Raw genomic sequence first — 69,951 nt, 5'->3', positions numbered from 1 at the left:
CAGATGGCAACATAGCGGTCATAGGCCATGACAGTGAGAAGGAAATATTCTGCTGAGATCATAAAGAAAAAGAAAAAGACCTGTGCAGCACATCCTGTGTAGGAGATGGCCCTGGTGTCCCAGAGGGAATTGGCCATGGCTTTAGGGATAGTGGTGGAGATGAAGCCCAGGTCGAGGATGGAGAGGTTGAGGAGGAAGAAGTACATGGGGGTGTGGAGGTGGTGGTCGCAGGCTATGGCAGTGATGATGAGGCCATTGGCCAGGAGAGCAGCCAGGTAGATGCCCAGGAAGAGCCAGAAGTGCAAGAGCTGCAGCTCCCGTGTGTCTGCGAATGCCAAGAGGAGGAACTCAGTGATGGAGCTGCTGTTGGACATCTGCTATTTCTTGGCCTGGGGCTGGTTAAAAAAAAGCAAAGGACAGGGGAAAGTTAGGATAGACTCCTCTGAGCAAAGCTACTCACTTTTTCATAGAAATACCCAGTAATCAAAATGCATTTCCTTTGTCTGGTTTCTGCTGGCTGAGTGTGTGGTGAGGAGCTGAGGAGTCAGCTGTGCTCAGCTGCAGTGGGTACATGGAGCTGGTTTGTGACAGCTCCAATGTTTAAAACCCATGTCAGATGCAATCCACCTTCAATGGAGAAATTATATCTCTGCACTCATGATTCGGAAGAATTTGGGCTGCACAAGAGAAGCTTAGCATGTCCTTATAGGAATGTTGTCTGTGTTTTTTATTTTCAACCATTACATCAGGGGATTTTTGCTTTGAGGGGTAGAAATACTCATTTCCTGATCAAAAATGGGAAGAGTCTTGAGACAGTTCAGGCAAAAGGGCTCAGGTCTTTGTAGCTTAGTGCAGAGTCACAAGAGCTGCAGTGTCCATTAGACTCCTAGTGTAACACCCCGCACTTTTGATTCTGTTGCCTTGAAGATGACGACAAACATAAATTACTCTCTAAAAAATACAACAAAACAAGACTCTGAAAAGAGTAGAGGACTCCTTGTTCATAAGGCAGATCTGCAAACAGTTCTCTTTCCCAGCCCAGAGGTGGACTTGTGATTGAGAGAGAAGGAGACAGCCCCTCTCTGAGGGAAGCAAAGGCCTCTGAGAGGAGAGAACTGACCTCCAAGGGAAAGCTCAGCACTCCCTGGGATCCTACAGCACAGCCGTGCTCTTCTGGGGCAGCTCCCAAGCCCAGCAGCACAGGCAAAGCAGACAGTCAGATGTCCTGAAGATGGGATGTCCTAAAGGCAGAGTCAGCTCATGGCTCAGCAGACAATGCCCAGCAGACATCTAGAGTGAGGGACCACAAGAGAGCAGCCTGAAGGCAGCCTAGCCCAGGGCTTGGCTGCAGTTTCCTCCCACTCCCTGCCCATGTCTCTGCTGCCTGGAGCTGTCCCTGCTAGGAGCTGGTGCTCTGCCCACATCTCTCCTCCCTGTCCCTGCTCACAGAGCCCATCCCACCCTCGGTGTACTCAGCTCTGCCCTGCAGACCCCTCCTGGTACCAGGGCACTGCCCAAGGGGATCCCAATGCTCCTTGAGAAGTTCCATGGCAAATGTCCCAGGGGTGATCTGGAGCTGTGAGTAGCCTGGAAACATGCAGCACCCTCTCAAGAGCAGAAGGACCCTGCCCTTCCAGGGGGTCGCTCCTTCCACCCACAGCTTCTCCCTGCAGTGCCCTGGGCAGCTCCCTGGGCAGGCTGAGGGCTGACCCTGGAAGGCGGCAGAGTCCCTGCCCCAGCACACAGCCCCTGGGCTGCAGGGACCCTGCTCTGAAGGACACAGCTGGGCACTCCTGCCTGCACACCTGCATTCCCAGCCACTCAAAATTGCCTCTGCACAGGGAGTCCACCTGGCACATCCCAGGAGCTGTGGGCTCTGCCAGCTTGAGGAGATGCCTCCAGGAACCGCATCGGCATTGCCCTGCACCCAGAGACTTACCGTGTCAAGGGCTCCGAAGATTTCTCCTTGCGTGAGCTCTCAGGAAGCCTCCCATTTCCAACTGCCTTTAAGCTCTCTCTGCCTCGCTGTTCTCCCCTCGGTGCCTGCAGGCAGAGCCCTCAGCCCTGCTGCGCTCTGCAGAGGAGCTGCTCCTGGGCAGAGATGTCTCTCTGCAGCACAGCCCACTTGCCATGAGCTCCCTTTGTCCAAGGAGACCAGCAGCAGAGGCCCAGCCCAAGGCGGCATGTTAATGACCCCTCTGGTGGGTTTGGGGATGAGTCCATGAAGCTCAGGCCCTGAGAGGAAGCTGATGAAACCTCTCCAGAAGTCACAGTGCGATGCAAACTCCACAGTTTCTTGGAGCATTAATGGGTCCCCCTGAGGGCCATCCCTGACAAAGCAACTCTGGGGCTGGTTAGAGCAGGCAAGTGGAGGCAGTGATGACAGGTAGGCAAAGGCAATGGCAAGGTGGCTCTGGTGCTGAGTAAACCTGGGTGTGTTTGATCAAGCCAAAGGGCCAAGCCCTGACCCCCAGCCCCTGGGAAGGGAGACCCTGTCCCTCACATGTGTCTCAGGGCTCTTCCTGGGCCACTGTGATGTGGGGATGTGCAATGCCTAGAGCAGGACTACCACACACTCTTTCTCAGGCTCACAGGTTGTGACAAGGGGGCGATGAAGTCCTGGTGCTCTAATGAGAAGATGTCTCCTCACAGGCATCCCCTGCAGAGAGAACAGCCACAGCCCAGCAGACCAAGACCTTGGCTGTCTTGGGGGATTTCAGCCTTGCCACTGCCCCCAGATGTCTCCACCACAGCATGTCCTACGGTGTCCCACACCTGTACCACTTTCCCTGCAGGCTCTTGACACCCAGCCTGCTTACCAACTTGGGTCTCACCTGAGCGTCTTCCGACCCTTACTGATATCTCTCCATCCTCACAGACTCTTCATTGAAAGGCAAAGCTCTGGCTAATCCAGACTCTTGCTGGGTGGCCTCTTGTACCACAGAACTGCACTTGCAGGGACATTTCTTTCTCCTCGTGCCCAGACTCAACCTCCCAAGATGCACTTGGTGGCATCTTGTCTTTCTCATGATGTTTCCCACTTTTCAGAAAAGCTCCACCATCTCTGAAACCACCTTTCAAGCAGTCTCAGGCTACTCCTAGACTGCCCTGAGCCTCTCCACCACTGGGCAAAGGGGCCAAAGAAGCCCAGGTCTCTCAGCCCCTCCACACAGCCCATCTGCTTAAGGCCCCAAACTCCACCTGGCCACATCTCCTCTGGCCACTCTCCAGCTCCTCCCAGCTCCAGCAAAAGAGGGAGCCGAGAACTGGGACAAAGCCATGTGTGGGGGTCCCTACCAGTGTGGTGTCAAGGGCCAGAAGAAGTGCCCTGCTCTGGGGGACCATGCTCATCCTAACGCAGCCCCGTATGCAAGTGGCCTTCCTCACAGTGAGCAGAAACCCCTGGCTCGGATGGTGTCCCTCGCAGTTGCCAGGCCCTTCTCCTCCTCAGAGTCCCTCCTCAGCACAGCAGGTCCCAGCTGGTCCTGATGTACAGGTTGGTTCTTCTCCCTGAAGCCAGACTGGCCAATTCTCCTTGTCAACGTCACAAGGTTTCTTTTGGCCAAATCTCCGAGTTTCTCCAGGTCCCTCTGGACTGAAGCTCCATTTGGTCAGCGGTTACTGTTTGTGTGGGGGTGGCTCACCCTGATGGTGGTGTAGTCTCACAAGAGAACAGCATGAGGAGTTGCAGATCTCTACAGACCCAGGTAGGAATTGCCATGAAGAGAGTCTGCAAAACACCAAAGGAGGGTACAAAGCAAGCCAAACCAGGGTCAGCGGAGAAAGGAGAAATGAGGGTGGGGCTGTTTGACGCATGGTGATATTAGAGGAAAATGTATAGCTGTGTAGACACACAGACAACATGGATCCCTCCAGGAGATGGTCTTAGACCTTCCGTCTATCCAGGCGCTGGCCCCAGGATCACCTCAGCTCCCCAGTTCCCCCATGCACAGACAGACACTCACGTACAAATGTCTCTCTCCAGCCCATTAGCACAGCACCATTGAGGCTGGAAGGCAGCCACCTTCCATCTTCTCTGTGCCTCTTCTTCATGCTTGGTTTTTTGTCAGGAGCTCCTTTCTCATCCATGCCTTCCTCTGGCCACCTTTTCTTGACTTTCTGCATTAGGCGCATCAAACAACTCTCTGCAACTCTCTTCTCTGCAGGACCATATCCCATGGGATTCTTTGAAGCATGGCGGCCAGGAGGTCAGCTTCTGCTCTCCTGAAGACCTGCTCTTGGCCTTCTTCCCTTCTCTCAGGATCCTACACTCTACTTTCTCGCCCCTGACTGTTACATCTCTGACCAGCTCTTCCTTCTTTGTAAGCATGAAGTCCTGCAGGGCATCTCATCTCTTCTTTTCTCCACTCTGCTCCCACCAGCGAGTAGCTTCGGGGGCAGCAAGGGAACTTGCTAAAACTCCGGTGTGAACAGGAGTCATATGGACAGTGACCTGTGGATAAGCTCACACTGGAGGTACATCAGCTGAGGTGATGGTTGCCTTTGGAAAAGCCCCTGCCAGAACATGTACACACCAGTGACCGCACACCCAATAATCCAAAGCCCCTTTGATCTTTAATTGCTTGAGTGATATCAGCCCTATTCTACAGTTGGAGTAGATGGTCCCTTCCAGCTTGAACTATTCTATTCTATTCTATTCTATTCTATTCTATTCTATTCTATTCTATTCTATTCTATTCTATTCTATTCAGATGTTTCCTCCCTGTTTCAAATCTTTCACTTTTTCATAATCTTCTGAGATTCTTTCTGTTATACGCAATCTGTATGCACCCTCTCACTAGACAGAACAGGAATGACAATAAAAATTCTCCACCAGTTTTACCTGCCAAGGAACTAACTCTGATTACAACACTGAATTTACCCCACTCTGTTCTATCACTGGACTACCAAATCTTACCTGGGACAGATGGGATCACTTCCCTCCACATCACTTAAAGCTGTGCTCATCTGTTGTTTAAGTCTAAACTGGTGTTGGTTATTTTTTTTCTTTTTCCTTCATAAAAGGAAATAAAATTCATAAAATTTTGACCAGCTTTCTGAATATCTCCTTCTGTTAGAATCATCATAGAATGGCTTGGGGTTGGAAGGGACCCCAAAGGTCATCTAGTTCCAGCCCCTCTGCCATGGCCAGTGACACCCTCCACTAGACCAGGCTGCCCAAAGCTCCATCCAACCTGGCCTTCAAACCATCCAGGGAGGGGGCATCCACAGCTTCTCTGGGCAACCTGTTCCAGTGCCTCACCACCCTCACAATGAAGAATTTCTTCCAAACATCTAGTGTGAATCTACCCTCTTTTAGCTTAAACCCAATTCCCCTTTGTCCTATCACGACACTCCCAGATAAACAGTCCCTCTCCAGCTTTCCTGTAGGCCCCATTCAGGTACTGGAAGACCTAGAAAGAATTAGGTCTCCCCAGAACCTCCTCTTCTCCATGCTAAACAACCCCAACTCTCTCAGTATGTCTTCACAGGAGACATGCTCCAGCCCTCTGATCATCTTCCTGGCCTCCTCTGGACTCACACCAACAGCTCCATGTCTTTCTTGTACTGGGGACCCCAGAGCTGGATGCAGTACTCCAGGTGGGGTCTCATGAGAGGAGGGAAGAGTGGCAGAGCCCCCTCCCTCGACCTGCTGGTCACGCTGCTTTTGATGCAGACTGGGACAGGGTTGGCTTTCTGGGCTGCAGGCGCTCATTGCCAGCTCATGTTGAGATTTTCATCAATAAACACCCCCAAGTCCTTCTCCTCAGGGCTGCTCTCAATCCATTCTGCACCCAGCCTGTCGTTGTGCTTGGGATTGCCCCGACCCATGTGCAGGACCTTGCACTTGGCCTTGTTGAACTTCATGAGGTTCACACGGTCCCACCTCTCCAGCCTGTCAAGGTCCCTCTGGATGACATCCCTTCCCTCCACTGTGTCAACCACACCACACAGTTTGGTGTCATCGGCAAACTTGCTGAGGGCGCACTCGATCCAGCTGTCCATGTTGCTGACAAAGATGTTAAACAATTCCGGTCCAAATACCAACCGCTGAGGAACACCACTCGTCACTGGTCTCCACTCGGACATTGAGCTGTTGACCACAAGTCTTTGAGTGTGACCATCCAGCCAATTCCTTATCCACTGAGTGGTCCCTTCATCGAATCCATGTCTCTCCAATTTAGAGACAAGGATGTCATGCGGGTCAGTGTCAAATGCCTTGCACAAGTCCAGGTAGGTGACGTCAGTCACTCGTCCCTTATCCACCAACGCTGTAACCCCATCGTAGAAGGCCACCAACTTTGTCAGGCAGGATTTGCCCTTAGTGAAGCCATGGTGGCTGTCACCAATCACCTCCTGGTTTTCCATGTGCCTGAGCACAGTTTCCAGGAGGATCCGCTCCATGATCTTGCCAGGCACAGAGGTGAGAAGTCCTCCCAGTGACACTCCAGTGCTGCCAGGGAGGATCAGAGTGCTGCCCCGGTTCTCCCAGTGCTGCCCCAGTACTCCCAGAGCAGCTCCCTGCAGTGCTCCCGGTTCCACACCAGTGCTCCCAGTGCCAATTACTGGCTCCTACAAGTTCTCCCAGTATCTCCCCAGTACTCCCAGTACAGCTCCCAGTGCCACCCCAGAGTTCCCAATGCAGCCACAGTGCTCCCAGTGTTTCCCCAGTGCTCCCAGTGTGGCTCCCCGGTCCTACCAGTTCTCCTAGATCTGCCCCAGTGCTCCCAGTGTGGATTCCTGGCTCACTCCGGTGCTCCCAGTTCTGCCCCAGTGCTGCCAGTGTGGATCACAGTGCCGCCCCAGTGCTCCCAGTGCCAACCGAGTGCTGTCGGTGCTGCTCCCTAGCTCACCCCAGGGCTCCCACTCCCACTCCAGTGCTCCCAGTGTGGATTCCTGGCTCCTCACAGTGAACCTGGTGGGGCTCTTTGCCCCCCGACCTCCCCTCCTTCCCTCCCTCCAGTTCTCCCAGAGCCACCCCAGTGCTCCCAGTCCAGTTCCCAGGCTCCCTGCAGCGCTCCTAGTTGCACTCCAGTTCTCCCTGTGCCATTCACTGGCTTCCCCCAGTGCTCCCAGTACCGCCCTAGTGCTTCCAGAGCAATTCCCTCGGTCCCCCTAGTCCTCCCAGTTCTGCCCTAGTGCTCCCAGTTCGGTTCCCTGGCTCAGCCCAGTGCTCCCAGTGCCACTCCAGTGCAGCCAGCGCCACTCCTTGGTTCTCCCAGTGCTTCTTCAGTTCTCCCAGTGGGGCTCCTTGGCTCCCCTCCCAGTTCTGCCACTGCCACCTCAGTGCACCCAGGGTGGCTCCCTGTCTCCCCCACTGGTCCCAGTGCCACCCCAGTTCTCCCACTATGGCTCCCTGGCTCCTCCCAGTGCCCCCAGAGCCGCTCCCAGGCTCCCTGCGGTGCTTCTAGTCTCCATTTCTACTCCATTTCTAGTCTACATTTCTAGGCTCCATTTCTACTAGAGCTGCTCACAGGCTCCCTCCAGTGCTCCCAGTGCCACACCAGTGCTCCCACTTGTGGTGGGTTGACCCTGGCTGGATGTCAGGTGCCCACCAAAGCCGCTCTATCACTGCCCTCTTCAGCTGGACAGGGGAGAGAAAATATAACGAAAGGCTCGGGGGTCGAGATAAGGACAAGGCGAGATCATTCACTAATTACTGTCACTGGCATCTTCTCACAGAAGACATCCCTGTAGCCTCCCCTCCTCCTGCTACCAAAACCTTGCTACACAAACCAAACACATCTGCTGGCCCTCGTTTTGCTGGTTTTGTAATCTCATTTGGTGTTTTGGAGGTGGTGTTCATGGCAATTCCTACCTGGGTCTGTAGAGCCTTGCAACTCCTCATGCTGTTCTCTTGTGAGACTCCACCACCATCAGGGTGAGCCACCCGCACACAAACATTAACCGCTGACCAAATGGAGCTTCAGTCCAGAGGGACCTGAGATTCTTTGAGATGCTAGTCAACACAAACCTCTTGAGGGTTACAAGGAGAAGTGGCCAGTCCTGCATTAGAAGGCAGAGTAACCTCGGCCATCAGGGCAGGCTTGTACCTGACCGGCTGAGCAGTGACCCTGAGGAGAAGGGTCTGGGGGTTACTTGGGACACCATACAAGCCATTGGTGCATGTTCACTATGAACAAGGCCACCTACATACAGGTCTGCATTAGGATGACCATGGCCACCCAGACCATCTTGAGACTGGTTGAAGTGTGGTTTCAGAGATGGTGGAGTTTTTCTCAACTTTGGGAAAGCAGCACAAGAAAGAAATAATGGCACAAAGGGAAGCTTTGGAAGTTGAGACTGGGCATGAGGATTTCATGTCACGTTGACTTACATGAAACATCACTCCAAGTGCAATGCTGTGGTACAACAGGCCACCCAGCAAGAGTCTGGATTAGCCAAAGCTTTGTATTTCAATGAACAGCCCATGAAGATGGAGAGAGATCAGTAAGGGTAGGAAGATTCTCAAGTGAGAGCAAGGTTGGCAAGCACAGTGGATGTCCACAGCCTTCAAGAATGCAGGTGCAGGCATAGGACACCATAGGACAACCTGTGGTGGAGATGGTCAAGGGAGATGACAAATTCAAAAGCCCTCAACAGAGCTGAGGTCTTTCTTCCATTGGCTGTGGCTGTTGTCTGTGTCAGCAAGGCCTACCAGGAGACGCCTAATCCTTACAGCACGAGGGCCTCATGGCCTCCTTGTCTCCACTCAAAGGCCTGGGAGGTGTCGTACCATCGTCCTGCAATTTACATTGCAGGTCCCCACAACACCCTGCCCCAGGAAGAGCCCTGAGACCTGGGTGTGGGACAGGACCTCCCTTCGCAGGGGCTGGGGACCAGGGCTTGGCACTTTGGCTTGATCAAACACACCCAGGATTACTCAGCATCAGAGCCACCTTGCCATTGCCTTTGCCTACCTGTCATCACTGCCTCCACTTGCCTGCTCTAACCAGCCCCAGAGTTCCTTTGTCAGGGATGGCCCTCAGGGGGACCCATTAATGCTCCAAGAAACTGTGGAGTTTGCATCGCACTGTGACTTCTGGAGAGGTTTCATCAGCTTCCTCTCAGGGTCGGAGCTTCATGGACTCATCCCCAAACCCACCAGAGGGGTCATTAACATGCTGCCTTGGGCTGGGCCTCTGCTGCTGAGCTGCTCCAGGCTCCTGGGATGGAGGGAGCTCATGGCAAGTGGGCTGTGCTGCAGAGAGACATCTCTGCCCAGGAGCTGCTCCTCTGCAGAGCACAGCAGGGCTGAGGGCTCTGCCTGCAGGCACCGAGGGGAGAACAGCGAGGCAGAGAGAGCTTAAAGGCAGTTGGAAATGGGAGGCTTGCTGAGAGCTCAGGGAAAGAGAAATCTTCAGAGCCCTTGACACGGTAAGTCTCTGGGTGCAGGGCAATGCCGATGTGGTTCCTGGAGGCATCTCCTCAAGCTGGCACAGCTCAAGCTTATGGGATCTGTAAGGAGGGGGTGGGCTTTTTTAGGCAATTTTGAATAGCTGTGTAGTCACAGTTTTCAGCTGGAGGTGCCCAGTTGTGTCCTTCAGAGGACGGTCCCTGCACACCAGGGGAATCTTCTGCCTGCCAGGGTCAGCCCTCAGCCTGCCCGGGGAGCTGCCCAGGGCACTGCAGGGAGAAGCTGTGGGTGGAAGGAGCGACCCCCTGGAAGGGCAGGGCAGGGTCCTTCTGCTCTTGAGAGGGTGCTGCGTGTTTCCAGTCTACTCACAGCTCCAGATCACCCCTGGGACATTTCCCAGGGAACTTTTCAAGAAGCACATCAAGGCAGGGTCTACCTCAGAGTAAAGGTGCTTTCCAGTGTCTGCGCTTTCACTTTCCTGCTGGGACAGTAGATGCAAATGGTAACAGAGCTGTCAGATTTCAACAAGAGACAGAGACTCCTAAGACTTGCCAGCATGGACATCCCCCATGGCAATTCCTTGCTGCCAGGAGGTGTGACACAGATGCACACAGAGAGTGGGATGGGGTCTGTGAGCAGGGACAGGGAAGAGATCTGGGGAAAGAGAAACAGCTCCTGGCAAATACTGCTCCAGGCAGCGGAGACGTGGGCAGGGAGTGGGAGGAAACTGCACACAAGGATTGGGAGATGCTGTGTTCAGGCAGATCTCGTTTGGTCCCTCACTCTAGATGTCTGCTGGGTGTTGTCTGCTGGGCAATGAGCTGAAGCTGAGTTTAAGACATGCCATCTTCAGGACACCTGACTCTCTGCTTTTTCTGTCCCACTGGGCTTGCGTGGTGCCCCCCAGAAAGGCACAGCTTACCTGTAGGAAACTACGGAGTGCTGAGCCATCCCTCGTGGGTTGCCAGTCTCCTCTCAGATTCCTTTGCCTCTCTCTGAGAGGGGCCATGTCCTGCCCTCTCCACCACAACTCCACATCTGTGCTAGAAGAGTTTCCATATCTGCCCTTTGAAACAGGACTCCCCTGCACTCATCACAACTTGTGTGCATAGTCATCCTCGAGCTAGCAGAAGCAAAAGCACAGGGCAGCTTGGAACAAGACTGATGGACACTGCAGCTCTCCTGACTCTGCGCTGAGACACAGAGACCTGAGCCCTTTTCCCTGTCTTGTCCTAAGAGTCCACACTTTCAGTCATAAAAAAAAAGGATTTCTACCAGTAAAAACATTGCTAAACCAGATATCTGAGTGCAGATATTGAACATTTCCATGAAGGGTGAATTGCATCTGACAGCCCTTGTGACCATCGGGGGTGTCAAGAACCAGCTCCCATGTACTCACTGCAGCAGGGCAGAGCTGACTCCTTGGCAGCACAGGGGCAGAGGTCCTGCTCCTCACAGCACACTCAGCCAGCACAAAGCAAAGAGAGGAAATGCCTTGGAATTGGGGGAGGGGGATGGGATTTCTGTGAAAAATGGAGTGGCTTTGCTCAGAGAACTCTGTTGTAAGTTTCCCCTGTCTTTTGCTTCTTAGGCCAGTGCCCCCACGTTCAAAAAACCAGCAAATGTCCAACAGCAGCTCCATCACTGAGTTTGTACTCATGGCTTTTGGAGACACACGGGAGCTGCAGCTCTTGCACTTCTGGCTCTTCCTGGGCATCTACCTGGCTGCTCTCCTGGCCAATGGCCTCATCATCACTGCCATAGCCTGCAACCACCACCTCCACACCCCCATGTACTTCTTCCTCCTCAACCTCTCCATCCTCGACCTGGGCTCCATCTCCACCACTGTCCCTAAAGCCATGGCCAATTCCCTCTAGAACACAAGGGCCATCTCCTACACAGGATGTGCTGCTCAGGTCTTTTTCTTTTTCTTTCTGATCTCAGCAGAATATTCTCTACTGACCATCATGTGCTATGACCGCTACGTTGTCATCTGCCAACCCCTGCACTACGGGACCCTCCTGGGCAGCAGAGCTTGTGTCCACATGGCAGCAGCTGCCTGGGGCACTGGGTTTCTCAATGCTGTGCTGCACACGGCCAATACATTTTCTATACCTCTCTGCCAGGGCAATGGCCTGGACCAGTTCTTCTGTGAAGTTCCCCAGATCCTCAAGCTCTCCTGCCCACATTACTACCTCAGGGAACCTGGGCTTATTGTGGTTAGTTCCTCTTTATTCTTTGTTTGTTTTGTTTTCATTGTGCTGTCCTATGTGCAGATCTTCAGGGCCGTGCTGAGGATCCCCTCTGAGCAGGGACGGCACAAAGCCTTTTCCACGTGCCTCCCTCACCTGGCCGTGGTCTCCCTGTTTGTCACCACTGCCCTTTTTGCTCACCTGAAGCCCCCCTCCATCTCTTCCCCATCCCTGGACCTGGTGGTGGCAGTTCTGTACTCGGTGGTGCCTCCAGCAGTGAACCCCCTCATCTACAGCATGAGGAACCAGGAGCTCAAGGATTCAGTTTGGAAAGTAATGGTTTTTAGAAGTAAAATAGTTCCCAGCTGCTTCTCCATATTATGTGTAACATAATTCATAACAGGCTCATCCTATCTTTTATACATTTTGTAGTTGTTGATATTGTTGGGTTTTTTTTTCATTTTCAATAATGTTGTTCACAAAGAATTATCATTATTCATACTAATTCTTATTTATTATAGAATAGAATCATATCATAGAATGGTTTGGATTGAAAGGGACCTCAAACATCTTCTAGTTCCAAACCCCCTGCCATGGCCAGGGACACCCTCCACTAGACCAGGTTGCCCAAAGCCTCATCCAACATGGCCTTGAACACTTCCAGGGATGGGGCATCCACAGCTTCTCTGGGCAATGTGTTCCAGTGCCTCACCACCCTCACAGGGAAGATTTTTTCCCTTATATCTAATCAAATTCTACCCTCTTTTATTTTAAGGCCATTACACCGTGTCTTGTCACTACATGCCATTGAAACAGCCCCACTCCAGCTTTCTGGTAGGCCCCTTTTTTGGTACGGGAAAGCTCGTATAAGGTCTCCCCAGAGCCTTCTCTTCTCCAGGTTGAACCACCCCAACTCTTTCAGCCTGCCTTCATGCCAGATGTGTTCCAGCCCTCTGATATTTTCATGGCTCTCCTCTGGACTCACTTCAACAGGTCCATGTCCTTCTTATGTTGAGGGCCCCAGAGCTGGATGCCGTGCTGCTGGGGGGTCTCACCAGAGCAGAGTAGAGGGGCAGGATCACCTCCCTCACCCTGCTGGTCACGCTTCTTTTGATGCAGCCCAGGACATGGTTGGTTTTCTGGGCTGCAAGCCTGTGTTGATGGCTTGTGTTGATCTTCTCATTAATCGACACCCCCAAGTCCTTCTCCTCAGGGCTGCTTTCAGTCCATTGTCTACCTCTCTGGTTTGACCAAAGACAGTCTAAATGAATTTCCATGCCCTCGATGCATTTAAACATTCAAAAGGACCCTGCAGTGACATTTGTGACCGACATTTTATCCCCCAAGACCTTCTCTGGAGCTGCAGAGGCAGTTCCTGTGTACAGAGTCCCTGCACAGCAGATCTCTGACACAGCTGTCCTCTGTAACAGCATTTCCACCAGGAAAGGCAATCTCCTCAGGGCACTGCCCAAAGGCTTACGTCTTTTTCCATTCTTGCTCTCAAGACCATGCCCAAGGAAGACACTCTGGAGAAAACTGTTGCTTTGCTTGTTTCTGCATGGGTGCAGAGGGATGAGACGAGGGTCCCAGTGTGCTCTTCCAGGGACTGAGGAATGGCTCAGGTGTTCCTTGTGGGTGGACAGCACCCACACAGATGCTGAATGGACTCCAACTAAGCTGCCTGGGGCTCGACAGCCTGTGGTAGGGCTGATGGCAGAGGAGTGTTTTTCTGGAAGGAATCAGGAGCTGCCAGGAGAGCCCAGGGGATCTGCAGGGACAGCACGTGCCAGGAGGTCAGCAGGGAATGGAGCCCACTGAGCACGAGCCTGTGCAAGGTGAAGTGCCCCAGAGATCAAGTGCTAAATGTGGGTGTGAACCACCAAGTGAGGGTTCTGCAAGGCCAGGGGACACAGCAGGCACGGGGAAAGGAGCCTGGTGAGTGATTCGTTTTCCCATCAGTGGACTTCCATAGACTGGATGCAGTGCAGCACCCAAACACATCTCATGGCATTGGCAATAAGGCAGGTCACCTCTGAGCAGCCTCCATGGCCACATAAGAGCCTCTGTGGGAGGCAGTCAGTGGCAGTGATATCCCTGAGCTGGGTCTGCCTCCCAGCCTGACCAGCACGTCCCTTGCAGAGTCCCCCTGTGACCCCAGGCCCCACAGCCCACTTGCTCTGCAGAGCAGCTCCCCCAGCTCAAGGGCTGTGGAGAGCATGGGCAGGGGGTGTAGGAATGGCTGTCCAGGCCAGCACAGATGTGCCCACTTTGTCGAAAGGCTCTGTGGGGAGATGGGATGTCCTGGGAGAAGAGCAGGGCACCATGTGTGTGCAGGGCAGACATGGAAAGAGAAAGCCTTGGCTGCGGGTGCCAGCTTGGGGCAGGCTGCCCTGCCACTGGGGCAGCGGGAGCTACCAGAGGAGCCCCAGGGCCAGGACTCTGTGCTGTCCTGGGGAGTGGGACTGGCAGGGGGGCTGCAGGCTGCCTGGCGTGGAGATCTCCTCAGCATGCCAGCCAGAGAGACACTGTCACTCACCTCCATCTTCTCCATTTCCTGCTGAGGGACCAGCACAGACTGGGATGCTCTGCTCACCTGGGGAGAAGGCAGGGGAGTGGTGAGAGCTGGGAAGGGGCTGGGATGTCTGGGCTGGGAAGTGCCAGCGAGAGGGAAACACCGGTGTCCACCTCAGCTGTGTGAGTGTGCAGGGTGGGGGCACACAGCAGTGTCCTCGCACAGCCAGGCCTCCTGGCAGAGCCATGAAGCACCAGCAGAGCAGGACCTGCTCTGTGCCCATGTGTGCTGGGCACCCCGGGAGAGCTGCCCCGCGGTCATCGTCACACAGCAGCCAAGAACAACCACCATTGCCAGCACCGGCCTCCCACCCCAGCTCAGAGGGGTTGTTTGTGCCTCCACGGAGGGACACCGAGTGACCAGGTCACAAGTCCATCTTGGCATCGTACAGACGAGTCGTAAGCATGCACATGGTGTGCGTGTGGTGGGAGGAACCTGAGTGAGCACAAATGCCCACAGCTGTTCCTGGGGACACCATGAAGGTGCGTGGGACACACAGTGTCCCCAGGTCACTTGACTTAGAGAGTAACATCCCCTGGGAAACCACCTGCATGCAGCACTGGGGTGGGCTTCCTTGAACCCAGGCCCCCGTGTCCATTCCTCCTGCCTTGGGGCACCTCAGGCGAGTGCAGAGCAGGGCGATACAGCGCAGGGCTGAGGTGCCTCCCAGCCTCCTGACATGGCAACAGGAGCCCAGCGAGACACTGTGACTGCTGCCATGCACTGCCTCTGCATCTGCAAGGGAAGGACTCATGTCTCTGAACACCCCGTGTGCATGAGAAGCGCATGAGGACAGACAGCTCAGGTGTGGGCACCTCACAGGGCCAAACCTGCTGAACCTTGTCAAACCACTGTTGAATGCACTTTGTTAAATTCCAGCCAACTTATGGAACTCTGTCAAATTATCATTTTACCTCAAGACAGCTTATTGCTGCTTCTCTGAGTGAGGTGCATTCTACTCATCCACAACACATAAACAGTCCTGGCAAGGAAGGTTTTGGGGGTGGGCATGGGGCTCTGTGCAAGACACTTTTTTTTTTTTTAATGCTATAGCTTCACACATGCTAGTTAATATATTAAATGAAATAAAAAAAAGAAATGAAGAAGGAAATAATCTAAAGAAAAGAAAATGTGTCAACACACTTTTCAAATTTTACAGTTCTTCATACTTTTTTGTCTTTCCTTCTAATATTCTGGTCTTTCATGGGATTTGGTGTTCTTTTTCTTTTTTTGCAAAGGAACTTGTTTTCCAGAACTGGGGTTACTTGTAGGACATGAATGCCTTCAGTCTCAGGGACACAGAAGCTCGGTGCCAGTGTAGATGCCCTGGGACCCCTTGCCCAGCCTCCACCTGCAGCTCCCCAGGGGCTCTGCTCTCCCACAGCTCCTCTCTGACAGCTGCCAGTCCCAGGCAAGCCCCTCAGCTACGCTGGGGCCCCTACAAGTGCCCGTGGGTGGTTCTGGTCAGACAGCTGAGATCTGCCTGGAAAGGTGAACAACGGGTTTAGACATCCAAAGAGATGTCAGCACATTTTTAGCAGCTGAAACATTTGAGTACTTTTCATGAAATGACAATGTTTCCCCACCGTGCCCGCAATGGGGATTTCCAAGAATTGCATTAATCATGGGAGAAGAAATACTGATCTTTGCTCATTCTTGCCTTGCCACTACTCCATTTCACTGTGTGTTTAACCTCCCTCCCCTTCCGGGTGTTGCAGCTCTCCTGGTTAAAGGACCGTGTCTAAGGGCATCTTTTCCGCAAAGTAAGTGGACATAGGCCCTTCCCATGGCTCTCCAGGCTTCCCCCTCCCCTTGCTTTTTGGTCATTCAGATTCCTCCCAACCATCCGGTGGCTGCTTTGAGCTTCAGGCAGTTAGAAACTTGCCCTTTCTTTCAGAGGTCTTATTATCTCTTTAATCAACTCCTGAATTGTATTTCATCTCTCCTTTCCTATCTGTCTAAATCATTTCTTGTATGACTATGCCTTGTGGAAGGTGGACATCACTAGGTGCAGCTTGGCTGTGGCATACAGTGCAGGAGAGTGTTTTCATAGAATCATAGAATCATAGAATGATTTGAGTTGGAAGGGACCTCAAAGATCAGACGCCCTTCACTAGGCCTCGTTTCCCGAAGCCCCATCCAACCTGGCCTTGAAGACTTCCAGGGATGGGGCATCCACACCTTCTCTGGGCAACCTGTGCCAGTGCCTCACCACCCTCACAGGGAAGAATTTCTTCCTCATATCTACCCTCTTTTAGTTTAAACACATTACCCCTTGTCCTACCACTACACTCCCTTGGAAACAGTCCCTCCCAAGCCTTCCTTTAGGCCACCTTTAGGTACTGGAAGGCTGCAATAAGGTCTCCTCAGAGCCTTCTCTTCTCCAGGCTGAACAACCCCAACTCTCTCAGCCTGTCTTCACAGGAGAGATGTTCCAGCCCTCTGATTATCTTTATGATGTCCTCTGGACTCACTCCAACAGCTCCATGTCTTTCTTGTACTGAGGACGGCAGAGCTGAACACAGTACTCTACGTGGGCTCTCACCAGAGCAGAGGGGCAGAATCATCTCCCTTGACCTGCTGGCCATGGTTCTTTTGATGCAGCCCAGGATACAGTTGGATTGCTGGGCTGCAAGTGCACACTGACAGCTCATGTCCAGTTTTTCATCGACCAGTACCCTCATGTCCTGCTGCACAGGGCTGCTCTCAATCCCTTCATCGCCCAGAAGATATTGATACCAGGGGCTGCCTGACCCAGGTGTCGGACCTTGTACTCGGCCTTGCTGAATTTCATGAGGATCACATGGGCCCACTTCTCGAGCTTGTCCAGGTCCCTCTGAATGGCATCCCATCCCTCAGGCATGTCAAATGCACCACACAGCTTGGTGTCACCTGCACATTTGCTAAGAGTGCATTCATGTTGGACCTGAAACCTTCAAAAGACAGAGATAGCACCAACTCCCTGGGAAACCTTCTCATCGCTCATTGGCCCCCATCCTCCCATCATGCATTCACAACAGTGAAGCACCTGTCTCTGCCTGATTCCTTCCTGGTTGGTGTCTGAAGGCTCTCTATGGTCTCCCCAAAGCCACCTTTTCTCCTGACCGAACAAACCCAGCTGCCTCACCCTCCCAGAGTAAGAAAATTGACCTTAGACATGCATGCTGGAGAAGTGTCAGTCCCTGCAGTCCTGCTGGATTCTCTTGCATCTGCAAAGGGCTTCAGAGTTGTGAGAATATCATCACCTACCTGCCTTCCTACATCGGTCACTCTCACTTGTGCATGTCATCATGATGTTATGCACAGACGTTGCAGGCTCTGAGGAGAGCCCAACCTGAACAAGCCGTCATTCACAATTGAACTTTGAAGTTAAAATGTTTCAGGCTCACAAGACAACATTACATCACTAGGAGAGGCTGGCTCTGGGGATGCCATGCTTGGTGCTCACCCCCCCACACAGGAGCAATTTAAGAATCACAAGAAGGAAATCAAGATTCACAGAAGCTACAACCAGAAGCAACAGAAACACCAAGGCATTCAGGCCAGAAGGGACCTTGCGGGTACTCCAGACCAACCTCCCACCCACTTCAGGATGAACAGTAAATTCCCACCATGTTCCTCAGGGCTTTCTTCAAGAGTGTCCTGAAAACGTTTCCTGGGGATTTTGTCTGAGATCATTGGGGGCCTCCTGGAACTCTCTGAGGAAGCTGCGGGTGCCTTTTGCTGCCAGGTCAGGAGAGTCACAGGATTCCTTCACTCCCAGCAATCTGCTTATAACATCCAGAAGCTTCTAACAAACTCTGTCCACCGTCCTTGATCAACAGGTGCATTGCTGAGAGGCTGATGAAGCTTTTCTGGCCTTTGGACTATTACCCCCTGCTGCTCTTCCATGTAGGTACCAATGATGCATCCAAACTGGGAAAGTATTGAGCATGACTACATGGCTCTGGGGGTGATGGTCAAGGGCTTGGTGGTCCAGGTGGTGTTCTCCTTGATCCTGCCAGTCAGGATGAGGAACCTGAGGCCTGGACGTATCCTGCTGGTCAACGGTTGGTTGCAGAGCTGGTATCAACAACAGGGGTTTAGTTTCCATGACCACGAGACCCTCACTGAGGATCAGCACCTGCTTGGACTAGATGGGGAGATTTATCCCCTGATGAAGTGGGGTAAAATTATCTTTGCTAACAGACTGGTGTATTGGGTCTGGCTGAGATGGAGTTAATTCTCCCCACAGCAGCCCTCATGGTGCTGTGCTGTTGTCCTGGTTTTAGCTGAGAGGGTTGATTTTCTTCATAGTAGCTAGTGTGGGGATATGTTTTGGATTTGTGCTGGAGACAGTGTTGATAATATAGAGATGTTTTTGTTCTATGGACTTATTGTGCGTTTACACAGGGCCAAGGCCTTTTCTGCTTCTTGCACTGCCCTGCCAGCGGGATGGCTGGGGGTGCACAAGAAGTTGGGAGGAGACACAGACAGGACACGTGACCCAAACTGACCAAAGGGATATTCCATACCATATGACGTCATGCTCAGTTTATAAGGAGCTTGGGGGAAGAGAAGGGGGGGGCGGCGGCGTTTGGAGCAATGGCGATTGTCTTCCCAAGTAACCGTTACATGTGACAGAGCCCTGCTTCCCTGGAGATGGCTGAACACCTGCCTGCCCATGGGAAGTGGGGAATGAATTCCTTGCTTTGCTTTGCTTGTGCACGCAGCTTTTGCTTTACCTATTAAAAGGTCTTTATTTCAACCCACGAGTTTTCTCACTTTAACTTTTCCAATTCTCTCCCCCATCCAGATGGGGGGGGGAGCGAGTAAGCGGCTGCGTGGTGCTTAGCTGCCGGCTGGGGTAAAACCACGACAGCTGTGTATTGGTAGCTAGCAAACTGTTGATAACACACCAGTGTTTTGGCTACTACTGAGCAGTGCCAGCACACATCAAGGCTGTCTTTCCAACATTTCTTTTTCCCCAGCAGCAGGCTGGGGGTAGGCGAGATCTTGGGAGGGGACACAGCCAGGGCAGCTGACCCAAACTGACCAAAGGGATATTCCATACCATGTGACATCTGCTTAGCAATTAGAAACTGAGAATAGGGGGAAGAACAGGGCGGGGGCATTCGCTGTTTTTTTTTTTTTTTAACAATGTTTGTCTTCCGGAGTAAGGGGTACGCATACTGAAGCCCTACTTCCTGGGAAGTGGCCGGACATCGCCTGCTGATGGGAAGTAGAGAATAATCTTTTTCTTTTTGCTTTGCTTCCGCACGCGGCTTTTTGCTTTAGCTACATTAAACTGCCTTCATCTCGACCCACGAGTTTGGGGTTGTTTTTTCCATCCTCCTTTCTCCCCTCCCTGCCTTACTGAAGAGGGGAGTGATCGAGCGGCTCTGGTGGGCACCTGGCCCCCAGCCAGGGTCAACCCACCACAACTGGCAAACCTGGTAAGAAGACCTTTAAACTGGGAACGTTGGAGCAGTGAGAATAGCCAACAGTCATGTGAGGCAGTGATGGATGGAATAGGCCAGCAAAGTGTGATATGAACAAAAGGAAGATAACCATCAGGAAATCAGGGCTGGAGTGGAATCACCTCAAGCGAATGCACCCAAGTCAGACAGTGGCATTGGGACAGCCTTGTGGTGAACGATCTCATTCCCTTTCTGGACAATCAGCACGGCTGGGCACCTCTCTGAAGTGCCTGTGCACTAATAAGCACAGCGTGGGGAACCAAGAAGAGGAATTAGAAGTTTGTGGGCAGTTATGGAGCTGTGATCCCATTGGGAAAAGAGACATTCTGGGATACCTCACACAGCTGGAGTGCTAGGAGGGAGGGAGAATGACACCTCTTCAGAATGACCAGGACAGCTTTTTGCAGAGAAGAAGTTCCCCTTTAAGTGAGAGAACAGTGGGAAGGCATGGACCTCTGCCTTGGGATAAATGATGAGCCAGTCGAGAGCTTATGGGTCAGGATTAGCAGGCAGACCAACATGAGTGACCTTTTAGTGGGTGGCTGCTATTGAGTGCTTGAACAGGAAGAAGTGGACAAGGCCTTCCTCAGACCACTGGAAGAAGCCTCATGTTCTCACACGCTGGTCCTCATGGGGGAATGGAACCACCTTGGTAGTTGCCTGAGGGGCAACATAGCAGGGCACAAGCCATCCAGAAGGCTTCTGGAGGACATGAGTGACAACTTCCTAAGCATGCAGAGATGCATTTGGAGTGATGGTGTTTGTCTTCCCAAGTCACCGTTACGCATGATGGAGCCCTGCTTTCCTGGAGATGGCTGAACACCTGCCTGCTGATGGGAAGTGGGGAATGAATTCCTTGTCTTGCTTTGCTTGCACGTGTGGCTTTTGCTTTACTTATTGAACTGTCTTTATCGCAACCCATGAGTTTTTACGTTGACACTTCCAATTCTTTCCCACATCCTGCTGTGGGGGAGCGAGCGAGCTGCTGTGAGGTGCTCAGCTGCCGGCTGGGTTAAAGCAATGACATCTGGTCAGGGACCTGAAGAAAAACAAGAAAAGGCTTCTACAGGTACAGAGAGAACAGATGCAAGACTAGGGAAAATGTGGGCCAACTGGTACATGGGCCACAGGCCCTGATGACAAAGCATATGGAAAAGCCCGAGACACTCAGTGCTTTCCTCATCTTAGTCTTCACTGCAAAAAGTAGCCATCAGGCATCCCAGGGCCCTGAGACCAGAGGGGAATCTGGAGCAAGGAAGACTTAACGCTTGGTGCAGGAGTCTCAGGGTAGGGACCAGTTAAACAAACCAGACACACATAAGTCCGTGGGTCCTGGCTGTGTTGGGGGCTTTCAGCCTTGCCACTGCCCCCAGATGTCTCCACCACAGGATGTCCTACGGTGTCCCACACCTGCACCTCTTTCCCTGCAGGCTCTCGACACCCAGCCTGCTTTTCCAGGAGCGTCTTCCCACCCTTACTGATATCTCTCCATCCTCACAGACTCTTCACTGAAATGCAAAGCTCTGGCTAATCCAGACTCTTGCTGGGTGGCCTCTTGTACCACAGAACTGCACTTGCAGGGACATTTCTTTCTCCTTGTGTCCCATCTCAACCTCCCAAGATTCACTTGGTGCCATCTTCTCTTTCTCATCATGATGTTTCCCACTTTTCAGAAAAGCTCCACCATCTCTGAAACCACCTTTCAAGCAGTCTCAGGCTACTCCTAGACTGCCCTGAGCCTCTCCACCACTGGGCAAAGGGGCCAAAGAAGCCCAGGTCTCTCAGCCCCTCCACACAGCCCATCTGCTTAAGGCCCCAAACTCCACCTGGCCACATCTCCTCTGGCCACTCTCCAGCTCCTCCCAGCTCCAGCAAAAGAGGGAGCCGAGAACTGGGACAAAGCCATGTGTGGGGGTCCCCACCAGTGCGGTGTCAAGGGCCAGAAGAACTGCCCTGCTCTGGGGGACCATGCTCATCCTAACGCAGCCCCGTATGCACCTGGCCTTCTCCACAGTGAGCAGAAACCCCTGGCTCGTCTGGTGTCCCTCGCAGTTGCCAGGCCCTTCTCCTCCTCAGAGTCCCTCCTCAGCACAGCAGGTCCCAGCTGGCCCTGATGTACACGTTGGTTCTTCTCCCTGAGGCCAGACTGGCCAATTCTCCTTGTCAACGTCATGAGGTTTCTTTTGGCCAAATCCCCGAGTTTCTCCAGGTCCCTCTGGACTGAAGCTCCATTTGGTCAGCGGTTACTGTTTGTGTGGGGGTGGCTCACCCTGATGGTGGTGTAGTCTCACAAGAGAACAGCATGAGGAGTTGCAGATCTCTACAGACCCAGGTAGGAATTGCCATGAAGAGAGTCTGCAAAACACCAAAGGAGGGTACAAAGCAAGCCAAACCAGGGTCAGTGGAGAAAGGAGAAATGAGGGTGGGGCTGTTTGACACATGGTGATATTAGAGGAAAATGTATCGCTGTGTAGACACACAGAAAACATGGATCCCTCCAGGAGCTGGTCTTAGACCTTCCGTCTATAGAGGAGCTGGCCCCAGGATCACCTCAGCTCCCCAGTTCCCCCATGTACAGAGTGTGTTGGGTTTGCGTGGCAAGGTTTTGGTAGCGGGGGGGCTACAGGGGTGGCTTCTGTGAGAAGCTGCTAGAAGCTCCCCCTGTGTCTGATAGAGCCAATGCCAGCCGGCTCTAAGACGGACCCGCCGCTGGCCAAGGCCAAGCCAATCAGCGCCTCTGTGATAACATATTTAAGAAGAAGAAAAACACTTAGAGAGAGCTTTTGCAGCCGGAGAGAGGAGTGAGAAGATGTAAGAAACTCTGCAGACACCAAGGTCAGTGCAGATGGAGGGGGAGGAGGAGCTCCAGGCGCCGGAGCAGAGATCCCCCTGCAGCCCGTGGTGAAGGCCATGGTGAAGCAGGCTGTCCCCCTGCAGCCCATGGAGGAAGGATGAGGGGGTGTAGCGATTCCACCTGCAGCCCGTGGAGGACCCCACGCCGGAGCAGGTGGAGGCACCTGAAGGAGGCTGCGGCCCGTGGGAAGCCCACGCTGGAGCAAGTTCCTGGCCGGACCGGTGGACCCATGAAGAGGGGAGCCCACGCCAGGGCAGGTTTGCTGGCAGGACTTGTGACCCCGTGGGGGACCCCACGCTGGAGCAGTTTGCTCCTGAAGGTCTGCACCCCGTGAGAGGGACTCCATGCTGGAGCAGGGGAACGATGAGAGGAGTCCTCCCCCGAGGATGAAGAAGCGGCAGAAACACCGTGAGATGAACTGACCGTAACCCCCACTCCCCGTCCCCCTGTGCCGCTGAGGGGGGGAAGGTTGAAGCCGGGAGTGAAGTTGAGCCCGGGAAGATGGGAGGGGTGGGGGGAAGTGTTTTAAGAGTTGATTTTATTTTCTCATTCCTCTACTCTGTTTTGCCTAGTAATAAATTAGGTGAATTCCCTCTCTAAGTTTGGTCTGTTTTGCTCGTGACGATAATTAGTGAGTGATCTCTCCCTGTCCTTATCTCGATCTACAAGCATTTCGTTATGCCTTTTCTCCCCTGTTTAGTGAATGAGGGGAGTGAGAGAGCGGCTCTGATGGGCACCTGGCCTCCAGCCAGGCTCAACCCACCACAACAGAGAGACACTCACGTACAAATGTCTCTCTCCAGCCCAGCAGCACAGCACCATTGAGGCTGGAAGGCAGCCACCTTCCACCTTCTCTGTGCTTCCTCTGCATGCTTGGTTTTTGTCAGGAGCTCCTTTCTCATCCATGCCTTCCTCCGGCCACCTTTTCTTGACTTTCTGCATTAGGCGCATCAAACAGCTCTCTGCAACTCTCTTCTCTGCAGGGCCATATCCCATGGGATTCTTTGAAGCATGGCGGCCAGGAGGTCAGCTTCTGCTCTCCTCAAGTCCTGCTCTTGGCCTTCTTCCCTTCTCTCAGGATCCTACACTCTGCTTTCTCGCCCCTGACTGTTACATCTCTGACCAGCTCTTCCTTCTTTGTAAGCATGAAGTCCTGCAGGGCATCTCATCTCTTCTTTTCTCCACTCTGCTCCCACCAGCGAGTAGCTTCGGGGGCAGCAAGGGAACTTGCTAAAACTCCCGTGTGAACAGGAGTCAAATGGACAGTGACCTGTGGATAAGTTCACAGTGGAGGTACATCAGCTGAGGTGATGGTTGCCTTTGGAAAAGCCCCTGCCAGAACATGTACACACCAGTGACCGCACACCCAATAATCCAAAGCCCCTTTGAACTTTAATGGCTTGAGTGATATCAGCCCTGTTCTGCAGTTGGAATAGATGGTCCCTTCCAGCTTGAACTATTCTGTTCTGTTCGATTCAGATGTTTCCTCCCTGTTTCAAATCTTTTGCTTTTTCATAATATTCTGAGATTCTTTGTTATACGCAATCTGTATGCACCCTCTCACCAGACAGAACAGGAATGACAATAAAAATTCTCCACCAGTTCTACCTGCCAAGGAAATGACTGTGATTATAACACTGAATTTACCCCACTCTGATCTATCACTGGAGTACAAAAACTTACCTGGGACAGATGGCATCACTTCCCTCCACATCACTTAAAGCTCTGCTCATCTGTTGTTTAAGTCTAAACTGGTGTTGGGGGGGTTGTTTGTTTGTTTGTTTCTTTTTCCTTCATAAAAGGAGATTTTGACCAGCTTTCTGAATATCTCCTTCTGTTAGAATCATCATAGAATCATCATAGAATGGCTTGGGGTTGGAAGGGACCCCAAAGGTCATCTAGTTCCAGCCCCTCTGCCATGGCCAGGGATACCCTCCACTAGACCAGGCTGCCCAAAGCTCCATCCAACCTGGCCTTCAAACCATCCAGGGAGGGGGCATCCACAGCTTCTCTGGGCAACCTGTTCCAGTGCCTCACCACCCTCACAATGAAGAATTTCTTCCAAACATCTAGTGTGAATCTACTCTCTTTTAGCTTAAACCCAATTCCCCTTTGTCCTATCACGACACTCCCGGATAAACAGTCCCTCTCCAGCTTTCCTGTAGGCCCCATTCAGGTACTGGAAGACCTAGAAAGAATTAGGTCTCCCCAGAACCTTCTCTTCTCCATGCTAAACAAACCCAACTCTCTCAGTATGTCTTCACAGGAGACATGCTCCAGCCCTCTGATCATCTTCCTGGCCTCCTCTGGACTCACACCAACAGTTCCATGTCTGTCTTGTACTGGGGACCCCAGAGCTGGATGCAGTACTGCAGGTGGGGTCTCATGAGAGCAGAGAAGAGTGACAGAGTCCCCTCCCTCGACCTGCTGGTCACGCTGCTTTTGATGCAGACTGGGACATGGTTGGCTTTCTGGGCTGCAGGCGCTCATTGCCGGCTCATGTTGAGATTTTCATCAACCAACACCCCCAAATCCTTCTCCTCAGGGCTGCTCTCAATCTATTCTGCACCCAGCCCTTAGTTGTGCTTGGGATTGCCCCGACCCATGTGCAGGACCTTGCACTTGGCCTTGTTGAGCTTCATGAGGTTCACACGGTCCCACCTCTCCAGCCTGTCGAGGTCCCTCTGGATGGCATCCCTTCCCTCCACCGTGTCGACCACACCACACAGCTTGGTGTCATCGGCAAACTTGCTGAGGAAGCACTCGATCCAGCTGTCCATGTCGTCGACAAAGATGTTAAACAGTTCCGGTCCAAATACCAACCGCTGAGGAACACCACTCGTCACTGGTCTCCACTCGGACATTGAGCTGTTGACCACAAGTCTTTGAGTGTGACCATCCAGCCAATTCCTTATCCACTGAGTGGTCCCTTCATCGAATCCATGTCTCTCCAATTTAGAGACAAGGATGTCATGCGGGACAGTGTCAAATGCCTTGCACAAGTCCAGGTAGGTGATGTCAGTCACTCTTCCCTTATCCACCAACGCTGTAACCCCATCGTAGAAGGCCACCAACTTTGTCAGGCAGGATTTGCCCTTAGTGAAGCCATGGTGGCTGTCACCAATCACCTCCTGGTTTTCCCTGTGCCTGAGCACAGTTCCCAGGAGGATCCGCTCCATGATCTTGCCAGGCACAGAGGTGAGAAGTCCTCCCAGTGACACTCCAGTGCTGCCAGGGAGGATCAGAGTGCTGCCCCGGTTCTCCCAGTGCTGCCCCAGTACTCCCAGAGCAGCTCCCTGGCTCCCTGCAGTGCTCCCGGTTCCACACCAGTGCTCCCAGTGCCGATTACTGGCTCCTACAAGTTCTCCCAGTATCTCCCCAGTACTCCCAGTACAGCTCCCAGTGCCACCCCAGAGCTCCCAGTGCAGCCACAGTGCTCCCAGTGTTTCCCCAGTGCTCCCAGTGTGGCTCCCCGGTCCTACCAGTTCTCCTAGATCTGCCCCAGTGCTCCCAGTGTGGATTCCTGGCTCATTCCAGTGCTCCCAGTTCTGCCCCAGTGCTGCCAGTGTGGATCACAGTGCCGCCCCAGTGCTCCCAGTGCCAACCGAGTGCTGTCGGTGCTGCTCCCTAGCTCACCCCAGGGCTCCCACTGCCACTCCAGTGCTCCCAGTGTGGATTCCTGGCTCCTCACAGTGAACCTGGTGGGGCTCTTTGCCCCCCTCCCCCCCGACCTCCAGTTCTCCCAGAGCCACCCCAGTGCTCCCAGTCCAGTTCCCAGGCTCCCTGCAGTGCTCCTAGTTGCACTCCAGTTGTCCCCATGCCATTCACTGGCTTCCCCCAGTGCTCCCAGTACCGCCCCAGTACTTGCAGAGCAATTCCCTCGGTCCCCCTAGTCCCCCCAGTTCTGCCCCAGTGCTCCCAGTTCAGTTCCCTGGCTCAGCCCAGTGCTCCCAGTGCCACTCCAGTGCAGCCAGTGCCACTCCTTGGTTCTCCCAGTGCTTCTTCAGTTCTCCCAGTGGGGCTCCTTGGCTCCCCTCCCAGTTCTGCCACTGCCACCTCAGTGCACCCAGGGTGGCTCCCTGTCTCCCCCACTGGTCCCAATGCCACCCCAGTTCTCCTACTATGGCTCCCTGGCTCCTCCCAGTGCCCCCAGAGCCGCTCCCAGGCTCCCCGCAGTGCTTCTAGTCTCCATTTCTACTCCATTTCTAGTCTACATTTCTAGGCTCCATTTCTACTAGAGCTGCTCACAGGCTCCCTCCAGTGCTCCCAGTGCCACACCAGTGCTCCCACTTGTGGTGGGTTGACCCTGGCTGGACGTCAGGTGCCCACCAAAGCCGCTCTGTCACTGCCCTCTTCAGCTGGACAGGGGAGAGAAAATATAACGAAAGGCTCGGGGGTGTCGAGATAAGGACAAGGCGAGATCATTCACTAATTACTGTCACTGGCATCTTCTCACAGAAGACATCCCTGTAGCCTCCCCTCCTCCTGCTACCAAAACCTTGCCACACAAACCAAACACATCTGCTGGCCCTCGTTTTGCTGGTTTTGTAATCTCATTTGGTGTTTTGGAGGTGGTGTTCATGGCAATTCCTACCTGGGTCTGTAGAGCCCTGCAACTCCTCATGCTGTTCTCTTGTGAGACTCCACCACCATCAGGGTGAGCCACCCGCACACAAACATTAACCACTGACCAAATGGGGCTGCAGTCCAGAGGGACCTGAGATACTTTGAGATGCTAGTCAACACAAACCTCTTGAGGGTTACAAGGACAAGTGGCCAGTCCTGCATTAGAAGGCAGAGTAACCTCGGTCATCAGGGCAGGCTTGCACCTGACCGGCTGAGCAGTGACCCTGAGGAGAAGGGTCTGGGCGCTACGTGGGACACCATACAAGCCATTGGTGCATGTTCACTATGAACAAGGCCACCTGCATACAGGTCTGCATTAGGATGACCATGGCCACCCAGACCATCTTGAGACTGGTTGAAGTGTGGTTTCAGAGATGGTGGAGTTTTTCTCAACATTGGAAAGCAACACAAGAAAGAAATAATGGCACAAAGGGAAGCTTTGGAAGTTGAGACTGGGCATGAGGATTTCATGTCACGTTGACTTACACAAAACATCACTCCAAGTGCAGTTCTGTGGTACAAGAGGCCACCCAGAAACAGTCTGGATTAGCCAAAGCTTTGTATTTCAACACACAGCCCCTGAGGATGGAGAGATATCAGTAAGGGTAGGAAGATGCTCAAGTGAGAGCAAGGTTGGCAAGCACAGTGGATGTCCACAGCCTTCAAGGAAACAGGTGCAGGCATAGGACACCATAGCCCCTCCTGTGGTGGAGATGGTCAAGGGAGATGACAAAGTTGAAAGCCCCCAACAGAGCTGAGGTCTTGCTCCCATTGGCTGTGGCTGTTGGCTGTGTCAGCAAGGCCTACCAGGAGACACCTAATCCTGACAGCACGAGGGCCTCATGGCCTCCTTGTCTCCACTCAAGAGCCTGGGAGGTGTCGTACCACTGTCCTGCACTTGGCATTGCATGTCCCCACAACACCCTGCCCCAGGAAGAGCTCTGAGCCCTGTGTGTGGGACAGGACCTCCCTTCGCAGGGGCTGGGGACCAGGGCTTGGCCCTTTGGCTCAATAAAACACACCCAGGATTACTCAGCATCAGAGCCACCTTGCCATTGCCTTTGCCTACCTGTCATCACTGCCTCCACTTGCCTGCTCTAACCAGCCCCAGAGTTGCTTTGTCAGGGATGGCCCTCAGGGGGACCCATTAATGCTCCAAGAAACTGTGGAGTTTGCATCGGACTGTGACTTCTGGAGAGGTTTCATCAGCTTCCTCTCAGGGCCTGAGCTTCATGGACTCATCCCCAAACCCACCAGAGGGGTCATTAACATGCCGCCTTGGGCTGGGCCTCTGCTGCTGGTCTCCTGGGACGGAGGGAGCTCATGGCAAGTGGGCTGTGCTGCAGCGAGACATCTCTGCCCAGGAGCAGCTCCTCTGGGCTAGGCTGCCTTCAGGCTGCTCTCTTGTGGTCCCTCACTCTAGATGTCTGCTGGGCGTTGTCTGCTGAGCAATGAGCTGACTCTGCCTTTAGGACATCCCATCTTCAGGATTCCTGAATGTCTTCTTTGTCTCTCCCACCGAGCTTCTGTGCTGCCCCCCGAGAAAGGCACAGCTCTGCTGTAGGATCCCAGGGAGTTCTGACCCATCCCTCGTGGGTCGCCAGTCTCCTGTCAGATTCCTGTGCTTCTGTCTGAGAGAGGCCATGTCCAGTTCTAAGATCCAATTCTAAGATCTGTCCTTTGAAATAGGACTCTCCTGCTTTCATCAAACTCTAGTTGTGCTTCCTTTTTTTTTTTTTAAACACTAATCAGTATATGCTGTCATCTTCTTCTACCTCAAGGTAGCAGAAGCAAAAGCACGGGGCTGTTGGGAACAAGAAGGATGGACACTGCAGCTCTTTTGACTCTGCGCTGAGACACAGAGACCTGAGACCTTTTGCGTCTCTTTTTCTAACAATCCACCCTTTCAGTCGTAAAAAAGAGCATCTTTGGCCCTAAAGCTAATACTCACCAGATGTGATGATGGAAACAAAAAAACTACAGAGCAACAGACATGCTGAGCTGCTCTTCTGCAGCCCACACTCTTTGGAGTGATGACTGCAGATATTGAACATTTCCATCAAGGGTGAATTGCATCTGACAGCCCTTGTGACCATCGGGGGTGTCAAGAACCAGCTCCCATATACTCACTGCAGCAGGGCAGAGCTGACTCCTTGGCAGCACAGGGGCAGAGGTCCTGCTCCTCACAGCGCACTCAGTCAGCACAAAGCAAAGAAATCCCCTGGAACTAGGAGAGGTGGCAGGGTTTCTATGAAAAATGGAGTGGCTTTGCTAGGAGAACTCTGTCATAGCTTTTCCCTGCCCTTTCCTTTTTAGGACAATGGCCCCATATTAAGAACCAACAAATGTCCAACAGCAGCTCCATCACTGAGTTCCTCCTCTTGGCATTCACAGACACACGGGAGCTGCAGCTCTTGCACTTCTGGCTCTTCCTGGGCATCTACCTGGCTGCTCTCCTGGCCAATGGCCTCATCATCACTGCCATAGCCTGCGACCACCACCTCCACACACCCATGTACTTCTTCCTCCTCAACCTCTCCCTCCTCGACCTGGGCACCATCTCCACCACTGTGCCCAAAGCCATGGCCAACTTAATCTGGGACACCAGGGCCATCTCCTACACAGGATGTGCTGCACAGATCTTTTTCTTTTTCTTTCTGATCTCAGCAGAATATTTCCTTCTCACCGTCATGTCCTACGACCGCTACGTTGCCATCTGCCAACCCCTGCACTATGGGACCCTCCTGGGCAGCAGAGCTTGTGTCCACATGGCAGAAGCTGCCTGGGGCAGTGGGTTTCTCAATGCTGTGCTGCACACGGCCAATACATTTTCTATACCTCTCTGCCAGGGCAATGCCCTGGACCAGTTCTTCTGTGAAGTTCCCCAGATCCTCAAGCTCTCCTGCTCAGACTCAGATTACCTCAGGGAGGCTGGGCTTCTCATGGTTAGTGTCTGTCTAGCTTTTGGCTGTTTTGTTTTCATTGTGCTGTCCTATGTGCAGTGTGCTCTTCCAGGGACTGAGGAATGGCTCAGGTGTTCCTTGTGGGTGGACAGCACCCACACAGATGCTGAATGGACTCCAACTAAGCTGCCTGGGGCTTGACAGCCTGTGGTAGGGCTGATGGCAGAGGAGTGTACTAGTCCTTCTGTGAAATCTGCCAGATACTCAAGCTCTCCTGCTCAGACACCTGCCTCAGGGAAGTTGAGTTTATTGCTTTTAGTACCTCTCTATTTTTGTTTTGTTTTCGTTGTGCTGTTGTATGTGCAGATCTTCAGGGCCATGCTGAGGATCCCCTCTGAGCAGGGACGGCACAAAGCCTTTTCCATGTGCCTCCCTCACCTGGCCATGGTCTCCCTCTTTGTCAGCACTGCCATGTTTGCCTACCTGAAGCCCCCCTCCATCTCCTCCTCATCTCTTGATCTGTTGTTTGCTGTTGTGTACTCGGTGGTACCTCCAACACTGAACCCCCTCATCTATAGCATGAGAAACCAGGAGCTCAAGGATGCCGTGAGGAAAATGATGACTGGATGTCTTTCAGCAGCCATAGACTGCCTACGTTCCTCTGCAGCTGTTCCTCTCCCTGTGTATGTCGTGACAGGCCCAGTCTTTCCTTCTTTATTTTTTTTTCCTTTTTCCACTTTGGATGATGTTGTCTTCAAATAAATATAATTACTGCTCCTCTTAAATATCCACCCATCTTGTGTGACCAAGAGACTGTGTATATATGGGAAACCATTTTATTTAAGCAAGGTAAATGAGCCTGCAGCAACTTCTTTGTCTAAGATCCATTCTTAGCTTAGCAGAAATGAACAGGAAAGAGAAACACCTTTCTGGCTGCACCAGCTTGGGGCAGGCTGCTTTGTCCCTGGGGGATTAGGAGCTCTTGAGGACCCCAAGGGCCAGGGCTCTTGTGCTAGCCTGGGGAGACAGGATGGCACGGAGGGGCTGCAGACCTCTCAGGATATGCTGGAGAGAACAGGGGACACAGGGTGCCACTGACCTCCTTTCCCTTATGCCCACCCATCTCTGGCCCCCAGGAGCTTCTCTGTTTCCTGGGAAGGTGGCAGGAAGAAAGTCCCTTCTTGTGCACATCAGAGATAAGGAAGATGTTTCCATCTTGTGTGCATGCCTCAGCCTGGCAGATAGGGAATGCCCGCTGCTGGGGGTGGCTGTGCTCAGTCATGCCTCAGGAGCTGACCTTGCTCTCTTCCCCTCCTTCACTCCCCACACTTGGATGGACCACAGGAAACATCCATGATCCTGGAGAATGCACGACCCTCCTGGAGGGAGGTCCCACAACTGCAGGGGAAACGGGAAGGGCTTGAGAGACACATGGGGGTGCAGGCAGAGAGAGGGGTATGCATAGCAGTGAGTGTGTTAAAGGCAGGAAGAAGACTTGAAGTAGTGGTGGGGCTGCGGGGGTGTCATGCTGAAGGGAATCAGGCTGAATTTTGATTTGGAGGCAGCAACAGCAGCAGGAGGACATGCATTTCAGTGCTGGGATATGGCAATAAGTACAGGAGTCAAGCGAGTCTGGGACTGGGCTATTTTGGGTGCCAGAGGACATTAGCAGGGCATTGGAAGATGCCCGAGGGGTTGCAGGGAATTCACAGGCACTGTCAAGTCCTCAGTTAACCACAGCTTTGTCTTTGCAGGCACAGGCAGTGAGGCCAAAGTGGCACATACAAGTCCTTCATTTGCTGGCTGGGGAGGGAGACAAGGAAGCTTAGCATAGAATTACCAAGGTAATTTATTCTCTTATTTCAGCTGTGCAGGCAGTGGTGCCTCAGCCTAATGGCTGGAGGACCCCAGTACAGAGGAAAGCAGGGTTTGTATCTGTTACAGTACAGTTGTGGAGACCAATGCAATCACTCACGTTAAGGGATGGGCTCATCAGTTCCTACATCCTTGTCCCATGCAGGTGGTGCAGACAAACGGTCAGTGGTATGTTAATTCTCTTTGTTCTAAAGCGATGTCCTGCTCAGGTTGGGGGATTATCCTGGATGCTGGTCGGTTGCTGTTCTGGCCGTGGTTATACGCCCGGTTTTTTGAAAGGTAAATCTTCCATGGGTTTATCATGGACATGGGATGTTCTCAGCCGGTAAGAGCTGGCTTAGGTTGGGTCTTCAGGTCACATGGGCCCTGAGGTAAAAGCTCATAGTCTCAATTAGTGTTCATTCTTCTAAGCAAGTTGTACCGCAGTTAGCATCTTGCCTTTCACTGGCATCAGTAAAGCTTAGGAGATCCCAAGGTCAGAGTGAGATGAGGAAGCAGGAGGAGGTAGCTAAAGACCTCAGGAAAACTGGAACGGGCACAGGACAGTGTAGGACCATCTGTGGTGCCAACAGCTGATGGCCTTGGTGTGGCTGGGCCCTCCTCCAACACCAGGACAGAAGTCCTTGTGCTCTCCACAGTGGCTGCTGTCTCCTCCACTGAGTCCCATGAGAAGGCCCCAGTCCCTTACAGTCCCAGGGCCTTGTTGCCTCCTCACCCACCCCCCCATAGAGCCTGGGAGGTGTCCTACCACTGACCTGCACTTCGCATCACGTACCCTCCCATCACACTGCTCCCAGGAAGAGCTGTAAGCATCTCATGAGGGAAAGGATCCTCTCTTCAGGGAATGGGGGTCAGGGCTTGGCCATCCTGCTTGGTGAAACACATTTAGGGCTTTCACAGCCACCTCCACATTTGATTTTCCACATGTGACCAGTGCCTCTGACTTCCTGTTTTACCAGCTCCCAGGGACAACCACAGAATCACAGAATGGTTTGGGTTGGAAGGGACCTCAAAGATCATCTAGTTCAATCCCCTGCCATGGGCAGGGACAGCCTCCACTAGACCAGGTTGTCCAAAGCCCCATCCAACCTGGCCTTGAACACTTCCAGGGAGGGGGTATCCACAACTTCTCTGGGCAACATGTTCCAGTGACTCACCACCCTCATAGAGAAGAATTTTTTCCTAATATCTAATCTAAATCTACCCTCCTTCAGCTTAAAGCCATTACTTCTTGGCCTATCATTACATGCCTTTGTAAATCTCCTTGTCTGGTCATTCCCCCCATGGTCTCTTGAGTGATGGTCCTCCCTGCGGCCCACTAACACTCTCAGAAACTTGGAGGTTTGCTGCTGACTTTTACTTCTTTAGACACTTGTTCAATCTTTCAGGACCTGCAGTTCAGGAACTTGGCACCAGGGGGCTAATTAACATGCAAAATGCCCTAATGAGCCAATGCTCTGTGCATAATTTTCCTTTAGGTCTTCAGTTCTTATGTGGTTAATTAGAGAGATTTCAGGAGTGTAGTTAAAGTCCAAAGATTACAGCACTAAACAGTAAGGAAGGATTCTTTCCCCCCCCCACACACAGAGTTCTTAATTTTTCTGCTCACACATTACGTGATATGAGAAATCCTGAGTTCATATTGATCCTGAGTGTCTCCTAATGGAGTTTGAATATATATTCTGTAAATTCTCATGAGTTTTTTCATAGGACACGGACACGGACCAGCAAGATGATGACCCTTTCTCTCCCTCTGTGGAAAGAGAGACTTATACAGCCATTTCCAGAAATATATTTCCTGCCATCACTTTGAATGGGGAAACTGTGTTCTGGTGACACATTTATATCGTCATATGATAAATCTGCATTTCATAGCTAAAGGGAGCTTGGAGCAAGGAAGGTAGGAGGAGTTGGATAGATCACCCTATATTTCTTTGCCATCAAGAAATGGCCACACCTGCTATCACTTCCTTCATGGCATCCCTTTCTCTGAGCTGGCCACATCTTTATGGGATGTGCCATGGCATAACACCATGACCCGCCAAGTGCCAGACCTCACTCGATACGCAGAGGCCCAGAGCCCAGCCAAATAAAGAGGGCCAGAGCACAGATGTGGAAAACAAATGTCACTCCTGTCTTCAAGCAGGAAAAGAAGGAAGACGCAGGGAACTACAGGCCAGTCAGACTCACCTCCCTTCCTGGGAAGATGATGGAGCAGCTAATGCTGGAAACCCTTTCCAGGCACAGGAACGATAAGGAAGTCATCAGGAGTCGTCAAGGCCCAGGGCCTTATGTATGTCCAGTTTGCCTGAGTATTCCCTGATCCGATCCTTTTCCAGCAAGGCACATCTCCATGCTCCAGACTTTCCCCCTGGTCTCTGGCACCTGGGATTCCTGAAGGCCGATCTTGCTGGCAAATACTGAGGCAGTGACGGCATTCGGTGCCTCAGCCTTTCGCATGTCCTGCGTCACCAGGTCCCCAGTCTCACTGAGCAATGGGCCCACAGTTTCCCTTGTTTCCCTTTTGTTCCCTCTTACAGAAGCCCTTCTTGGTTTCTTTGGCATCCCTTGCCAAATTCCATGCCATTTGGGCTTTAGCTTTCCTACCTTTCTCCCTGCATGCTCAATGTCTCTGTGTTCCTCCCAGGTGACCCGTCCTCACTTCCACCCTCTGTATTCTTCCTTCTTGTGTTTGAGTTTGGCCAGGAGCTCCTTGTTCATCCACACAGCTCTCCTGGCATTTTTGCCTGACATCATATTTGATGGGATGTGCTTCTCTTGAGCTTGGAGGAGGTGATCCTGCAATATGAACCAGCTTTCTTGGGCCCCCCCTTCCCTCCAGGGCCACATCCCATGGGACTCTTCCAAGCAGATCCTTGAAGAGCCCAAAGTCTACTCCCCTTAAACCCAGGGCTCTGAGATTGTTTTTGCCTTCCTGCCTGCCCTCAGGAACCTGAACTCCATCATCTCATGGTCACTACAGCCCCATCTCATGGTCACAAGGCTGCCTTTGACCTTCACATCCCCAACAAGGCCCTCATTGTTGATGAGGATGAGGTCAGGCAGAGCACCTCTCCTCATTGGCTCCTTTGCCATTTGAGTGAGGAATTTCTCATCCAGGCACTCCACAAACCTCCTGGATTGCTTATGCCCTGCTGTGTTGTCCTTTGAGCAAATATCGAGGTGGTTGACATCTCCCATGAGGACCAGAGCCTGCCAATGTGAGGCTGCTCCTATCTGCCTGTTGAGGGCCTCATATACTTCTTCTTCCTGGTCGAGTGGCCGATAGCAGACATCCACTGTAATGCCACCCTTTCCTGGTCTCACTTTAATCCTCACCCTTAGGTTCTCTTGGCTCCCTACCCATCCCCAGACAAAGCTCCATGTACTCCAGCTGTTCTGCCACATAAAAGGCATCTCCCCCTCCTTGTCATCCCATCCTCTCCTTCCTCAAGAGCCTGTATCCCTCCATTGCGACATCCAATCATGGGAGCCATCCCACCATGTTTCCATGATCCCAACAAGATCATTGCCCTGCAGCTGCACACCGATCTCTAAATCCTCATGTTTATGCTCATGCTGCATGCATTAGAGTACAGACACTTTAGAGAGGAACCCCAGCATGTTGAGTTCTTGGAGAGGGTATGAGAGATTTCTCCATCATGGTGCTTTGTAGGCATTTCCTTGCTTACATGCAAGCACTGAACTTGAGCCCCATTTTGTTGATTTTGTGATCCCTTCCCATCACATCACCCCATGCCCTTGATCATTGATCCTGTCACTCCCTTAGAGGACTGCTGGTTACTCTCTCCCTCCCCCATCATTCTTAGTTCAAAGGCCTCCTTATGAGGTCAGCCAGCCTATTGGCAGAAACAGCTTTGCCCTGCTTAGTGAGGTGGATCCCATCTCTGCCAGGACGATGCTGGTCTGTAAACAGGGTCCCATGGTCGTTGAACCCAAAACCCTACCCCAGTTCCACAGTTAATTATTAACTTGTCCTAGTAGTGCCTTTCTCCTCACCAATGAGATTGAGGAGAACACCACCTGGGCCCCCATGCCCTTCAGTGCCACCCCCAGAGCTTTGTAGTCACTTCTGGTACTGTCCAGGTTGCCCCTGGTAGTGTCATTTGGGCCCACATGGGTTAAGAGCAGGAGGCAGTAGTCAGAGAGCCAGATGAGCTTTGGACGTCCCACCACAACATCCTGGATCCTTGTCCCCAGCAAGCAGCAAACCTCTCTAGATGGTCGGTTGGGCCAACAGATGAGTGCCTCTGTCCCCTGCATTAGGTAGTCACCCATTACAATGCACTACATCTGGTTGAGGCTTGAATATCTCCATTGTGGAGGTACCACAGCCTTTCGGAGTGCCTGTTCCTGGTGCCTCATGGACCTTATAGTGCAGCTTCTTTTCTCTTAAGTCTAGTCAGAATTTCCCACATCCCAACTTTTTCCCATGGCTTCTCATCCTTCCACTGTGCCCACATGGGAAGAGTCTGACTCCTTCTCCTCTGCACCATCCCATAAGACAGCTGTAGACAGTGACAGTATTGATATCTGTCAAGTAGAATTTTCCACTTGACAGGGTGAGGAATGTGTTTGGGTTAATGCTTAGACACTGTCTAATTCAGGGTTAAATACACTGCGTTGCTTTGATAATGACTGGACCCTTGAAGAAGAGGGAAATACTGATAAATGCACGCCTTGCTAAGGAATGTTCTTGAAGAGGGCCTGAAAGATTGACAACCTGATAATTTTTCTAATTCTGCAACAAGATAAATATGTTGTAGTTTCTGTGTGCAGTGTGCTAGCTTTGTGGCATTACCACCCTGCAACCATCTCTGTGCAGACATGAAATAAATAAAATACCTCTGCTCTGTGTGTGTATTGGTGTACTGCACATGGGGTAAATGATCCCACTTTTGGGAAAACACCAGGACATCTCATGTCTGTAAAGAGCCTTTTGACAAGGTGGGCACATCTGTGCTGGCCTGGACAGCCACTCCTACACCCCCTGCCCATGCTCTCCACAGCCCTTGAGCTGGTGGAGCTGCTCTGCAGAGCAAGTGGGCTGTGGGGCCTGGGGTCACAGGGGCACTCTGCAAGGGACGTGCTGGTCAGGCTGGGAGGCAGACCCAGCTCAGGGACATCACTGCCACTGACTGCCTCCCACCGAGGCTCTTATGTGGCCATGGAGGCTGCTCAAAGGAGACCTGCCTTATTGCCAATGCCATGAGATGTGTTTGGGTGCTGCACCGCATCCAGTCTATGGAAGTCCACTGATGGGAAAACGAACCACTCACCAGGCTCCTTGCCCTGTGCCTGCTGTGTCCCCTGGCCTTGCAGAACCCTCACTTGCTGGTTCACACCCACATTTAGCACTTGATCTCTGGGGCACTTCACCTTGCACAGGCTTGTGCTCAGTGGGCTTCATTCCCTGCTGACCTCCTGGCACGTGCTGTCCCTGCAGATCCCCTGGGCTCTCCTGGCAGCTCCTGATTCCTTCCAGAAAAACACTCCTCTGCCGTCAGCCCTACCACAGGCTGTCGAGCCCCAGGCAGCTTAGTTGGAGTCCATTCAGCATCTGTGTGGGTGCTGTCCACCCACAAGGAACACCTGAGCCATTCCTCAGTCCCTGGAAGAGCACACTGGGACCCTCATCTCATCCCTCTGCGCCCATGGAGAAACAAGCAAAGCAACAGTTTTCTCCAGAGTCTCTTCCTTGGGCATGGTCTTGAGAGAAACACTGGAAAAAGACGTAAGCCTTTGGGCAGTGCCCTGAGGAGATTGCCTTTCCTGGTGGAAATGCTGTTACAGAGGCCAGCTCTGTCAGAGATCTGCTGTGCAGGGACTCTGTACACAGGAACTGCCTCTGCAGCTCCAGAGAAGGTCTTGGGGGATAAAATCTCAGTCAGAAATGTCACTGCAGGGTCCTTTTCTGAGGGCACGGAAATTCATTTAGACTGTCTTTGGTCAAACCAGAGAGGTAGACAATGGACTGAAAGCAGCCCTGAGGAGAAGGACTTGGGTGTGTTGATTAACGAGATGATCAACACAAGCCATCAACACAGGCTTGAAGCCCAGAAAACCAACTGTGTCCTCGACTGCATCAAAAGAAGCGTGACCAGCAGGGTGAGGGAGGTTATCCTGCCCCTCTACTCTGCTCTGGTGAGACCCCCCAGCATCATGGCATCCAGCTCTGGGGCCCTCAACATAAGAAGGACATGGACCTGTTGAAGTGAGTCCAGAGGAGGGACACGAAATTATCAGAGGGCTGGAACACATCTGGCATGAAGGCAGGCTGAAAGAGTTGGGGTGGTTCACCCTGGAGAAGAGAAGGCTCTGGGGAGACCTTATACGAGCTTTCCCGTACCAAAAAAGGGGCCTACCAGAAAGCTGGACTGGGGCTGTTTCAATGGCATGTAGTGACAAGACACGGTGTAATGGCCTTAAAATAAAAGAGGGTAGAATTTGATTAGATATAAGGGAAAAAATCTTCCCTGTGAGGGTGGTGAGGCACTGGAACACATTGCCCAGAGAAGCTGTGGATGCCCCGTCCCTGGCAGTGTTCAAGGCCATGTTGGATGAGGCTTTGGGCAACCCGGTCTAGTGGAAGGTGTCCCTGGCCATGGCAGTGGGTTTGGAACTAGAAGATGTTTGAGGTTCATTTCAATCCAAACCATTCTATGATATGATTCTATTCTATAATATATAAGAATTAGTATGAATAACGATAATTCTTTGTGAACAACATTATTGGAAGTGAAAAAAAAAATCAACAATATCAACAACTACAAAATGTATAAAAGATAGGATGAGCCTGTTATGAATTATGTTACACATAATATGGAGAAGCAGCTGGGAACTATTTTACTTCTAAAAACCATCTAGTCATCACTTTCCAAACTGCATCCTTGAGCTCCTGGTTCCTCATGCTGTAGATGAGGGGGTTCACTGCTGGAGGCACCACCGAGTACAGAACTGCCACCACCAGGTCCAGGCATGGGGAGGAGATGGAGGGGGGCTTCAGGTAGGCAAACATTCCAGTGCTGACAAACAGGGAGACCACGGCCAGGTGAGGGAGGCACGTGGAAAAGGCTTTGTGCCGTCCCTGCTCAGAGGGGATCCTCAGCACAGCCCTGAAGATCTGCACATAGGACACCACAATGAAAACAAAACACCCAAAACCTAAAAAAGAACTTAACATAAGAAGCCAAACCTCCCTGAGGTAGGCATCTGAGCAGGAGAGCTTGAGGATCTGGGGGATTTCACAGAAGAACTGGTCCAGAGCATTACCCTGGCAGAGTGGTATAGAAAATGTATTGGCCGTGTGCAGCAGAGCATTGAGAAACCCAGTGCCCCAGGCAGCTGCTGCCATGTGGACACAAGCTCTGCTGCCCAGGAGGGTCCCGTAGTGCAGGGGTTGGCAGATGGCAACGTAGCGGTCATAGCACATGATGGTCAGTAGAGAATATTCTGCTGAGATCAGAAAGAAAAAGAAAAAGACCTGAGAAGCACATCCTGTGTAGGAGATGGCCCTGGTGTCCCAGAGGGAATTGGCCATGGCTTTAGGGACAGTGGTGGAGATGGTGCCCAGGTCGAGGAGGGAGAGGTTGAGGAGGAAGAAGTACATGGGGGTGTGGAGGTGGTGGTCGCAGGCGATGGCAGTGATGATGAGGCCATTGGCCAGGAGAGCAGCCAGGTAGATGCCCAGGAAGAGCCAGAAGTGCAAGAGCTGCAGCTCCCGTGTGTCTGCGAATGCCAGGAGGAGGAACTCAGTGATGGAGCTGCTGTTGGACATTTGCTGGTTCTTAATATGGGGCCATTGTCCTAAAAAGGAAAGGACAGGGAAAAGCTATGACAGAGTTCTCTGAGCAAAGCCTCTCCATTTTTCACAGAGATCCCACCCCATGTCCCCCAATTCCAAGGCATTTCCTTTCTTTGCTTTGTGCTGGCTGATTGTGCTGTGAGGAGCAGGACCTCTGCCCCTGTGCTGCCAAGGAGTCAGCTCTGCCCTGCTGCAGTGAGTACATGGGAGCTGGTTCTTGGCTTCCCCAATGGTCACAAGGGCTGTCAGATGCAATTCACCCTTGATGGAAATGTTCAATATCTGCACTCATCACTCCAGGGAGTGTGGGCTGCAGAAGAGAGGCTGAGCATGTCTTTATGATGACTTTCTCTGTGTTTTTCTCTTTCCACCATCACATCTGGTTTAGTACTATTTTTACTGGTAGAAATCCTCTTTTTTTATGACTGAAAGTGTGGACTCTTAGGACAAGACAGGGAAAAGGGCTCAGCTCTCTGTGTCTCAGTGCAGAGTCGGGAGAGCTGCAGTGTCCATTAGTCTTGTTCCAAGCTGCCCTGTGCTTTTGCTTCTGCTAGCTCAAGGATGACTATGCACACAAGTTGTGATGAGTGCAGGGGAGTCCTGTTTCAAAGGGCAGATATGGAAACTCTTCTAGCACAGATGTGGAGTTGTGGTGGAGAGGGCAGGACATGGCCCCTCTCAGAGAGAAGCAAAGGAATCTGAGAGGAGACTGGCAACCCACGAGGGATGGCTCAGCACTCCGTAGTTTCCTACAGGTAAGCTGTGCCTTTCTGGGGGGCACCACGCAAGCCCAGTGGGACAGAAAAAGCAGAGAGTCAGGTGTCCTGAAGATGGCATGTCTTAAACTCAGCTTCAGCTCATTGCCCAGCAGACAACACCCAGCAGACATCTAGAGTGAGGGACCAAACGAGATCTGCCTGAACACAGCATCTCCCAATCCTTGTGTGCAGTTTCCTCCCACTCCCTGCCCACGTCTCCACTGCCTGGAGCAGTATTTGCCAGGAGCTGTTTCTCTTTCCCCAGATCTCTTCCCTGTCCCTGCTCACAGACCCCATCCCACCCTCTGTGTGCATCTGTGTCACACCTCCTGGCAGCAAGGAATTGCCATGGGGGATGTCCATGCTGGCAAGTCTTAGGAGTCTCTGTCTCTTGTTGAAATCTGACAGCTCTGTTACCATTTGCATCTACTGTCCCAGCAGGAAAGTGAAAGTGCAGACACTGGAAAGCACCTTTACTCTGAGGTAGACCCTGCCTTGATGTGCTTCTTGAAAAGTTCCCTGGGAAATGTCCCAGGGGTGATCTGGAGCTGTGAGTAGACTGGAAACACGCAGCACCCTCTCAAGAGCAGAAGGACCCTGCCCTGCCCTTCCAGGGGGTCGCTCCTTCCACCCACAGCTTCTCCCTGCAGTGCCCTGGGCAGCTCCCCGGGCAGGCTGAGGGCTGACCCTGGCAGGCAGAAGATTCCCCTGGTGTGCAGGGACCGTCCTCTGAAGGACACAACTGGGCACCTCCAGCTGAAAACTGTGGCTACACAGCTATTCAAAATTGCCTAAAAAAGCCCCCTCCTTACAGATCCCATAAGCTTGAGCTGTGCCAGCTTGAGGAGATGCCTCCAGGAACCGCATCGGCATTGCCCTGCACCCAGAGACTTACCGTGTCAAGGGCTCTGAAGATTTCTCTTTCCCTGAGCTCTCAGCAAGCCTCCCATTTCCAACTGCCTTTAAGCTCTCTCTGCCTCGCTGTTCTCCCCTCGGTGCCTGCAGGCAGAGCCCTCAGCCCTGCTGTGCTCTGCAGAGGAGCAGCTCCTGGGCAGAGATGTCTCTCTGCAGCACAGCCCACTTGCCATGAGCTCCCTCCATCCCAGGAGCCTGGAGCAGCTCAGCAGCAGAGGCCCAGCCCAAGGCGGCATGTTAATGACCCCTCTGGTGGGTTTGGGGATGAGTCCATGAAGCTCAGGCCCTGAGAGGAAGCTGATGAAACCTCTCCAGAAGTCACAGTGCGATGCAAACTCCACAGTTTCTTGGAGCATTAATGGGTCCCCCTGAGGGCCATCCCTGACAAAGCAACTCTGGGGCTGGTTAGAGCAGGCAAGTGGAGGCAGTGATGACAGGTAGGCAAAGGCAATGGCAAGGTGGCTCTGGTGCTGAGTAATCCTGGGTGTGTTTCATCAAGCCAAAGGGCCAAGCCCAAGGGCCCCCAGCCCCTTGGAAGGGAGGTCCTGTCCCACACACAGGGCTCAGAGCTCTTCCTGGGGCAGGGTGTTGTGGGGACCTGCAACGTAAATTGCAGGACAATGGTACGACACCTCCCAGGCCTTTGAGTGGAGACAAGGAGGCCATGAGGCCCTCGTGCTGTAAGGATTAGGCGTCTCCTGGTAGGCCTTGCTGACCCAGCCAACAGCCACAGCCAATGGGAGCAAGACCTCAGCTCTGTTGGGGGCTTTCAACTTTGTCAGCTCCCTTGACCATCTCCACCACAGCTTGTCCTATGGTGTCCTATGCCTGCACCTGTTTCCTTGAAGGCTGTGGACATCCACTGTGCTTGCCATCCGTGCTCTCACTTGAGAATCTTCCTACCCTTACTGATATCTCTCCATCCTCAGGGGCTGTGTGTTGAAATACAAAGCTTTGGCTAATCCAGACTGTTTCTGGGTGGCCTCTTGTACCACAGAACTGCACTTGGAGTGATGTTTTGTGTAAGTCAACGTGACATGAAATCCTCATGCCCAGTCTCAACTTCCAAAGCTTCCCTTTGTGCCATTATTTCTTTCTTGTGTTGCTTTCCAATGTTGAGAAAAACTCCACCATCTCTGAAAGCACAAACAGTCTCAAGATAGTCTGGGTGGCCATGGTCATCCTAATGCAGGCCTGTATGCAGGTGGCCTTGTTCATAGTGAACATGCACCAATGGCTTGTATGGTGTCCCTCGTAGCGCCCAGACCCTTCTCCTCAGGGTCACTGTTCAGCCGGTCAGGTGCAAGCCTGCCCTGATGACCGAGGTTACTCTGCCTTCTAATGCAGGACTGGCCACTTGTCCTTGTAACCCTCAAGAGGTTTGTGTTGACTAGCATCTCAAAGAATCTCAGGTCCCTCTGGACTGAAGCCCCATTTGGTCAGTGGTTAATGTCTGTGTGCGGGTGGCTCACCCTGATGGTGGTGGAGTCTCACAAGAGAACAGCATGAGGAGTTGCAGGGCTCTACAGACCCAGGTAGGAATTGCCATGAACACCACCTCCAAAACACCAAATGAGATTACAAAACCAGCAAAACGAGGGCCAGCAGATGTGTTTGGTTTGTGTGGCAAGGTTTTGGTAGCAGGAGGAGGGGAGGCTACAGGGATGTCTTCTGTGAGAAGATGCCAGTGACAGTAATTAGTGAATGATCTCGCCTTGTCCTTATCTCGACCCCCGAGCCTTTCGTTATATTTTCTCTCCCCTGTCCAGCTGAAGAGGGCAGTGACAGAGCGGCTTTGGTGGGCACCTGACGTCCAGCCAGGGTCAACCCACCACAACTGGGAGCACTGGTGTGGCACTGGGAGCACTGGAGGGAGCCTGTGAGCAGCTCTAGTAGAAATGGAGCCTAGAAATGTAGACTAGAAATGGAGTAGAAATGGAGACTAGAAGCACTGCGGGGAGCCTGGGAGCGGCTCTGGGGGCACTGGGGGGAGCCAGGGAGCCATAGTGGGAGAACTGGGGTGGCACTGGGACCAGTGGGGGAGACAGGGAGCCACCCTGGGTGCACTGAGGTGGCAGTGGCAGAACTGGGAGGGGAGCCAAGGAGCCCCACTGGGAGAACTGAAGAAGCACTGGGAGAACCAAGGAGTGGCACTGGCTGCACCGGAGTGGCACTGGGAGCACTGGGCTGAGCCAGGGAACCGAACTGGGAGCACTGGGGCAGAACTGGGAGGACTAGGGGGACCGAGGGAATTGCTCTGCAAGCACTGGGGCAGTACTGGGAGCACTGGGGGAAGCCAGTGAATGGCACGGGGAGACCTGGAGCACAACTAGGAGCACTGCAGGGAGCCTGGGAGCTGGACTGGGAGCACTGGGGTGGCTCTGGGAGAACTGGAGGGAGGGGAGGAGGGGAGGTCGGGGGGCAAAGAGCCCCACCAGGTTCACTGTGAGGAGCCAGGAATCCACACTGGGAGCACTAGAGTGGCACTGGGAGCCCTGCGGTGAGCTAGGGAGCAGCACCGACAGCACTCGGGTGGCACTGGGAGCACTGGAGAGGCACTGTGATCCACACTGGCAGCACTGGGGTAGAACTGGGAGCACCGGAGTGAGCCAGGAATCCACACTGGGAGCACTGGGGCAGATCTAGGAGAACTGGTAGGAATGGGGAGCCACACTGGGAGCACTGGGGAAACACTGGGAGCACTGTGGCTGCATTGGGAACTCTGGGGTGGCACTGGGAGCTGTACTGGGAGTACTGGGGAGATACTGGGAGAACTTGTAGGAGCCAGTAATTGGCACTGGGAGCACTGGTGTGGAACCGGGAGCACTGCAGGGAGCTGCTCTGGGAGTACTGGGGCAGCACTGGGAGAACCGGGGCAGCACTCTGATCCTCCCTGGCAGCACTGGAGTGTCACTGGGAGGACTTCTCACCTCTGTGCCTGGCAAGATCATGGAGCGGATCCTCCTGGAAACTGTGCTCAGGCACATGGAAAACCAGGAGGTGATTGGTGACAGCCACCATGGCTTCACTAAGGGCAAATCCTGCCTGACAAAGTTGGTGGCCTTCTACGATGGGGTTACAGCGTTGGTGGATAAGGGACGAGTGACTGACGTCACCTACCTGGACTTGTGCAAGGCATTTGACACTGTCCCGCATGACATCCTTGTCTCTAAATTGGAGAGACATGGATTCGATGGAGGGACCACTCAGTGGATGAGGAATTGGCTGGATGGTCGCACTCAGAGACTTGTGGTCAATGGCTCAATGTCCGAGTGGAGACCAGTGATGAGTGGTGTTCCTCAGGGGTTGGTATTTGGACTGGAACTGTTTAACATCTTTGTCAGCAACATGGACAGCTGGATCGAGTGCGCCCTGAGCGAGTTTGCCGACAACACCAAGCTGTGTGGTGTGGTCGACACGGTGGAGGGAAGGGATGCCATCCAGAGGGACCTTGACAGGCTGGAGAGGTGGGACCGTGCGAACCTCATGAAGCTCAACAAGGCCAAGTGCAAGGTCCTGCACATGGGTCGGGGCAATCCCAAGCACAACGACAGGCTGGGTGCAGAATGGATTGAGAACAGCCCTGAGGAGAAGGACTTGGGGGTGTTGATTGATCAAAATCTCAACATGAGCCGGCAATGAGCGCCTGCAGCCCAGAAAGCCAACCGTGTCCCAGTCTGCATCAAAAGCAGCGTGACCAGCAGGTCGAGGGAGGGGACTCTGCCACTCTGCTCTGCTCTCATGAGACCCCACCTGCAGTACTGCGTCCAGCTCTGGGGTCCCCAGTACAAGAAAGACATGGAGCTGTTGGTGTGAGTCCAGAGGAGGCCAGGAAGATGATCAGAGGGCTGGAGCACCTCTCCTGTGAAGACATACTGAGAGAGTTGGGGTTGTTTAGCATGGAGAAGAGAAGGTTCTGGGGAGATCTAATTCTTTCTAGGTCTTCCAGTACCTGAATGGGGTCTACAGGAAAGCTGGAGAGGGACTGTTTATCCAGGAGTGTCGTGATAGGACAAAGGGGAATTGGGTTTAAGCTAAAAGAGGGTAGATTCACACTAGATGTTTGGAAGAAATTCTTCATTGTGAGGGTGGTGAGGCACTGGAACAGGTTGCCCAGAGAAGCTGTGGATGCCCCATCCCTGGATGGTTTGAAGGCCAGGTTGGATGGAGCTTTGGGCAGCCTGGTCTAGTGGAGGGTGTCACTGGCCATGGCAGAGGGGCTGGAACTAGATGACCTTTGGGGTCCCTTCCAACCCAAGCCATTCTATGATGATTCTATGATGATTCTAACAGAAGGAGACATTCAGAAAGCTGGACAAAATCTCCATTTGTGAAGGAAAAAGAAAAAAAAAAAAAAAACAACCCCCCCCCCAACACCAGTTTAGACTTAAACAACAGATGAGCAGAGCTTTAAGTGATGTGGAGGGAAGTGATGCCATCTGTCCCAGGTAAGATTTGGTACTCCAGTGATAGATCAGAGTGGGGTAAATTCAGTGTTGTAATCACAGTTAGTTCCTTGGCAGGTAGAACTGGTGGAGAATTTTTATTGTCATTCCTGTTCTGTCTAGTGAGAGGGTGCATACAGAGTGCATATAACAGAAAGAATCTCAGAATATTATGAAAAAGCAAAAGATTTGAAACAGGGAGGAAACATCTGAATAGAATAGAATAGAATAGAATAGAATAGAATAGAATAGAATAGAATAGAATAGAATAGTTCAAGCTGGAAGGGACCATCTACTCCAACTGCAGAACAGGGCTGATATCACTCAAGCCATTAAAGATCAAAGGGGCTTTGGATTATTGGGTGTGCGGTCACTGGTGTGTACATGTTCTGTCAGGGGCTTTTCCAAAGGCAACCATCACCTCAGCTGATGTACCTCCAGTGTGAACTTATCCACAGGTCACTGTCCATTTGACTCCAGTTCACACGGGAGTTTTAGCAAGTTCCCTTGCTGCCCCCAAAGCTACTCGCTGGTGGGAGCAGAGTGGAGAAAAGAAGAGATGAGATGCCCTGCAGGACTTCATGCTTACAAAGAAGGAAGAGCTGGTCAGAGATGTAACAATCAGGGGCGAGAAAGTAGAGTGTAGGATCCTGAGAGAAGGGAAGAAGGCCAAGAGCAGGACTTAAGGAGAGCAGAAGCTGACCTCCTGGCCGCCATGCTTGGAAGAATCCCTTGGGATATGGCCCTGCAGAGAAGAGAGGTGCAGAGAGCTGTTTGATGCGCCTAATGCAGAAAGTCAAGAAAAGGTGGCCAGAGGAAGGCATGGATGAGAAAGGAGCTCCTGACAAAAACCAAGCATGCAGAGGAAGCACAGAGAAGGTGGAAGGTGGCTGCCTTCCAGCCTCAATGGTGCTGTGCTGCTGGGCTGGAGAGAGACATTTGTACGTGAGTGTCTGTCTGTGCGTGGGGGAACTGGGGAGCTGAGGGGACCGTGGGGCCAGCGCCTGGATAGACGGAAGGTCTAAGACCAGCTCCTGGAGGGATCCATGTTGTCTGTGTGTCTACACGGCTATACATTTTCCACTAATATCACCATGCGTCAAACAGCCCCACCCTCATTTCTCCTTTCTCTGCTGACCCTGGTTTGGCTTGCTTTGTACCCTCCTTTGGTGTTTTGCAGACTCTCTTCATGGCAATTCCTACCTGGGTCTGTAGAGATCTGCAACTCCTCATGCTGTTCTCTTGTGAGACTACACCACCATCAGGGTGAGCCACCCACACACAAACAGTAACCGCTGACCAAATGGAGCTTCAGTCCAGAGGGACCTGGAGAAACTCGGGGATTTGGCCAAAAGAAACCTCGTGACGTTGACAAGGAGAATTGGCCAGTCTGGCCTCAGGGAGAAGAACCAACCTGTACATCAGGGCCAGCTGGGACCTGCTGTGCTGAGGAGGGACTCTGAGGAGGAGAAGGGCCTGGCAACTGCGAGGGACACCATCCAAGCCAGGGGTTTCTGCTCACTGTGAAGAAGGCCAGTTGCATACGGGGCTGCGTTAGGATGAGCATGGTCCCCCAGAGCAGGGCAGTTCTTCTGGCCCTTGACACCGCACTGGTAGGGACCCCCACACATGGCTTTGTCCCAGTTCTCGGCTCCCTCTTTTGCTGGAGCTGGGAGGAGCTGGAGAGTGGCCAGAGGAGATGTGGCCAGGTGGAGTTTGGGGCCTTAAGCAGATGGGCTGTGTGGAGGGGCTGAGAGACCTGGGCTTCTTTGGCCCCTTTGCCCAGTGGTGGAGAGGCTCGGGGCAGTCTAGGAGTAGCCTGAGACTGCTTGAAAGGTGGTTTCAGAGATGGTGGAACTTTTCTTAAATCTGGGAAACATCATGAGATGCCACCAAGTGCATCTTGGGAGGTTGAGATGGGACACAAGGAGAAAGAAATGTCCTTCCAAGTGCAGTTCTGTGGTACAAGAGGCTACCCAGCAAGAGTCTGGATTAGCCAAAGCTTTGCATTGCAATGAGCAGTCTGTGAGGATGGAGAGATATCAGTAAGGGTAGGAAGACGCTCAGGTGAGACCCAAGTTGGTAAGCAGGCTGGGTGTCAAGAGCCTGCAGGGAAAGAGGTGCAAGTGTGGGACACCGTAGGACATGCTGTGGTGGAGACATCTGGGGGCAGTGGCAAGGCTGAAAGCCCCCAACACAGCCAAGGTCTTGGTCTGCTGGGCTGTGGCTGTTCTCTCTGCAGGTGATGCCTGTGAGGAGACATCTTATCATTAGAGCACCAGGACTTCATCGCCCCCTTGTCACAACCTGTGAGCCTGAGAAAGAGTGTGTGGTAGTCCTGCTCTAGGCATTGCACATCCCCACATCACACTGGCCCAGGAAGAGCCCTGAGACACGTGTGAGGGACAGGGTCTCCTCTCCCAGGGGCTGGGGGTCACAGCTTGGCCCTTTGGCTTGATCAAACACACCCAGGATTACTCAGCATCAGAGCCACCTTGCCATTGCCTTTGCCTACCTGTCATCACTGCCTCCACTTGCCTGCTCTAACCAGCCCCAGAGTTGCTTTGTCAGGGATGGCCCTCAGGGGGACCCATTAATGCTCCAAGAAACTGTGGAGTTTGCATCGCACTGTGACTTCTGGAGAGGTTTCATCAGCTTCCTCTCAGGGTCTGAGCTTCATGGACTCATCCCCAAACCCACCAGAGGGGTCATTAACATGCCGCCTTGGGCTGGGCCTCTGCTGCTGCTCTCCTGGGACAAAGGGAGCTCATGGCAAGTGGGCTGTGCTGCAGAGAGACATCTCTGCCCAGGAGCAGCTCCTCTGCAGAGCACAGCAGGGCTGAGGGCTCTGCCTGCAGGCACCGAGGGGAGAACAGCGAGGCAGAGAGAGCTTAAAGGCAGTTGGAAATGGGAGGCTTGCTGAGAGCTCAGCGAGGGAGAAATCTTCAGAGCCCTTGACACGGTAAGTCTCTGGGTGCAGGGCAATGCCGATGCGGTTCCTGGAGGCATCTCCTCAAGCTGGCAGAGCCCACAGCTCCTGGGATCTGCCAGGTGGACTCCCTGTGCAGAGGCAAGTTTGAGTGGCTGAGAATGCAGGTGTGCAGGCAGGGGTGCCCAGTTGTGTCCTGCAGAGCAGGGTCCCTGCAGCCCAGGGGCTGTGTGCCGGGGCAGGGACTCTGCCGCCTGCCAGGGTCAGCCCTCAGCCTGCCCGGGGAGCTGCCCAGGGCACTGCAGGGAGAAGCTGTGGGTGGAAGGAGCGACCCCCTGGAAGGGCAGGGCAGGGTCCTTCTGCTCTTGAGAGGGTGCTGTGTGTTTCCAGGCTACTCACAGCTCCAGATCACCCCTGGGACATTTCCCAGGGCACTTTTTCATAAGCAAATAAAGGCAGGGGCTACATGGAAAGAAAGGTGCTGCCCTGGGTTGGTGCTTTCAATTCCCTGCTGTGATGGTAGGAGGAAACAGTGATGCAGCTGTCAGCTTTGCACAGGAGACCGAGACTCCTACAGCATTACAGTGAGTGATGAACAGGGTTTTCAAGGCACCTGATAAAGTCACTTCACCCTTTCCTCTGCCTACAGAAAGCATCAACATCACCTTTGTGGTCTCTTCAGGGTTGATCCGCTCTTCTCCTTAAGACCTGCCAACTCAGAGGTGCCCCTGGGCAGTGCCCTGGTGCCAGGAGGGGTCTGCAGGGCAGAGCTGAGCACACAGAGGGTGGGATGGGCTCTGTGAGCAGGGACAGGGAGGAGAGGTGTGGGCAGAGCACCAGCTCCTGGCAGGGACAGCTCCAGGCAGCAGAGACATGGGCAGGGAGTGGGAGGAAACTGCAGCCAAGCCCTGGGCTAGGCTGCCTTCAGGCTGCTCTCTTGTGGTCCCTCACTCTAGATGTCTGCTGAGCGCTGTCTGCTGAGCAATGAGCTGACTCTGCCTTTAGGACATCCCATCTTCAGGACATCGGACTGTCTGCTTTGCCTGTGCTGCTGGGCTTGGGAGCTGCCCCAGAAGAGCACGGCTGTGCTGTAGGATCCCAGGGAGTGCTGAGCTTTCCCTTGGAGGTCAGTTCTCTCCTCTCCGAGGCCTTTGCTTCTCTCTGAGAGGGGTTGTGTCCTTCTCTCTCAATCACAACTCCACTCCTGGGCTGGGAAAAAAGAACCATTTGCAGATCTGCTCTTTGAACCAGGACTCCCCATCTCTCATCACAGTCTAGTATTGGGGGATTATTTAAAAGCAATTTCTGTTTGTCGTCATCTTCAAGGCAGCAGAAGCAAAAGTGCAGGGCAGCAGGATGACAATCTAATGGACACTGCAGCTCTCGTGACTCTACACTAAGCTACAAAGAGCTGAGCCTTTTTGCCTGTCCTGTCACATTCCCATTGCTGTCCTCTTCCCATTTTTCCATCCTAAAATGAGTATTTCTACCCCTCACAAGAGCTCTCCCCAGATGTAATGGTGGAAAATAAAAACCACAGACAAAATTCTTCTAAGGAAATGCTAAGCCTGTCTTTGGCAGCCTGCGCTCTTCTGAGTCATGACTGCAGAGATTTAATTTCTCCATTAAAGGTGGATAACATCTGACATCGGTTGTCAACATTGGAGGTGTCACAAACCAGCTCCATGTACCCACTGCAGCTGAGCACAGCTGACTCCTCAGCTCCTCACAACACACTCAGCCAGCAGAAACCAGAGAAGGGAAATGCATTTCAATTGGGGGGTGTTTATATGAGAAATGGAGTGGCTTTGCTCAGAGGAAGATGTCCTAATTTTCCCTGTCCTTTCATTTTTTCAACCAGCCCCCATGCCAAGGAACCACAAATGTCCAACGGGAGCTCCATGACCGAGTTCCTCCTCCTGGCATTCACAGACACACGGGAGCTGCAGCTCTTGCACTTCTGGCTCTTCCTGGGCATCTACCTGGCTGCTCTCCTGGCCAATGGCCTCATCATCACTGCCATAGCCTGCGACCACCACCTCCACACCCCCATGTACTTCTTCCTCCTCAACCTCTCCATCCTCGACCTGGGATCCATCTCCACCACTGTTCCCAAAGCCATGGCCAATTCCCTATTGGACGTAAGGACCATCTCCTACACAGGATGTGCTGCTCAAGTCTTTCTGATTGTCTTCCTGCCTGGAGCTGAGTACGCCCTTCTCACTGTCATGGCCTATGACCGCTATGTTGCCATCTGCCAACCCCTGCACTACGGGACCCTCCTGGGCAGCAGAGCTTGTGTCCACATAGCAGCAGCTGCCTGGGGCAGTGGGTTTCTCAATGCTGTGCTGCACACGGCCAATACATTTTCTATACCACTCTGCCAGGGCAATGCCCTGGACCAGTTCTTCTGTGAAATCCCCCAGATCCTCAAGCTCTCCTGCTCAGACACCTACCTCAGGGAGGTTGGGCTTCTTATATTAAGCTGGTTTTTAGGTTTTGGTTGTTTTGTTTTCATTGTGGTGTCCTATGTGCAGATCTTCAGGGCTGTGCTGAGGATCCCCTCTGAGCAGGGACGGCACAAAGCCTTTTCCATGTGCCTCCCTCACCTGGCCGTGGTCTCCCTGTTTGTCAGCACTGCTATATTTGCTCACCTGAAACCCCCCTCCATCTTCTCCCCATCCCTGGACCTGGTGGTGGCAGTTCTGTACTCGGTGGTGCCTCCAGCAGTGAACCCCCTCATCTACAGCATCAGGAACCAGGAGCTCAAGGATACCCTCAGGAAACTAACTGAATGGACCTTGCACCACCAACAGTAATTTGTCTCCCCTTCTCTGCAGAGTGTCCAGAACATATTTTAGGCCAGTACTCTGTTTGTTTTTTTTTTTTTTTTCCTCTGATAATCATTGTTAGAGGTAATTGCTTGGGTTCATAGCACTTCTCTTGAGGCTCTGTCCTGTTGTGTCTGATCCTTGAAGAACCATGTGTCTCCTTTTGCCTTCCTAATAGCCTCTCTGCAATAAAAGGGGATCTCCTGAGGGAGGTGCCTGCAGCCTGGGCTCTCCTTGATACAGTTGTGGCTAAGAACAAGCCAGAGGAATTGGACTTTCCAAGTCTCTTCCACCTGGTTTTCTCCTTCTCTTTGGGGAAATAATCTCATGGTATCACTGTTAGACACCAAGCACTTAGTTGAAGGCTCTCGTCTTGGTGTCCAGGGGCATTGGAAATGGTGCACGAGCTCCCAGTCACCTTCCTCAGGCTGTCACAGGTATGATGGGGCTGATGGCAGATGTCCGTCCATGTGGAAAGGAATCTGGCGTGGTCAGGAGAGGATGGGGACACTGCAGGTACTCCTGGGTGGGAAGTGAATGGAGACTCAGAAGGCGAAAGACCCTGAGATGAAGTCCCCCCAGGGCAGAGCACTCACTCCAGGTACCCGCAAAGAAAGACTCTGCAGTGCTGTGGGAGTCCGTGAAGATGCAGCAGGCACAGGGCAGGAGAGTGGAGAGATGCAGGAGGTGCCTGAGGAGCCGCAGGGCCAGGACTCTGCTGGTGTCCTGGGGAGCAGGGCTGGCAGGGAGGCAGAGTGGGGCAAAGGCGGTCAGGGCTGGGGATCCCCTGCAGTGTCAATGCAGGAGAGGCCGAGAGGGAGTGGCCTGCACTGGCACTTGGGGCCAGCTGCAGGCCTGGGGCCGATGGGGAGGCTGAGACCCCCCTCTGCCTCCCAGCAGCTGCTGTGCCCTTCCGAGGGGCTGGGGCTGTGGGCTGAGTGCCCAGAGCTCTGCAGCAGCCCAGACTGCCAGCCCAGACTGGGCTGCTCTGCTGGGCTGTGCTGGGGAGAGGGCAGGGAAGGTGGGGGAGAGCCGGGAGGGGATGGGCTGGACTGGAAAGTGCCCAGGACAGGAACAGCCTGACGTTATCGGAGCTCTGTGACCGTCCAGGGGGAGGACCCGCTCCAGTGGGCCTGTGGAGCAGAGCCTGATCTCCTCAAGAAGGAAGCAAGTCATCACAGGTGCAGGAGAGAGGAGCTGCTCTGTGCCATGTTCCCTGGACATGCTGGGGAAGCTGCCCCAGGGCAAGTGGGAGAAACCGCCCCACACATCGTCCATTTCCCTCTCTGGCCATACACCCAGCCCTGGGGAGGGACCTTGGTTGTGGGGCCAGCTCCGTCCTCCTGCTGGGCTCAGTGCCTGTCCTGGGGCACGGCCAGCCCGGTGCCATCTCTCTTCTGTCCCACACCCTGCAGATCCCACCACACGGCTGACTGCTGACACCTGCATGGGACACGACCAAGGTTGTGCAGGGGCAGGTACTGGTGGGAGGCTGCCAAATGGAGGGCTGCTGCGGGTGGAGGCATGGAGGGCTGCCACGGGGACTGTGCTGCTGGAGACATTTCCCCACCCCAAGAACGCACCCTGCTCTATCTAGTGCCTGCACTGCAGGGCTGGGGGGCCATGTTGGGCAGCTGGGCTTGGCCAGCCCAGCTGAGGAGGTCTCCTCTTCTTGCCCCATGCTCTTCAGCCTGGGTTCAGGGTCAGGCTGTGGAGCTGCGAGAGCCCATATTCCCTGGGGAATATTCCTGCTGACAGAGACATTTCCATCCTGCCAGCCAGAGCTTCCAGCAAAAATGTCTCCCTGCTGAGGAGGTCTCCTCTTCTTGCCCCACGCTCTTCAGCCCACTGTCAGCCTATAGGCATTGCCACAGTGCCTCTGCCCTGGCTGTTGGGTATCTCCATGTGCCCTGCTCTGAGCCCATGCAGGGACCTGCCGTGGGTGTCTCTGCTGGAGCTGGTCACCATGGCCTGCCTGCACAGTCCCAGGAGATCCTGGACAGGCTGCCCTTCGCGATGGGCTGTGATGGTCCTCAGCCCACAGCAGTTACTGAGCAGCAGCCCAGGAATGCTTCCCTGGGGATGAGTGCCTCACGCTGTGCTGGCTGCACGTGTGAGCCTTGGGGGATGTCCTCACACTATGGTTCTTCTGGGTACAAAAGGGGAACCATCGTTCCCAAAGTGATTTCAGCTGGGTGGGAGCTGTCAGTGTTGCAGAAAGGCTGGCACACAGAAAGACTATTTGAAAAAGGACAATCATTTCATTGGGCTCTAGTCCCAACCCCTCTTCAGACAGCTGCTGATAGATCAGGTGCTCAGGGCCTTGTCTCAGCAAATTTGGAATATCTCCACTGGCTGAGATCCCACCATCTCCCCAGGGCCCTGGCCCCAGTGTTTGGCTCTGAGGGCTTTCTCAAAACAGGGCAGCTCTCTCAGCCTCTCCTTGGACATAACGTGCTCCAGGCCCTGACCACCCTTCTGGCCACTGCTGGAAAAATCTCCACTCAGTCAGGGTCGGTCTGGCTGCTGCTGTGGACCAGAGGCTGGATCATGAGCTGTCCTGGTTTCAGCTGAGACAGAGTTAATTGTCTTCCCAGCAGCCAGTCTGGGGCTGTGTTTGGGATTTGTGCTGGAAACAGTGTTGATAACATAGAGATGTTTTTGTTACACAGAGATGTTTTTGTTGTTGCTGAGCAGGGCTTACACAGAGTCAAGGCCTTTTCTGGACCTTCCACTGAAAGCTGCCCCCAGAGCTCCACCAGGGCCAGTGTTTCCTGTCAGCTGAAGGAGCCGTCTGTTCTTTGAGACAGTCCCACACGGGCTCTGGAGATGGGAGGGAACTGGAGGCTCTCACAGCTCTGGCGGGCCAGCTCTGGCTGGGCTGTTTGTCCCTCCCCGGGTGCCTTCCTGGTGCGCCTGGGGATCCCTGTCCTGGAACATGCCAGGAGCACAGGCACCACTGCTACGGGAGACATGCCGCCACAGCTGCCCCGCCCACCAGCTGCCGGGGGAAGTCCCACCCCGTCCCAGCAGCCGCAGGGGCCACTTGCCCCGCAAGTCCCTCTCCTCTCCTGGCCACGTGCTCTGCTGGGATTGGCTGGCAGCACCGGCCACCCCTGCCGGGTCACATCAGACCCGGAAGGCCCTTCCACTACACACACCGCGGCCGCCATTTTACTCTGGCCGCCCTTCCAGGACAGGGGGTGCCGCCGTTCCCTGGCCTTGAGCCGCCCTCTTGGTGAACAGCATACTGCTCTGTGATTGTTTAGCGGCCATTTCTTGACACCGTCACCCTCGTGTGCTCTCAAGCAGCCCCTGTGATTGGCTGGCAGGACCGGCCGCCCCGTCCTGCTGTCCTCAGGGGCGCGTCACAAAGGAAGCGCCCTGTCATTACATACAGGGAGGAGGCCGCTTCTGCCTGCCTCCTTTCATCCTGCCTGGTGATTGGCTGGCAGCCATTGTTGACAGCATCATAGCCAGGTGTTCTCAGGCAGTCTTGCAATTGGCTGCCTTTCTTCTTTGGACCAGGAAGTGCTCAATATAAATATAGATACTTTATATAAAATATACAAAAATATACGTATATATAAAATGCGTGTACAATTATATTTATAAATTTATTTATTTATAAATAGATACAGGGTTTTAAGATATATACTTCCATATATGTGGGTATGTGTGTATAATTTATATTTAAATAAACATTTCTTAAGCTATAGAAATTAAATTACTAGAGCCACAAAAGCCTAGGTATGCAATGGATAAAACTTCCTTTAGTAAGATTTAATGGACTGAAGAATTAAGATTTAAATGCTAATAGAAACAAAAAAAAAAAATTCCAGTTGGTTCCCCCACTTGACCAGGCTGCAGAACAAGCCCTGACAGGTCCAGGGTGGGGGTACTTCAAGAGGGCGGAGCACGAGGTCATAGCAAATAGGTTGGTCTGTGCTTGTGAGGTCACTGCTGCTGGAGTGGCTGATAGGCCAAGAGTAGCCTCATGGCTTATGTAGATGCTTGTGAGGTCCCTGGAGACTGAATACCTCAACAACGAGTACATGGCATATAGGAGGATATGTGCTTGTGAGGTCACTCTCAGCTGAGGAGCTGATAGGCCTGGAGCAGGCCCATGGACTGTGTAGGTTGTTGTGAGGTCACTGCTTCCCGAATAGCTGACAGGGCAGGAGCAGGCAGATGTCTGTGTGGGTGGTTGTGAGGTCACTGGTTCCCAGGTAGCTGGAAGGCCAGGCGAAGGCCAAAACCTTGTGTAGGGGTTAGTGAGATCATTAGTGCCTGAGCACTTGATAGGCCAGGAGAAGGCCCGTGGGCTGTGCAGGTTCTCATGAGGTCTCTCTTGCCTGAGGAGCTGATAGGCCAGGAGCAGGCTTATGGATAGTGCAGGTGCTTGTGAGGCTCCTGGTGCCTGAGGAGGTGATAGGTGGGCCAGGAGCAGGCGGATGTCTGGTGAATGTCCTTGTGATGTCAGTGGTGCCTGAGTACCTGATAAGCCAGGAAGAGGCACATGGCAGTGGTAGATGCTATGACATCACCTGTGGCTGAGTAGTGGATAGGCCAGGAGTATGCCCATGGCTTGTGCATGAGCTCGTCATTTCCCTGCTGCTGGAGTAGCTTTTAGGCCAAGAGCAGGGATATGGCTTGTGTGGGTGCTTCTGATGTCATCAAAATAATATTTAGACCCCACCCAAACATGGCTTTTTGGAAGAACCAACGTCAGCAGAAGCCTGTACACAGCACACACACACACACACATGTGACAGCGTGAGTCATGAGCACACAGCAGCACACAGTAGGAGGGTGTGAGGTCACGGTCACTGTAACTCCCGAGCAGAGAGCGCTGGCAGTGGGAGGGCTGTGAGGTCACAGTCAGTCTAAGTGCTGCTCAGAGAGCGGTGGCACTAGGAGAGTGTGAGGTGACGTCAGCGACGGCAGCCCGTGGCCGTGGGGCTTGGTGCCGAGCGGGCGTGTGCATCAGAGGGGCATGCCGGGGGCCGGGAGCTGCCCAGCCCCGTGCCTGCGAGGCCGAAGGAGCAGCCCCTGCAGCCCTGGCTGGAGCAGTCGGGGTGGGGGTGGCTCGGGGGCCCCACAGGGTTGTGCCTGGGCACGGTGCCGGGAGGAAACCACAGACTGCCTGCCAGGGCGCTGCGGGGGGAGCGCGGCAAGCGCTGCCAGGCCACGTGGGCTGTGGTTTGTGCACCTGCAGGCTCCGGCTCCCGATCTGCCTGTGGGGAATAACGGCCCCTGGGTGACACGCGGAGAGTCAGGGACACATCTGAGCCTCGGGGCTGCGTGTCTGCTGCCAGGGCAGGGACATGTCCCAGCTCAGGCTCCTGCAAGGGACCCGCCATGGGGCTCCGCGGGGGGGGACGGGTGAGCCAGCACTCCTGGCGTGGAGCTCTTCCCCTGGCTGAGGACTTTTCCCAGCTGCTCTCCCAGCACAGCGGGGGCTGTAGCAGGGGCAGGGGCTGTTTCCCTTCCAAGCTGACACAGCTCCGTGGTTCCCATGGCTTGACGGTGCCTGGACACTCATGCCTTGGCTTCTTGGGTGAGCCCAGCAGAGGAGATGCTCATTGCTTCCCATGCCCACAGCAGGGGTCGAGGGGTGACAGACCCATTTCCCCTCCACAACCGGATTGTCCCATGACGATCCCCCACTGCAGTGATGATGACACCCGCAGCGAAACATCTATGTCCCTCATATATGGTCATGAACGGCGCTGGAGAAGTTCATTGGAGGGCTTGGCTGTGTCGGAGGGGAGATCGCTCCCGATAACGTCTAAAAAGGTGCTGCTGCTTCGATTGGCTCCTCCTGCAGCTGGATCGGCATCGACAGAGATATATTACCCTCCCATCATCGTTGTCCCTGTGAGTCCCCAGGAGCTGTGAGAGGGAGTGGGGTGCCGCAGGGCTGTGCCAGCAGGGCAGGAGGCTGAGGATGGGGATGGAGGGACTCCTGTCCCCTCAGGTGCTGTGGCTGCTCCTCTGGCTGCAGCTGTGCAGGGGTAAGTGCCGACATCCTTGTCCCAGCAATGGGGCCAGTGGGCACCAGTGGGGTCATTGGGACACCTCTGGGAATGGGGTTGCTTTGAAGGTGCCGCTGAGGTGAGGGACAGATGTTGCTCCAGTTGATGGAACTTCTGCCTTTGCCTGTGCCTCTCTGGGTGGGAGAGGGAGCTGTGGGCACGGGGTTGTACAGGGGTTTCTGGGCTGGTGAGGAGACAGTGCCCTGTGCAGGCCCGGGCATGATGTGCTGGTGGGCATGGGCAGGGGGTCATTGAGGTGGGAGGAGGTCCTGCAGGCTGTGGGGTGGTGAATGGCCCAGCAGGGCCAGAGCTGGGCACCTCCAGCCCTTTGCAGGACATGGAGAGTAAAGGGACCCCGAGACTGCCCTGGGGACAGTGTGGAAGGGGGAGGGCTCCCACGCTGGTGCCTGTGACTCAGCATGGTCAGGAGGGACCTCCAGACCTGCAGTCCAGGTCTTGGTGCTCTCCTGACTGTTCCCATGTTGGTGTTTGAAGGGGCTGCGGAGGTGAGGCTGGAAAATGGTGGCCAACACTGTGCTGGAAGAGTGGAAGTGAAACAACAGGGCCAGTGGGGAACTGTGTGTGATGACTACTGGGGCATGGCTGATGCTGCAGTGGTTTGCAAGCAGCTGGACTGTGGGTTTGCTGTTGAAGCACATTGGAATGCACACTTTGGGCCAGGATCTGGCCCCATTTGGATGTTTGATGTTGAGTGTCACGGCAACGTGTCTGCCCTGTCTGACTGCAAAACAACAGAAAGGTCTCAAGAGTATTGTCTTCACAGTGAGGATGCTGGAGTGACATGTTCAGGTAAGGGGCCAGCCCGTTCCCCACCTTTGTGGCCAGGATGGGGAAGGGACCTGGCTGTGCTCTCAGGGAAACAAGAGGGAACTGGAGAAGTTCCCGGTGTGGCCAGTCACACTGCTGAGCTGGGGCTGTCATTGCTGGTTTCCCTGGTCCCTGAGGAAAGCCCAGGGCTAACCTGCCACCGCCTGACCCCTGGTGTGGCTCAGCCCACCCTCCGTGGGTGCCTGGGGCTGGGACATGAAAGCCCACCATGCCCTGCAGTCTCTGTTGGTTCCCATCTTTCTCCTCCTGTTCACACAGGAGCTGTCTGGCAGCACCAAGGACCTGGTTCCCCCATGCCAGAGACACTGAGAGCAGCTCACGTGGCCACCCACAGCCCCACGGAAGGGCCCAGGGTCATCGGGGACTTCTGGGTTGTGTTCACTCGCAGGCCCGAGCCCCCCAAAGCTGAGGGTCTGCTGAGAGGGGAGCAGCACTGGGCTTGGGCAGAAGAGCAGGGTGGCCCATGGCCACCTCATGCCTCTTCCAGGGTCACCCCATGAGAGCCAGCCCAGAGGGAAACACCCCTGTGCAGGCAGTGCTGACCTGCTGCCCAGCCTCTCCTGCCTACCCCAGCCCCTGGCTGCCCTGTGTCACAGGGCCTTGGCCAGCACTTGCTGGCTCTCCTTGGTGCCTGTCCTTGCACTGGGAGCTCGTGTCAGCCCAGGGCTGCTCCTCTGCCCGCTCTCCTGCCTTCTGACCAGCCCTTGGCCAGGGCTGTGCACGCCTGGCACTGCACTCTGGCCCTGGCTGAGGACCCTCCCTGGGCAGGTGCTGGAGCTGGGGGCTGGTGCAGACAGTGACTGTAGGTACACCCACACTGCATCTGTGCCCTGTGACATGTCCCATCTCCCAGCAGTGCCCCAACAGCCCGAGAACCATGTGGGACTGGGGTGCATTTCTGGTGGCTCCAAGGGGTTCCTGCGCCTGGCCCTGAGCTGGGTGGGGCAGAGCAGGCTGCAACAGCCAACAGCACCTGGGCCCATCTCCTTGGGGCCAAGAGCTCTGGGTGCTGCAGGGCCTGGGGCCAGTTCCCAGCAGCCCAGGGTCTCCAGAATAGCAGCAGTTGACTTAAGTGGTGCCTGTGGGTTTGGGAGAAAAGCCAGCCCCCGAGTGCTGTGCTGATTTCTGAAGAGTGGTCGGGGGGTCTCTGGTGTGTTTGTGCCATCAGCACCCACTGGCAGCTGCTGGGATAGTTGTGAGGCTCTTTGCCTGTGGCCACCTCAGAGATGAGGTGAGACGTGGTCAAGCAAAAGCCAGAGGGCTCTGGGACCTCACAGGGGTCTTTGGTTGCTCCAGGATTTGTCCAGCTGGTTGGAGGGGACAGCCCCTGCTCAGGACGAGTGGAGATCTATGACAAGGACCAGTGGAAAGCTGTCTGTGACTCAGACTTTGGTCCCAAAGCCGCTGACGTGGTCTGTGGGGAGCTGCAGTGCGGCGTAGCCCTGTCCATGCCTGGGGCAGCTCATTTTGGAAAAAGTGGTGGTTCCATCTGGGACAGAGAGCTGCAGTGTTTGGGGAATGAATCCCTTCTCGCCTCCTGCCCAAGAGGGTCCCCCAGGGACCAGCCCTGCACCCAAGCCAACACTGCCGGTCTCACCTGCACAAGTAAGGACTCAGGGTGGGGTGTTGAATGCTGAGTGTGAGCTGGGGACGGGGAGCAGGACGGGGACTGTGCTGTGCTGGGTGTGAAGGCAGGAGGGGTGATGTGGTTTTCTGCAGCCCTAAGAGACTGCAGAAGGAGCAGAAAGGAAGGCTGTCCCTCTGACCCATCCTCCAGCTATGAGCACCAATGCAGCCTCTCTCATCTTCCTCTGTCCCCAGAGTACACAGGGTTCAGGCTGGTGAATGGCAGCACAGCTTGTGATGGGAGGGTGGAGGTCCAGGTGCTGGGGACCTGGGGCACCCTCTGTGCTTCCCGTTGGGACCTCTTGGACGCCCACGTTCTCTGTCATCACCTCAACTGTGGGTTTGCTGAGTCCATTCCTGGAGGAGGGCACTTTGGGAGAGGCACGGGCCCCACCTGGAGAGAGTCATTCCACTGTGATGGGACTGAAGGCCACCTGGGATGGTGCCCAGTGACTGCCCTGGGAGCCTCACCATGCTCCCACGAGAATGTCGCTGCTGTCATTTGCTCAGGTGAGTGCTGTGTTGACTCCATTTTCCCCTTGGGTGTGACATGGCCACCCAAATCAAGGGACCCCATGGCGGCAGCAGCAGGGTGAATTTGTCCCTGGAGAAACCCCAGCTTCACCAGGAGTGATGTGGAGATCTTGATGTGCTCAGACTGAATGCTCTGATGTGGGAGAGCTGAGGACTGAGCCAGGCCTGGGGTCCCCTGCCCTCATGATGCGGGGGCTGTGGGGCTCAGCTCCATCCCTCCGGCTGCAGACAGCCCTGTCCCAGCCCCACAGAGAGTCCCACAGAGCCCAATCCCACACCCAGAGGGGCTGCCCACCTGTCCCCAGCAGCAGCAGCAGCAGAGCAGGGGTGTGAGCTGCAGAGCAGGACTGGGCTTTGCCCTGGCTTCTGCTCAGCACAAGACCCAAGCTGGGCCTGTTTGGTCAGAAAGGGCCCCCTCGCTCTGCTCCCTGCCAGGGACACTGGCTCCCAGTCCCCGTTCCCCAGGGGCGCAGAGAGGGACAGAGATGTGTGTGCTGCCCCGTGTCTCAGCAGTGCCAGTGCCAGCTTGCTGAGGTTGGGCAAGGCTTGTCCTGGTGCTGCCCATCCCCAGGCCATTGCACCACCTGCTGCTCCCTCCTGCGGGAGCTGCCCCATCTGCCTCAGCAGGGACGTGCTGGGTGGCTCTGCCCCAGCAAGAGCCAAGAGAGTGTCTTGCCCAGGAAGGCTCAGGGACTGGGAAACCAACAGTGTGGAAACCTGCTCCTGAAGCTTGCTGCAGAGGGTTGGGGGCAGGCAGATGAGCTTCAGGGCACCATGAGGTTTCCAGAGCCTGGAGAGGCACCTCAGGTTCCTGGGCTCTCTGGTGCTGCTGAGGGCTGGGATGTGGCTGCTCTCCCCAGGCTCAGCCAGCTCCGCATCCCTGCGGCTGGTGGGTGGAGGGAGCCGGTGTGACGGGCGAGTGGAGATCTTCCAGCGCGGGACATGGGGCAGAGTCCTGGATGACCAGTGGGACATGCAGGAGGCCAGCGTGGTGTGCCAGTAGCTGCGGTGCGGAGAGGCAGAGACAGCCTACAACCCCCCGAAGCCTGAGAGAGGGACAGGTCCTGTGGGGCTGCGAGGGGTGCGGTGCGCAGGGCATGAGGCCAGCCTGACCCTCTGCAACACCTCCCTGGCCGAGAGTGCGCTGGCAGCAAGGATTGCAGAGGACGTGGGGGTCGTTTGCTGGGGTGAGTGGCACTGCAGGGGCCCCCCAGGCTCTGGGCTGGGTGGGCACCAGCCCCTGACAGCAACTGGGGTTTCTTCCCGCTGCAGGGAGCCAGCAGGTCCGGCTGGTGAACGGGTCCGGGCGCTGTGCTGGGAGAGTGGAGATCTACTACCAGGGCAGCTGGGGGACCATCTGTGATGATGGCTGGGACCTGCCCGATGCCGCCATCGTTTGCCACCAGCTGGGCTGCGGAGGGGCGGTGGAGGCGGTTGGCTCTGCTCGGTTCGGGGAAGGCTCCGGGCAGATCTGGCTGGAGAGCGTGAACTGCTCCGGGGCCGAAGCTGCTCTCTGGGACTGCCCGGCAGGGTCCTGGGGGAAGCACGACTGTGGGCACAAAGAGGACGCAGGAGTCGTCTGCTCAGGTCTGTGCTGGGAGCTGTGGTGGGAGCCCAGTGCCTGGGGAGGCCGGGCTAAGGGGAGAGCTGGCAATGCTTGAGGCTGTCGCTGGCTGCCTCTGAGCCCCTGCCCAAGCCCATCCTGGGGACACCCATGCACAGGTCCCCTCAGTCCCACTGGGGGTCTCTGAGGAGCTCAGTTGTGCCCACGGGTTAGTGGGGAGGGCAGGGTTGTCTGTCCACCAGGGACTTGTTGGAGAGAGTCCAGAGCAGGGCCACGAAGCTGATCAGAGGGCTGGAGCGCCTCTCCTATGAGGACAGGCTGAGAGAGTTGGGATTCTTCAGCCTGCAGAAAAGGCAGCTCCAGGGAGATCTAATTGCGGCTTACCAGTACCTGAAGGGGCCTACAGGAAAGATGGTCAGGGACTGTTTATCAGGGAGTGTAGTGACAGGACAAGGGGTAATGGGTTCAAGCTGAAGGAGGGTCGATTTAAATTAGATGTTAGAAAGAAATTCTTTACTGTTAGAGTGGTGAGGCCCTGGAACAGGTTGCCCAGAGAGGTTGTGGATGCCTCATCCCTGGAAGTGTTCAAGGCCAGGTTGGATGAGGCTTTGGGCAACGTGGTCTAGTGGAGGGTGTCCCTGCCCGCAGCAGGGGGGTCAGAACTAGATGATCTTTGAGATCCTGTCCAACCCTAACCATTCTATGATTCTAGGATTCTATGAATTTTCTCTGTCCATGGGTGCAAGGGGGACTTGCTGGCCATGCCTTTGCCTGGCTGAGGGCATGGGGGCTGCAGGGGTAACCCTACTCCCACAGCTCCAGACCAGCCTGTTCCCCCTCGGTGCCTTTCATCCCAGAGTTCGTGGCCCTGAGGCTGGAGAACAGCACCACCTGCTCCGGGCGCCTGCAGGTTTTCTATAACGGGACATGGGGGAGCATTTGCTCCAACTCAATGACTCCCAAAACGGTGTCGCTGGCCTGCAAGGAGCTGGGCTGTGGGGATGCAAAATCCTTGGAATCGTACCCAACCTCTGGCAGGCTGACTGGCCCCGCCTGGCTGGATCGCGTGGAGTGTGGGGAGAGAAACAGCTCCTTCTGGCAGTGTCCCTCCGCTCCCTGGGACCCACAGTCCTGCGATAACCTGCGAGATGAGACCCACATCAGCTGCAACGGTAACTCTGAGCCACCCGGGCACCAGCATCCCCAGCTCCTGCTCCCTGCTGGGCATTGTCAAACGCAGAGACAGAGCCCACAGGGGCTTTTTCTTCCCATGCCAGACCCTCCTGCTGCTGCTGCTGCTGCTGGTGGTGGCACAAAGGGGACTTCAGCTCTCAGAGCCCCACACATTCACCAGCAGTTGCCAGCCGGGCTCCCAGCAGTGCCTGGGGGAGGCAGAGGTGTCTCCAGGCAAGGTCTCGGAAGGGACCTGTCAGGGCTCCAAGGAGCGTCCCCTCCTCCTGCTCCCTTTGGGGCTGAGCAGTCAGGGTCCCCCACCGTATGCCGTGTGTGTCCCCTGAATGACCAGGGTTCAGCTGCATCCATGAATGAGGTGGCACAGGGATGTGCGAGCAGAACTCAGCCCCGCTGTCTGCCACACGACCCCCCTGCAGCAGCCCCTTCACTGCTGCATTTCCTTCTCCAGGGAGACAGCCAGAAACGCCCCCGGCCCTGGGGGCCACGTGCCCAAACTCCACGAGCTGCACAGGTAGCTGCTCCTCTGCGTGCCTGTCTCAGCTGGCAGGGCTCTGCCTGCTGTCCCATGCCCTGAGAGGCTTCTGCCTTCTCCAGACAGGGAGAAGATTCGTGCCGTGGGAGGCGAGAAGGGGTGCTCGGGCAGAGTGGAGGTGTGGCACCGTGGCTCTTGGGGGACGGTGTGCGACGACTCATGGGACATGCAGGATGCCGAGGTGGCATGCAGGCAGCTGGGCTGTGGCCCCGCAGTATCTGCCCTGGGCGAGGCTGCGTTTGGGGAGGGAACGGGCCCCATCTGGCTGGAGAAGGTGGAGTGCCAGGGGACAGAGCCGTCTCTACAGGACTGCTGGGCCCAGCCTGGGGACAGCGGTGCCTGCCGGCATAAGGAGGACGCTGCTATGAACTGCTCGGGTGAGGGGCAGGGCTGGGATCCCTCATGGGGGTATTGGCAAGGAGCTGGGGTAGGCATTTTCCCCGCTGGGTCCCAGCATGGCTGTAGAGCTCCTGAGAGCAAGGCTGTCCGTGCAGTGCCTGGGAGCCTGGTGCCGAGTGGGCAGCAGCTTCTGTGGGGCTGGATGTCCTCCAGCCTCTGCCTGCAGGGCCCTGCAGCCCCCTGGGGGCATCTCCTGGGCTGCCTGCACTGTCCTGCCCATGGCCCTGGGCTCCTTCCTGGCCACCCTGACCAGCCCCGCAGGAGGGACACTTTGGGTGGGATGTGTCAGGGATGTCCGCACACGTGCACACACACACACGGCGTGCCAGAGAGAAGGCTCCCTGGTACCTGCACACCCAGCCTCTCAGCCCTGCTCTCCTTCTCCTCCTCTGCAGCTGCACCCAGGACGGCAGCACCAACCCCCCGAGCAGGTAAGCTGTCCTCCCCGTCAGCGCTGGGTCTTCCCAGGGCCAGGCTGTGACCCACAGCCGGAGGGAAGGGGCTCCTTGCTGGGGTGTGAAACTCCCAAGAGGTGTCCCCGGGTTAGCGGTGGGGGAGGGGTTTGGGAGGGCTGTCATTACCCGGTAGGGTGGGAGCTTCCCCATCACTCCCTCCCCTGGGGTCCCTTACCCCCCCCGGTGTAAGGGGGGGGTCAGGACTGGGCTGTCCCAGCCCCCCACCTCTCCCAGGCCTGCTGCTGCTATTTCTGTGTTCCTGCCCATGCAGATCCCACCTGGGGCAGTCCGACGGGCAGCGGGAGAGTCTCATTGCCCGTCATCATCTGCATCATCCTGGGAGCCCTCCTCTGCCTGCTCCTGGCCCTCCTGGCCGGGCAAGTGTGGAGCGCTAGGGCTGGGCGCAGAGGTGGGTCCTTCCCCCACGGTCCATGGGGAAGATGCCTCCTGGCTGTGGGGTGTCAGTGAGGGGTACAGGGAGAGCTGGGGGGACAAGAGTGTGTGCTGCTTGTGTTCCCATGTGCCACCCCATTGACTGCCTGACCATGGCCCACCAGCAGCAAGGGGTAGAGAGAGTCCAGACTCGGGGGGAGTTAGGGATGGGGCAAGGAGAGCAATGGCCGAGCTGGGCTGGGGGAGATGGGAGCAGAGGGGAGACAGGTGAGGATGTGCCACTGGCAGTGCTCTGGGCAGCTCTGGAGGGGGCTGTGGGGCAGGGGAGATGCTGGGAGAAGCATGGGACAGCAGGGTCCATCCCTGTGGCATCAGGCCCCCAGGCTGTTCCTCTGTCCCACCCTTACCTACCCCCCAGCAGGGCAGGGGCCGTGCTATGGATCCATGGGGCAGGGAGGGGGCAGCTCCAGGGACAGAGGAAAGGCAGGAGCTGCTCCAAGGTCAGCACCAGGGACCTGGCCCAGGGCCCAGAGGGGCACGAGGGCTATCTCTGAGGGGATGGTGTGAGGGTGTCGCTGCCCCTGACCATCTCCATGGGGACATTGCCCTTCCTGAGCAAGTGTCAGCGGTGACAGGACAGCGCAGTGGGGCTGTGCTGTGGGGCCAGCCCTGGGCTGTCCCAGGGGCAGAGGGCTGGTGGAGCAGAGCAGGATGCCGTCCCCTCTCTGCCCATCCCTGAGCCAGCCCTGCCTCTGTCCGCAGGCTCCGAGAGAGCTTGGGAGCCCTTCCCTGAGGCCCTGTACGAGGAGATCGGTTACAGCCCGGCATGGGAGAAGCAGGCAAGGTTCAGCGGCTCAGGTGGGTGTGGGTCCCTGATGGGGGGCACATCTGCAGGGCTCTTTGCCCTGGACCCCACCCAAGGCTGCCCCCCTGCAGCCCCCTGGCCCATGGTCCCTGCAGCTGTGGGGCTGTGGGGTGTGTGGGGACAGCAGCCAGGTGGTGGGCGTGGGAGAGGAGCTTCCTCCCCACCAGCTCTGCCCATCCCAGCTGGGGACAGCCCCTCTCTGCCTGTCCCTGCGTCCCACCGGACACCTGAGGGGTGAGGGAAGGGGCTGTCCCAGGGCAGCTCTGGGAGCCCCTGTGAGAGGGGGTTTGTCCCAGGGGAGCAGGCTGAGTCCTGAGCCCTCCTCCCCATGCAGCCCTGGCTCGGTGGGTCCCCTGTCCCCAGCAGCACTGAGCCCAAGCTGGGTCAGCAGAGCGCACTCCCATAACACCGGCATCGCCTCTCTCCAGGCTCCTATTCAGAGGGGTCCCTGACCAAGGTGCAGCCCCAGCCCGGGGACAGTGAGGAGGAGGATGATCTGGGGTCAGCACCAGGTAACAGGGGGCAGGAAGGGGTGGATCTCTCCTCCCTGCAGACTTGGGATGGACAGTGGTGTCACTCTGAATGTTGGGGAGGACACAGGCAAGGGTCTCCTGTGGTGCTGCCAAAACCAGTGTCTGAGCCCCATGTCCCCGCACATCCTCCCATCCTCTGCTCTGCAGGACGTGTCTTCTCACTGTCACCAACTCTCCTCTCCTTTCAGACGTCCCTGTCGGGCCCAGAGGTGACCCAGCAGATGGCTATGATGATGCCAGGGAGGTTTCTGACCCTGGGGAGGATCCTGCCTCTGGTCAGGGAGACTGGGAAATGCCCAGGGCCCCAGAGGAGGGAGCAGGGCCCAGGGATGCACCTGGAGGTGAGAGGCAAAGATAGTGCTGCTGGTTCCTGGGGTGCCATCCCTGCTGCTGGATGAATCGCTGCCATACTGAGAGCCCAAAATCCTGGGATGGGGGAACCTGCCCTGGGAGTTTTCCTTGGGGAGACCAGGGGTGGGAGAGGGATCTGACCACCTCAGGAGTGGTGAGGAGAAGGGGGAAGGTGATGTAGAGACCAGGAGGGCACCTCATGGGACGAACGTGCAATGGGCTGCCTTGCTGCCTGCAGGGGCAAAGCTGCGCTCCCAGAGAAGTGCTGGGGCCCCTGGAGCTGAGGGAGATGCCTGGTCCCTGTCCCCGGAGAGCACAGGCTATGACGATGCTGACGAGGTGTCTCTGGCACATCCCCCTGAGGACACAAAGGCTGTGACACCAGAGCTCAGTGCCCAACAGTCCCTGGGCCCCGGGCCAGGACAGCCCGTCCCTGCCGTGCAGCTGGGTGCAGCCAGGAGGGAGGAGAGGTCTGTGCAGCTGGGAGAGCCGTGAGCACCAGGGAACCGTCTGCCTTTTCCCACGGGCAGCAGAAACAGCCGGGCATTGCCTCTGGTTTTATTCTCCTGTGTTTACCCCCTGCCTCCACATTTGTTCTTATTAAAAGCCTTTGGGGGTATGACCCAGAGCTGGTGCTTGCCTGCCCAGGTGTCGGGGTGTCTTCCTGAGGCTGATCGGGGGGAGCAGAGCACAAGGAGATGGCGGTGAGGAAGGGCCACGTCTTGGGGACAGTGGGTTCAGGGTCAGGCTGTGGAGCTGCGAGAGCCCATGTTCCCTGGGGAATATTCCTGCTGACAGAGACATTTCCATCCTGCCAGCCACAGTTTCCAGCAAAAATGGCTCCCTGCAAGGTCCCGTGATGCACCCCAGAGGAAGCGCCCATCTCCTCACCCTGGGGTTCCCCAGCTGCTCATGAAGGAGTCTCATGCATACCTTTCCCATCACATGGAATTTGAGTATGAGCCAACCACTCTATTCCATAAATGTGGCAGCCTAAGGGTATCTTCTTTGAGCTCTCCCTGCTAAGCAGCTGGCTGCCCAGCGGTGATCTCTCCTTGAGCTGGGACACCTCTCAAGGTTACTCCTTGAGGCTGAGACCTCTTACCCACTGCAGATCTTTGCTAAGTGACTGATATCGCGTTTAACCTTGTGTAACAGTGCACTAAGATTTTGTATTGGTGACTTTGATTCTGTTTTGGTAGCTGTGAATCATTGTTATATCCTCTGTGCAGTAAGGAATAGAGTGATCCTTGCCATCCAACTTTATTAAGTTGCAGTAAAACCGCTTTTGCTGATACCTGGCGGTGTTTTTTTAATTGGTCTAAATCGCCCGTCTGTGACAAGCTAGTGTAGTCAGCAGGAGTCTGGATCTGGCTTCGCGACAGGAGACCTTACTGCAGCCATACACTGTATATAAAGCTGGCTTATGAGAAGATGAAGAGAGACTTTTTACCAGGGCCTGTAGTGATAAGACAAGAGGCAATGCTTTAAAACTGGAAGAGGGTAGGTTTAGATTGAACATCAGGAAGAAATTTTATCTGGTGAGGGTGATGAGACACTGGCAGAGGTTGCCCAGAGAAGTTGTGGATGCCCCATCCATGGAAGTGTTCAATGCCAGGTTGGATGGGGCTTTGAGCAACCTGGTCTAGTGGAGGGTGTCTCTGCACATGACAGGAGGTTTGGAACTAGATGATCTTTAGAGATTTTGTTCCAACCAAAACCATTCAGTGATTCTATGATCCTGTTCTTATCAACTTCCCTCTTCTCAGCATCAAGCAGATGAGCAGAGGTTCAGCAAGAGAATAGTCAAGGGCTGTGAACACAGGTGCAAGGGAGAACAACCTGGCATGACCTGCCTCCCAGCCTCACATCACCCTGGGTGGAGATGACCTGCATCCTGCATCTATGTCATCGTGTTGTCACTCAGGTCACCGGACCCCTTCGGGAGGCCCTGGGGTGTCTGCCCCACACCAGCTCTGGGCTTTCCTGGAGCTTCGGTGCTGTGTTTGCCCACTGAGTGGAGTTGTGTTTGGCACCCAGGCACCTGGCATGGCACTAGAGTGGCACGAATGGCATGAAAATGTGAGCTCAGAAATACAAGTCTTCAGTGCAGGGGTGTGGGTGTGCCTTAGCTTTATAGTGACTGGAGCTTTAGTGAGTACATTGGAGAGAGATAGAGAGACCTGGGGCACTCCTCGCTTTGATCAGCTCAGGAACGTATTGCACAAGGCACGTTCAGGTGCCCTAAACCTCTGGGGTCACTGCGGGTGGCCAAGGATCTCCTCCTTCCCCCTCTGGCCCTCAGCTGATGCTCAGGAAGGAGGTGGGCATTCTCAGAGATTTTCCATCAGACCTCGCAAACACTTGCACATGTCTTGGACCAACCCTAGCACTTCAGTCATCACAAAATGTCTGTATGTGAGCTCCTGAGTCCCCGCTGAATAAAGGCAAAGGCTCCGAGCAGGGGCTCACACGCTGGTAACTCTGTTGTGCACACCTGAACTGAACCAGGAGGATTCCCAGCTCCTCTGGGTCTGTGAGGTTGAAGTGGGGAGCTGAATCCCGCTTCACCCCGAGGGCTTCCTGGTCACGAGGAGATGCCTCATTGCCTCAGCTGAACCCCTGCCCTGCACAAGGGAAGCCAACCCCTCCCTGTCCCTGTCTGTGTGTCCTTTTTCTTTCTCATTGGTGTCCAGAGGGGGACACTGACACCTGTCATAGAGAGCCACCCTCTGGAAGGACCAACTGTGCTGCTGCAATCAGTCTCTCTCCACTGTTGGTGATTGCTTCAGGCGATGTTGCAGCATGTTCCCCAGGGGTGACCCCGGTGCCTTTCAGGAGCTGCCAGCCGCAGAGCCGCAGGGACATCTGCAGTGAGCCCAGAGAGGGCAGAGAAAGTGGTGCCTTGGGCTGGTCCTCTGCTGCTGCTGAGCTGGGCTGGGCTCCTGGGAAGGAGGGAGCTCATGGCAAGAGGGCAGCGCTGAAGAGAGACAGCTCTGCCCAGGAGCAGCTCCTCTGCAAAGCGCAGCAGGGCTGAGGGCACTGCCTGCAGGCACCAGGTGAGACAGCGGGAGGT

General features: G+C 54.6%; 3 protein-coding genes and 1 pseudogene across 3 annotated transcripts; 3 read left to right on the top strand and 1 right to left on the bottom strand.

The window, feature by feature from the left end:
• Window positions 1–29,406: 29,406 nt before the first annotated feature.
• On the top strand, window positions 29,407–34,490 carry LOC129196878 (olfactory receptor 14J1-like). Its single transcript, XM_054804849.1, has 3 exons — window positions 29,407–30,057; window positions 30,331–30,647; window positions 34,487–34,490. Exons 1-3 carry the CDS (start codon window positions 29,407–29,409, stop codon window positions 34,488–34,490), a joined length of 972 nt encoding a protein of 323 aa, XP_054660824.1.
• Window positions 34,491–34,740: 250 nt separating this feature from the next.
• On the bottom strand, window positions 34,741–39,436 carry LOC129196877 (olfactory receptor 14A16-like; the record flags this gene model as incomplete). Its single annotated transcript, XM_054804848.1, has 2 exons — window positions 34,741–35,109; window positions 38,795–39,436. Coding segments are annotated over 2 exons (1,011 nt in total), but the record flags the coding sequence as incomplete, so codon positions are not given.
• An 11,335-nt stretch (window positions 39,437–50,771) lies between these two features.
• On the top strand, window positions 50,772–51,572 carry LOC129196876 (olfactory receptor 14C36-like; the record flags this gene model as incomplete). The annotated part of the gene is made up of 2 exons (XM_054804846.1): window positions 50,772–51,437; window positions 51,552–51,572. Coding segments are annotated over 2 exons (687 nt in total), but the record flags the coding sequence as incomplete, so codon positions are not given.
• A 6,513-nt stretch (window positions 51,573–58,085) lies between these two features.
• The window catches only part of LOC129196875 (antigen WC1.1-like), a 14,066-nt pseudogene continuing 2,200 nt past the window's right edge, over window positions 58,086–69,951 (top strand).

Source organism: Grus americana, chromosome 27 (assembly GCF_028858705.1).
Source record: "Grus americana isolate bGruAme1 chromosome 27, bGruAme1.mat, whole genome shotgun sequence".
NCBI classification, from domain to species: Eukaryota; Metazoa; Chordata; class Aves; order Gruiformes; family Gruidae; genus Grus; species Grus americana.
This window is presented reverse-complemented; position numbering and strand designations above follow the sequence as displayed.

What these genes read in the sequence shown, in the direction of transcription:
- LOC129196878 (XM_054804849.1), top strand. Translation starts at nt 29,407, where the DNA reads ATGTCCAACAGCAGCTCCATCACTGAGTTCCTCCTCTTGGCATTCACA. An exon ending in TTTTCATTGTGCTGTCCTAT is followed by an intron (nt 30,058 to 30,330) that starts GTGCAGTGTGCT and finishes TTGTATGTGCAG; the next exon opens with ATCTTCAGGGCCATGCTGAG.